The sequence below is a fragment of the Ranitomeya variabilis genome, chromosome 4, assembly GCF_051348905.1.
Source record: "Ranitomeya variabilis isolate aRanVar5 chromosome 4, aRanVar5.hap1, whole genome shotgun sequence".
Lineage (NCBI taxonomy): Eukaryota > Metazoa > Chordata > Amphibia > Anura > Dendrobatidae > Ranitomeya > Ranitomeya variabilis.
The window spans coordinates 724,345,724-724,417,812 of NC_135235.1; the positions used below are offsets into that span (position 1 = coordinate 724,345,724).

At 45.0% G+C, this 72,089-nt stretch overlaps 1 protein-coding gene across 3 annotated transcripts; it reads left to right on the plus strand.

Moving 5' to 3' along the window:
* Positions 1-14,721: 14,721 nt before the first annotated feature.
* On the plus strand, positions 14,722-56,054 carry LOC143766667 (uncharacterized). 3 transcript variants are annotated; one of them, XM_077254517.1, is made up of 8 exons: positions 14,738-14,803; positions 25,200-25,302; positions 40,002-40,152; positions 40,284-40,463; positions 40,547-40,670; positions 40,750-40,847; positions 41,046-41,136; positions 54,393-56,054. In XM_077254517.1, exons 3-8 carry the CDS (start codon positions 40,075-40,077, stop codon positions 55,487-55,489), a joined length of 1,668 nt encoding a protein of 555 aa, XP_077110632.1. In that variant the 5' UTR covers positions 14,738-14,803; positions 25,200-25,302; positions 40,002-40,074; the 3' UTR covers positions 55,490-56,054. The 3 variants fall into 3 exon arrangements, with proteins under 3 accessions (XP_077110631.1, XP_077110632.1, XP_077110630.1); XM_077254516.1 differs by lacking the exon at positions 25,200-25,302 and having other exon boundaries at positions 14,722-14,803; XM_077254515.1 differs by lacking the exons at positions 14,738-14,803; positions 25,200-25,302 and having other exon boundaries at positions 39,536-40,152.
* The last annotated feature ends 16,035 nt before the right edge of the window (positions 56,055-72,089 follow it).

Consider the following 72,089-nt stretch of genomic DNA (forward strand, 5'->3'; position numbering starts at 1 on the left):
ATTAAACAAGATTTGTTTTATCCACACAATTCAATATTGCGTTCCTTTCTATCCTCACCGTGCTCTTACTTAAACAAAAAAAGTAAGAAAGTGTTAGAAAAAATAACATTTTGGGGAGCCCAGTTAAAAATCTGATTTTTGTGCTATTTTGGGTGGATTCCTTTTGATTGCACACAGGGGGAGGAGAGCTCTGCTAAACACCTGTTGTTCAAGGTGCAGGAATTCCACTATTTCACGTCACAAGGATCAGACAGAGCCTACAGAGGAGTGAAGATTTGTGTCTCCAACCATAAAGAGCTGCATGTGTCCCATCCAGGCGGAGGTCTGAGGAGTCAGTAAAGGTACGGAGGACCATCCATTGACGGTTGGATCAATCCACTTGAGGAAACTTGAGACATTCCATAGGTGAGAAAATGGATTTTATTCATGATTATTCTAAGAAAAGTAATATAGAGTTTAAGTTTGTTCATAGCCATACAGATTCACAATTATGGTCTAGTTTTTATAGCTGAGAATCTTAAAATTGATAAGAGGTTTTTCTCAATAAAACAAGTTACAGAGAAAGCTTCAAAATGTCATGTCATGTAATTTAGTTTTTGAGAAAACTGAAACACAAATACATAAAGCATGTACTATCACACAAAACATTGGTCATACTGACACACAAGGTGACACACAAGAGTCTGACGGGGATTACTGATTGTTCAAATTGATATTGTCAGAACATAATTAACAATTGGAAGATCAAATTGATACTTGAACATAATTATTGTCCAAATTGCACCAAGATATAAAAAAGGCTTCTGTTGTTACACGATCAAACAAACAGGAAGACAATGCCGCCGCATCATTTGTACCAGACACACAAAATCCAGATGTTTCAGTAGATTTACAGGCAGATGAACTACAACAGAAAAAAATCCATGACAGAGCAGCACAAATTTAATCTGAAAATACACGATCAGTTAATGAAAATTGTAAAAGACGCTCCAAACTTCAATGACAAGATGGATGCCTTTTATAATGTGGACATTTTTTAATCAAACACAGATCAATTCAATCTTAATGATGAACAAAAAAACAGATATTCAAAGTATGGTTACCCTCACATATGGGAAAAAGGTTACAGACCACACCCAGATTAAATGATAATGAATTGACACATAGCACAAAAGAAGACAGACTAAGGGTACCGTCACACTCAGCAACTTTCCAACGATATTGACCAGCGATACGACCTAGCCGTGATCGTTGGAAAGTCCTTGTCTGGTCGCTGGAGAGCTGTCACACAGACAGCTCTCCAGCGACCAACGATGCCGAAGGCCCCGGGTAACCTGCGCTTAGTAACCCGATGTTTACCCTGGTTACCATCGTAAATGTAAAAAAACCAAACAGTACATACTCACATTCCGGTGTCCGTCAGGTCCCTCGCCGTCTGCTTCCCGCACTGACTGAGTGCCGGCCGTAAAGTAAAAGCAGAGCACAGCGATGACAGCGGGAGATCCAGCTACGACGTACGATTCTCAGCAGGGTCCCTGATCGCTGCTGCGTGTCAGACACAGCGATATCGTATGGATATCGCTGGAACGTCACGGATCATGCCGTCGTAGCGATCAAAGTGCCCCTGTGAGACGGTAACCTTAGACAATCAATATTGTTTATTGTTATTGTTACATTGGATGACTGTGGAAGACCATTTATCAATGGAAATTTAGCAGGACAGAATGTTGTATTTCTTATTGATGCAGGAGCTCAATTGAGGGTATGTGCACACGTCCGGATTTCTTGCAGAAATTTCCTGAAGAAAACCGGAAATTTTCTGCAAGAAATCCGCATTTTTTTTTGGCGTTTTTTTCACTTTTTTTTAGCATTTTGCAAGCGTAATTAGCTTGCAGAATGCTAAAGTTTTCCAAGCGATCTGTAGCATCGCTTGGAAAACTGACTGACAGGTTGGTCACACTTGTCAAACATACTGTTTGACAAGTGTGACCAACTTGTTACTATAGATGCTGCTTATGCAGCATCTATAGTAAAAGATAGAATGTTTAAAAATAATAAAATAAATAAAAAAATGGTTATACTCACCCTCTGCAGCCTCCGTTCCTATAGATGCCGGTGTGGTTCAGGGCCTTCGGTGACGTCACGGCTTGTGATTGGTCGCGAGCGGTCACATGAGCGGTCACGCGACCAGTCACAAGACAGTGACGTCACCGCAGGTCCTGAACTGCACCATCTCTATAGGAACAGAAGCGGCAGCATGCAGCGGTGAGAGGCGGGAACACTCCGGGGACATCGAAGGTGAGTATATGACTATTTTTTATTTTAATTCTTTTTTTTTCGACCAATTATATGGTGCCCAGTGCGTGGAAGAGAGTCTCCTCTCCTCCACCCTGGGTACCAACCGCACATAATCTGCTTACTTCCCGCATGGTGTGCACAGCCCCGTGCGGGAAGTAAGCAGATCAATGCACTCCTAGGTGTGCGGAATCCCCGCAATTCCGCATTTTTAATGAACATGTTGCTTTTTTTTCCGCGATGCGATTTTTTTCGCGGAAAAAATCGCACCATTTGCACAAAAAATGCGGAATACACTGTAAATAATAGGAGGCATTGGTTAGCGGTTTTTTCGTGTTTTTATCACGTTTTTATTGCGAAAAACGCAAAAAATCCTGAACGTGTGCACATGGCCTGAGTGTTACAAATCTTGATTTGAAGCTACAACCAGATTCACCAGTTTGTACTATTGTTGGTTTTAGTGGAAAGGTGGAACTAAAGCAACCTTGGTTACCAATGTGATGTTGGAAATACCTAGTTCTTTCAAAACAGGAATTGACATTTGGTATTGTCTTGATTCTGAAAATATACTTGGCACAGATTTTGTGCAGAAATTCGGATGGGTAGTCGATCTAGGAAATCAAGTGATCTGGAAAGATTCTAATGGTTGTAAACCTGAAGCCATTGACCCTAGTGATTATAGCAGGAAGCAGGATTATAGTAGGAAGTATTTGCTTAAATGATGTTGTGTCAACAGATCATTTGTGGCCTGAAACTGGTGGTGATGAGGTACTGACAGAAATTGTACAGCTTTTTCCTTTTCTTTGGGCTCTGTTCAGGATTGAGGTTGGTACAATGAAGGATGTTGTTGTAAATGTGGAAGGGCGAGATCTTCCACCACAACGTCAGTATAAATTGCCTCCAGAATCAATTGATTCTATGTCAAAGATCGTACAGGAATTGTTAGATCAAGGTGTAATCCGAAAGGCTAATTCTGTAAGTAACAATCCTTTGTGGTGTGTCTTAAAATCTGATGGTTCTTATCAAATGATATTGGATTTGGGGATGTTTACCAAACATACTCCCAATGTAGCACCCATTGTTGCAGCTACTCATGACATGATGGCAAGGTTGAATGCAGAGGCAAAATACTTCTCTGTACTGAACATCAGTAATGTTTTTTTCAGTATACCTCTTGAAAACAGTTGTCAGTACAAGTTTGCATTTACTTTCTTGGATGAGCAATATCTGTTTTGCAGGTTACTTCAAGGAGCACATTTGTTGCCTAATGTTTTCCATCAGGCGTTGGAAAAGGTATTATCTAGATTTTCTAGGCCAGATTGTGTTTTGCAATATGTTGATGATATTCTGTTGTCTACTGATGATAAAGAGTCACATGTTTCTCTTCTGACAGAATTGTTTGAGCTGCTGCATGATGCAGGGTTGAAATTGAACACAAAAAAGGTCAATCCAAGGTCAGGTTTTTAGGAGTGTTGTTGAGTCCAGGAAAAAGACAGCTACTGCAGGAAAGAATAGAGGCAATTGCTTCTCTACCAATTCCAACATCACAGAAGGCATTGAGACATTTCTTGGGTCTTAGGGTTAGAACTATTCAAGGGACTTCATTGACAATTTTGCAGACAAGGCCAGACCTTTGTATGATCTTTTAAAAGGTGAAAATAGTGATTACTTTGGTCCTTGGGGTGATGAACAACAAACTTCATTTGAACAATTGAAAATGAATTTACAAAAGTCACATGCTTTGTCCACAGTAGATCCTTCGGCTCCATTTGCTTTGCAAGTACACACATCAGAGACATCTGTGTCTGCTGTGCTGCTACAGTTGTAGGGAGAAGAGTGGAGAATTTTGTTCTATTTTTCTAAGCTTCTCTCACCTGTTGAAAGAGGTTTTGAGACCTGTGCAAGACACTTGGTAGAGGTGTAGTTTGCAGTCAAAGCACCTGAACTCATTGTTGGGTTCAACAAAATCACTTTGCAAACTCCTCATTCTACACTAAAACTTCTCTTTGAGAATAATATCCCAGGTGTGTCACAGAGATTTGCTCATTAGTTATTGTCATTGTCTCCCAAACAAATTGAGGTAGATTATAAAGCCAAACATGTTCTTCCTCAGTTGACGCAATATGAAGGGCAAACTCATGATTGTTTACAGTCTTTTCAGGATCCTAGTCCATCGCTTTTCAGACAGAAGGCAGAGGCAACAGATGAACCAATTTTTGTAGATGGTTCCAGATTTTTTTCAGATGGGCACTACTATTCAGGATATGCCATTTTTTATCCCAAAAGAGGACAGGTTGTAAAACACAAATTACCGAGTCATTTTTCAGCTCAAAGGGCAGAGCTAGAAGTGATAAAAATGGTACTACAGCTGAACGAAGCTGATGATCAGTGTCCCATTGTAATCTACAGTGATAGCCTCTTTTCCTGATCTAATAACATACAAGCTATGTAGATTCTTCTAATAAGACTCTTGTACATAGTCACTCACTGAAAACAATTTTTGAAATGGCATTAAAAAACCCTAATGGTTTTGCTATTGTCAAAGTCCCTGCCCATAAAAAATCTGATGAAATATCTGTTGGAAATGCAACCACAGATGTGTTACCCAAAGAGGCAGCCCTGAGAGGAGAAGTGTTTCACCCTGAAACTTGTGAGATTTTAGCAGTTCAAAGAACAGACACGCATATCCCTTCTTTAGTGGAAGAACAAGTAAAAGACACATCTCTTGTTGCTTCACGGGTTGATCCAAAACCTCCCTTTGTTTGTGAAAACGGGGTTTTGTGCCATGACTTAAATGGGGAGTTGTGTCCTGTTGTACCAAAACATCTATAGGTTGAGTTCACAAAATATAATTATGGGTCAACAGAAATTGTTAGGCATTCTCAGAGAGATATTCAATTATAAAAAGAGAGATTGTTCAATTATCTCATTTGTTCCCCAATTTATCCAAGACCAAAAGGACAGAAACTGCCCCTTCTCCGAACCGCACCTGCAGATGGTCCATGGTCTACGTTACAAATTAACTACATTGGTCCGTTATATCAGGTAAAAATGGTCTCAGGTATGCATTGGTTGTAGTAGATGTTTTCTCTAAATGGGTTGAAATATTACCTGTCAGGAAAGATGATGCTTTGTCTACAGTTAGAGCATTAGTTTATCATGTCTTTTGTACTTGGGGATCCCAAGAATGATCTCCTCTGATCGAGGAAGTCATTTTACAGGAAAAGTCATGCAAGCAGTTTGTACTATTCTAGGGGTACAACAACAATTCCATGTACCTTACCATCCACAGTCTGCTGGTATTGTGGAAAGGATGAATAGAACAATAAAATCCAGAATTGCCCAGATGTTATTGGACAAAGGCAATACTTGGGTCGATGCCGTACCTTTTGTACTGTTGAGTGTGAGAGGAACAACTTCCTCCACAACTCAATTTACTCCTTTTGAACTAATGACAGGAAGAAAAATGCCATTGATTTTTCCACATGAACCATTTGTGTTCACACCTCAAAAAGATGCTGTTGCAAGATCCAAATGGTTGCAATTGTTGCCGGAAAACTCTTCTTCCACATGTTGCATCAAGAATGCAGAGAATGGAGCCACCATATGAATCCAAATTCAAGATAATGATTAAAACTTTCAGGGAGAGTGGACCATGGGAAAGTAACTGGGAAGGTCCCTTTGAGATAATCGAAACCATGGGACAAGGTATGATTCTTGTACAAAAAGCATCTAATGTGGTTAAAAATACCCGCAGACAACAGAGTGCGTGTACATGTTGATCAATGCAAATTTTATATTGCAAAATAATGATACTGAATTTCTTTTAGGAAGAAATGGATTCCAATAAGAGCTGGAATATGAAACACCATGTCCTTGATGGAAGGGATTCAACATCAATCCTTCAGGAGAAGAAGACATTTCCCAGGAAAAGCTACTATCTGATGGGAATTAAATTTCTGCTACTTTGTACTATTTCAACTGTGATCTATGCAGAAGATATTTTACATCATGGAACGAATACTAGTGAAATGAATGAACCTTTCAAAAGAACTCTACATTCACAGAAACCAAGAGGATCTAGTCTACAAAACCTAATAGATAAAGAAATACTGGACGATTCAGTAGATATTACCGGAAACATTTGCATGGGCTTTGGTGTAAAATGCTGTATTGAGCTACACTTCATACATGACACTGATATAATATTACATGCTTCCACAGGACCTAAGACTGGGTTTACACAGTTACAAAGAGATTATGTACACAATAATAAGACGGGCACATGGGAATGTAATCCTACAGATGTAATACTGGAATATAGAGGTAAGAGGTGAAGAAAAAGCTGTGTGCTCAGGTGATATTACAAATGATGTGATCACAAAACGGAAAGATGGAAGATCCAAAACAGATATTTGGTTAACGACACAACTTTTTGGGAAAATGTTGGATCCTTCATTACTTTCTGTTACAGAAGGAGATGAAGATTGGGTAAAAACATGGAACTTACAGAGAACCAGTACAAGTACAGGTAGCTGTAGTTTTTACAGTAACAAATACTATAGCTCCAGAAGTAAGGGTTACACCACAAGCAGTACATATTCCAAAAAAAAGTCTCCTTTTTTATTAAAATGCAACACAAGGTTAGAATTACCTTGAGAATCTCCACTAACATGGACCATAAATAGATTATTTTTGGGAAGTTTTTCAAATGGTCCAACAAATGTTATACACAGAGGTGAATCCGGTAATGTGAGTTGGTTGAATAAGAATTTTATTTTCTCTGTAGATAATCCATCTCCTTAGGATTCTGGACTTTACCAATGTTGTGTTTTAAGTAAAAATAGCTACAAACAATGTAAAGATGTGAATGTGAAATGGATGGTCAGCAGTAGACAAGGTTTCAACCATCTACTCCTTTCCAAATCAATCAGTTCCAATCTAAACCTTTATTACGAGATGGAGCGTTTATGACTATGATATGGACTTTTATCATGTCTAACTGGAAACTATCTTCTAGATATCCCCAGTGTCAATCACATCTCATTAACATGGAAATGGGAATAGAACAATGGTTGTCGGGAAGAGAAGAAACCCTGGTCCCTATAACTGATCTGGGAATTCCTGTTAGTCAAACACAATTGCTATATTATCAATTACAGGACACAGATTTTGCATTTGATGGCACAAACACTGAACAATTAGACATTTCCTCATGCATAAATGTTGTTTCTAAGGTAATGTGTCTACCTGGACAGGATAAAGTCATTAATTATTAATGTTTCCATAATCATACCTCATCACATGCCAGAGTGGAGAATGTACACACGATCCAGGACTTGGTGACACCAGTAAGCGCTGACAAGATTTGTTTCCAAGTTATGTCAGAAAAAGAAGTTGTTTCTGCATTCTTTTCATCTTGTGTACAAGCTGAAAGTCTGAAAATCGGTTTATATTGTATTGGGGAAAATGTGAAAACTCTCAAAAAAGGAAGGAAGTATAAATATTACATCAACCGGCACAAGAAATCTGAAAATCCTCCCGATACAGTTCAGTTTGTCACAAATAAATAATTTTCCTTGGTATATGTGGACAAATGAGATAAAGAAAGACAAGGGTTTGTTAAAGGGAACCTGTCACCCCAAAAATCGAAGGTGAGCTAAGGCCACCGGCATCAGGGGCTTATCTACAGCATTCTGTAATGCATTCTGTAATGCTGTAGATAAGCCCCCAATTCAACCTGAAAGATAAGAAAAAGAGGTTATATTATACTCTCCCAGGGGCGGTCCTGCTGTGATCTGGTCCGATGGGCGTTGCGGTCCGGTCCGGGGCCTGCCATCTTCTTACGAATGAAAAATATAGATTACTTAACATATGCAGTTAAGTCTAACTCTGGTTAGTGGGCGACTGAATTATTCTGAGGACTTTGGTACATACAGCTGTTCTCTGTCAGGACTATAGGGCTTTTGTCAGAACTGTCAATATGTGGCTATTTGGAGATAGTAAATGGTTCCCAAAGGTCATAGGCTATAGGCTTAAGTAGTTCAAAATGAGGTAATGTGCAAATAACTAAAAATCATATTCCATAAGTTACTAGTGTTGTTCTAATATGGTAGAGGCTATGAATATAGCGGCAAATCGCCATATGTGGTTATAAGACAGGAAAAAGAGCAACCAATGTAAGTCTATGGGTCAAAATAATACAGAAGACGACCTAACTCCTGTTCAGACAGAGCTCTCATTCCTTGAGAATCTCCAACCTGGACCACATCATACCTAAAGACCATATGTAAGAACCAATGAATGCTTGTTTTCTCTTCTATAATCTAATACATATTTTTCTGTGCTATGAACTTACTTTTCATTTTTCTAATCAATTTTTTGAATGAACTTTAAACAAGATTTGTTTTCTCCACACAATTCAATATTGTTTTCATTTCTATCCTCTAAAAAGTAAGAAAGTGTTAACCCCTTCATGACCCAGCCTATTTTGGCCTTAATGACCTTGCCGTTTTTTGCAATTCTGACCAGTGTCCCTTTATGAGGTAATAACTCAGGAACGCTTCAACGGATCCTAGTGATTCGGAGATTGTTTTTTCGTGACATAGTGGGCTTTATGTTAGTGGTAAATTTAGGTCGATAATTTCTGAGTTTATTTGTGAAAAAAAAGGAAATTTGGCGAAAGTTTTGAAAATTTCGAAATTTTCACATTTTGAATTTTTATTCTGTTAAACCAGAGAGTTATGTGACACAAAATAGTTAATAAATAACATTTCCCACATGTCTACTTTACATCAGCACAATTTTGGAAACAAATTTTTTTTTTTGCTAGGAAGTTATAAGGGTTAAAATTTGACCAGTGATTTCTCATTTTTACAACAAAATTTACAAAACCATTTTTTTTAGGGACCACCTCTCATTTGAAGTCAGTTTGAGGGTTCTATATGGCTGAAAATACCCAAAAGTGACACCATTCTAAAAACTGCACCCCTCAAGGTGCTCAAAACCACATTCAAGAAGTTTATTAACCCTTCAGGTGTTTCACAGCAGCAGAAGCAACATGGAAGTAAAAAATGAACATTTAACTTTTTAGTCACAAAAATGATCTTTTCGCAACAATTTTTTTATTTTCCCAAGGGTAAAAGGAGAAACTGGACCACGAACGATGTTGTCCAATTTGTCCTGAGTACGCTGATACCTCATATGTGGGGGTAAACCACTGTTTGGGCACACGGCAGGGCTCGGAAGGAAAGGAGCGCCATTTGACTTTTTGAATGAAAAATTGGCTCCAATCTTTAGCGGACACCATATCGCGTTTGGAGAGCCCCCGTGTGCCTAAACATTGGAGCTCCCCCACAAGTGACCCCATTTTGGAAACTAGACCCCCCAAGGAACTTATCTAGAAGCATAGTGAGCACTTTAAACCCTCAGGTGCTTCACAAATTGATCTGTAAAAATGAAAAAGTACTTTTTTTTCACACAAAATTTCTTTTAGCCTCAATTTTTTCATTTTCACATGGGCAACAGGATATAATGGATCCTAAAATTTGTTGGGCAATTTCTCCTGAGTACGCCGATACCTCATATGTGGGGGTAAACCACTGTTTGGGTGCACGGCAAGGCTCGGAAGGGGAGGCGTGCCATTTGACTTTTTGAATGGAAAATCGTTAGCGGACACCATGTCGCGTTTGGAGAGCCCCTGTGAGCCTAAACATTGGAGCTCCCCTACAAGTGACCCCATTTTGGAAACTAGACCCCCCAATGAACTTATCTAGATGCATAGTGAGCACTTACAACCCCTAGGTGCTTCATAGAAGTTTATAACGCAGAGCCGTGAAAATAAAAAATAATTTTTCTTTTCTCACAAATGATTTTTTAGCCCACAATTTTTTATTTTCCCAAGGGTAACAGGAGAAATTGGACCCCAAAAGTTGTTGTCCAGTTTCTCCTGAGTACGCTGATACCCCATATGTGGGGGTAAACCACTGTTTTGGCACATGCCGGGGCTCGGAAGGGAAGTAGTGTCGTTTTGGAATGCAGACTTTGATGGAATGGTCTGCGGGCATCATGTTACATTTGCAGAGCTCCTGATATGCCTAAACAGTAGAAACCCCCCACAAGTGACCTTATTTTGGAAACTAGACCCCCCAAGGAACTTATCTAGATGTGTGGTGAGCACGTTCAACCCCCAAGTGCTTCACAGAAGTTTACAACGCAGAGCCGTGAAAATAAAAAATCATTTTTCTTTCCTCAAAAAAGTTGTTTTAGCAAGCAATTTTTTATTTTCACAAAGGTAACAGGAGAAATTTGACCCCAATGTTTGTTGCCCAATTTGTTGTGAGTACGCTGATACTCCATATGTGGGGGTAAACCACTGTTTGGGCACACTTCAGGGCTCGGAAGGGAAGTAGTGACATTTGAAATGCAGACTTTGATGGAATGGTCTGCGGGCGTCACATTGCATTTGCAGAGCCCCTGATGTGCCTAAACAGTAGAAACCCCCCACAAGTGACCCCATTTTGGAAACTAGACCTCCCAAGGAACTTATCTAGATGTGTGGTGAGCACGTTCAACCCCCAAGTGCTTCACAGAAGTTTACAACGCAGAGCCGTGAAAATAAAAAAATAATTGTTCTTTCCTCAAAAATTATTTTTTAGGAAGTAATTTTTTTTTTTTGCAAGGGTAACAGGAGAAATTGGACCCCAACAGTTGCCCAGTTTGTCCTGAGTACGCTGGTACCCCATATGTGGGGGTAAACCACTGTTTGGGCGCACGTAGGGGCTTGGAAGGGAGGGAGCACCATTTGACTTTTTGAACGCAAGATTGGCTGGAATCAATGGTGGCGCCATGTTGCGTTTGGAGACCCCTGATGTGCCTAAACAGTGGAAACCCCTCAATTCTAACTTCAACACTAACCCCAACACACCCCTAATCCTAATCACAACCCTAACCCCAACACACCCCTAACCACAACCCTAGCCCCAACACACCCGTAACCCTAATTCCAACCCTAATCCTAACCCTAATCCCAACTCTAACCCTAATCCCAACCCTAACCACAACTGTAACCCCAACACACCCCTAACCCTATCCGTAACCCTAACCACAAGCCTAATCTTAACCCTATTTCCAACCCTAGCCCTAATTCCAACCCTAACTCTAATTCCAACCCTAACCCTAAGGCTATGTGCCCACGTTGCGGATTCGTGTGAGATTTTTCCGCATGATTTTTGAAAAATCTGCAGGTAAAAGGAACTGCGTTTTACCTGCGGATTTACAGCGGATTTCCAGTGTTTTTTTGTGTGGATTTCACCTGCGGATTCCTATTGAGGAACAGGTGTAAAACGCTGCGGAATCCGCACAAAGAATTGACATGCTGCGGAAAATACAAAGCAACGTTTCTGCACGGAATTTCCCGCACCATGGGCACAGCGGATTTGGTTTTCCATAGGTGTACATGGTACTGTAAACCTGATGGAAAACTGCTACGAATTCGCAGCGGCCAATCCGCTGCGGACCCGCGGCCAATCCGCTGCGGATTTGCGGCCAAATCCGCTCTGTGTGCACATGCCATAACCCTAACCCTAGTTCTAACCCTAGTGGAAAAAGAAAAAAAAATATTTTCTTTATTTTATTATTGTCCCTACCTATGGGGGTGATAAAGGGGGGGGTTTATTTATTATTTTTTTAATTTTGATCGCTGTGATAGAACCTACCACAGCGATCAAAATGTACTTGTAGCGAATCTGCCGGCTGGCAGATTCGGCGGGCGCACTGCGCATGCGCCCGCCATTTTCCAAGATGGCGGCGTCCATGGAGAAGACGGCCGGACAGCGGGAGGGACATCGAAGCTAGGTAAGTATGGGGGGTGGGATCGGAACACGGGGGGGGGGGATCGGAGGACCAGGGGAGCGGACAGGAGGACCGGGGGAGTGGACAGGAGGGAGGAGGGGAGCGGACAGGAGATCGGGACAGAAAGGACGACTGGGGGGGCGATTGGTGGCGGTGGGCAGATCGGGGTCTCCAGCCATGGCAGATGCTATTGCAGCATCGGCCATGGCTGGATTGTAATATTTCACCATTTTCATAGGTGAAATATTACAAATCGCTCTGATTGGCTGTTTCACTTTCAACAGCCAATCAGAGCGATCGTAGCCACGGGGGGGGGGTGAAGCCACCCCCCCTGGGCTGAAGTACCACTCCCCCTGTTCCTGCAGAACGGGTGAAAATGGAGTTAACCCTTTCACCTGATCTGCAGGGACGCGATCTTTCTATGACGCCACATAGGCGTCACAGGTCGGATTGGCACCGACTTTCATGACGCCTACGTGGCGTCAAAGGTCGGGAAGGGGTTAAAGAAAATAACAGGTGCCTTTAAGATCTATCAATGGCGCGGCTGTTATAGCGAAACTCAGAATGAATAGCAGATAGTAACCCACAATTCCAAGAAACGCCCTCACTTGCTTCTTGGAAAGTGGTTGCAGCCACTCTTGAATCGCCTCGATCATGTTTATTTGTAGCTTAATTTCGCCCCTCTCGATGACATAGGTACTTGGCATATTTTTTCGGAATTATGGTGAACCCCGCATTTCTTAAAGCATCCATAACTGTCTGTACCTTTGGCAGATGACTAGCCCAGTCAGGCCTAAAGACCACAATGTCATCGAGGTACGCTGCGGCATACTTCTTATGCGGAGTCAGGATCCGATCCATCGCCCTCTGGAAGGTTACCGTGGCCCACTGAAGTCCGAAGGACATTCTGGTGTATTGAAAACCCCCATCAGGCATCGAGAAGGCCATCTTCTCCTTGACACTATGGGACATGGGGATTTACCAATAGCCCTTCGTCAGGTCTAGGGTTGTAATGTACCTTGTGGGACCAAGTCTCTCAATGAGCTCGTCCACATAAGACATCGGGTATGCATCAAATCTTTAGACTTCATTCAGCTTGCTGTAGTCGTTGCAGAACCGCCACTCACCATCAGGCTTTGGCACCAGGAAGACTGGACTCCATCATCCACTTTTCGACTTCTCTATCTCCCCGAGATCTGGCATCCTCTTCACCTCATTTGAAATCACCTCCTGATGTGCTTCCGGAATTCTATAGGGCTTGAGGTTCACCCTGACATGCGGTTCTGTTAACATTTCATGCTCTACCACCTGAGTATGCCCTGACAGCTCCGAGAACAGGCCATGGTTCTGCTGCAACAGCTCCCGACACCGTTGCCTCTGGGCGGGCGTTAGAGTCTCCGCAACAGTGACATTGTCCACTGTGGCTTAGGGACTGGCTCCCAGGCAAGGGGCGTCCAGCGATTCTCGGTCTCGTCAAGGTTTTAGCAAGTTCACATGATAAGACTTGGTGCGGCTGCCTTCAGCCCAGCTGTGTACTTGTAATTAACTTCACCCAGTTTTTCTACCACCTCATATGGGCCTTTCCACTTAGCTAGGAACTTGCTGTCTGCCATACAGATAAGCACTATTATTATTTTATTATTATTATACATTTTTATAGCGCCATTTATTCCATGGCGCTTTACATGTGAAAGCACTAGCATGGGGTTCCCGGGCTGGAACTGCCTCAGTCTCGCTGTTGGTCATAGACCCTTGCCTGTGCCTGGAGAAGATCCTACTTCATGATAGTCATCACTTTCGCCATTTTCTCCTGCAGCTGCGGAACACAGAATAATATTAGGAAGAAGGAAAAAGACGCAAGACGATAATACAGAGATAGGAATAATAGAGAGGAAATATTGGAGAACAATACATGTAATATTGAGATGGATCCAATCATTGTTTTATAAAAAAAATCTACTTATTAAACAAAGCTCCGCTCCGTACACCTCGTACACACACGGCTCCGCTCCGTACACCTCGTACACACACGGCTCCGCTCCGTACACCTCGTACACACACGGCTCCGCGCCGTACACCTCGTACACACACGGCTCCGCTCCGTACACCTCGTACACACACGGCTCCGCTCCGTACACCTCGTACACACACGGCTCCGCTCCGTACACGTCGTACACACACGGCTCCGCTCCGTACACCTCGTACACACACGGCTCCGCTCCGTACACCTCGTACACACGGCTCCGCTCCGTACACCTCGTACACACACGGCTCCGCTCCGTACACCTCGTACACACACGGCTCCGCTCCGTACACCTCGTACACACACGGCTCCGCTCCGTACACCTCGTACACACACGGCTCCGCTCCGTACACCTCGTACACACACGGCTCCGCTCCGTACACCTCGTACACACACGGCTCCGCTCCGTACACCTCGTACACACACGGCTCTGCTACATCCACACTGTAAACCCCTCCTGACCCCACACAGAAACTTCCCCTCATCCAGCACCATGACAACCAGCACAGCAGAGTCCTGAATACACTGAGGCCCCTGATCATGTGACCCCTGACTCCTCCCCCCTGTGACCTCATCACAGGTCCTGTGCGCACAGAGCAGCCGTATATGTGGTGTGCGGCTCTGCAGGTGAAGGTATGTGGAGAATCCCCATTACTGGCGCATTAATATTAGAAATATATTGCTTTGTCTTCCTGGTAACTGCTATTTCTGAATAACATTTAGAACTGAGGAAAGGGCAACTTGAGAACGCTTTGTTATCTTCTTATATCCTTCTCCTGCTTCGTGGCCTCCGCCATTGTCAGAGAGCTCGGCAGCTGCTTAGAACCCATGGCTGCACAAGGTTAGAGGAGGCCGGGTTTTTACAAAGCTGGGAAATTTGCTTATATATATATATATACCTAAAATACAAAGGACATGTGTCATCTACACTCACCGGCCACTTTATTAGGTACACCATGCTAGTAACGGGTTGGACCCCCTTTTGCTTTCAGAACTGCCTCAATTCTTCGTGGCATAGATTCAACAAGGTGCTGGAAGCATTCCTCAGAGATTTTGGTCCATATTGACATGATGGCATCACACAGTTGCCGCAGATTTGTCGGCTGCACATCCCAAAGATGCTCCATACAAGGCAGGATGGATCCATGCTTTCATGTTGTTTACGCCAAATTCTGACCCTACCATCCGAATGTCGCAGCAGAAATCGAGACTCATCAGACCAAGCAACGTTTTTCCAATCTTCTACTGTCCAATTTCGATGAGCTTGTGCAAATTGTAGCCTCAGTTTCCTGTTCTTAGCTGAAAGGAGTGGTACCCGGTGTGGTCTTCTGCTGCTGTAGCCCATCTGCCTCAAAGTTCGACGCACTGTGCGTTCAGAGATGCTCTTAGGCCTACCTTGGTTGTAACGGGTGGCGATTTGAGTCACTGTTGCCTTTCTATCAGCTCGAACCAGTATGCCCATTCTCCTCTGACCTCTGGCATCAACAAGGCATTTCCGCCCACAGAACTGCCGCTCACTGGATTTTTTTTCTTTTTCGGACCATTCTCTGTAAACCCTAGAGATGGTTGTGCGTGAAAATCCCAGTAGATCAGCAGTTTCTGAAATACTCAGACCAGCCCTTCTGGCACCAACAACCATGCCACGTTCAAAGGCACTCAAATCACCTTTCTTCCCCATACTGATGCTCGGTTTGAACTGCAGGAGATTGTCTTGACCATGTCTACATGCCTAAATGCACTGAGTTGCCGCCATGTGATTGGCTGATTAGAAATTAAGTGTTAACAAGAAGTTGGACAGGTGTACCTAATAAAGTGGCCAGTGAGTGTATAACTTTAGGCCTTTTAGACATCATTTAAAGGGAACCTGTCACCCCGTTTTTTCGGTATGAGATAAAAATACTGTTAAATAGGGCCTGAGCTGTGCATTGCAATAGTGTAGTTTGTGGACCCCGATTCCCCACCTATGCTGCCGAAATACGTTACCAAAGTAGTCGTTTTCGCCTGTCAATCAGGCTGGTCTGGTCAAAAGGGCGTGTTGTCCCCCCAGATTTTGCGTAGTTTTCCGTTGGTGGCGTAGTGGTGTGCGCATGCCCAAGGTCCAGAATCCTCTGCCAGGGGATTTAAAAGAGCACGCTGTTCGTTATTCATTGGTGATCGGTGGGCGCGGCAATCTTCCTTTGGCCGCGCGTGCGCAGAAGCGGCGCTCTGCTGGCCGCGACGCTCTGCTGGCCGCGGCTTCAGGAAAATGGCCGCGGGATGCCGCGCGTGCGCAGATGGATATCGCAGCGGCCATTTTCCTGAAGCCGCGGCCAGCAGAGCGTCGCGGCCAGCAGAGCGCCGCTTCTGCGCACGCGCGGCCAAAGGAAGATGGCCGCGCCCACCGATCACCAATGAATAACGAACAGCGCGCTCTTTTAAATCCCCTGGCAGAGGATTCTGGACCTTGGGCATGCGCACACCACTACGCCACCAACGGAAAACTACGCAAAATCTGGGGGAAGACAACACGCCCTTTTGACCAGACCAGCCTGATTGACAGGCGAAAACGACTACTTTGGTAACGTATTTCGGCAGCATAGGTGGGGAATCGGGGTCCACAAACTACACTATTGTAATGCACAGCTCAGGCCCTATTTAACAGTATTTTTATCTCATACCGAAAAAACAGGGTGACAGGTTCCCTTTAATCTTTAGTTTGCTTAACTGTTCACAATAATAGCAAAAAACATCTTGTACAGTTGGGATAATTATCAGTTTAGCACTTAGCAGCACATCTGCACTTTTATTATTTCCCTTTTTGCACAGTAATATTGCATACACTAGTCCCATATTTTCATTTTTCTTTTAAAAATATTTTTATTAGGTTTTTGTATTAAAAACGGATTAGGGAAATGATGGAAGGGAAGGGTTAACAGTAGACAGAGGAAGGGATCAATAAAATTAGGGAACCCTAATAGTCTCTAACAAACAAATACTGATTTGCAATTTGAAGAATGTTGTATGTTTATGTCATACTTAAATGTATACAATTCCGAGGAAAGAGGCACAAAATGGCAATTTTAAACCTTAACCTCTTCCCGACCTGTGACGCCTATGTGCGTGAAATATTACAATCCAGCCATGGCCCATGCTGCAATATCATCGGCCATGGCTGGAAACCCTGATGTGCCCCCCCACCGCCACCGATCGCCTCCCCAGTCCTCCGTTCTGTCCTGTAGTCCCCTCCGTCCACCTGTCCGCTCCCCCGTCCTCCTGCCCGCTCCCCCCGTGCTCCAATCCACCCCCCTGTGCTCCGATCCCCCCCTCATACTTACTGAGCCTCCCGGAGTCCGTCCGTCTGTTCCATGGGCGTCACCATCTTCCAAAATGGCGGCCGCATGCGCAGTGCGCCCACCGAATCTGCCGGCCGGCAGATTCGTTACAGGTACATTTTCATCACTGTGATAAAACTTAGCACAGTGATCAAAATAAAAAAAATAGTAAATGAACCCCCCCCCCCTTTATCACCCCCATAGGTAGGGACAATAATAAAATAAAGAAAATATTTTTTTTTGTGCACTAGGGTTAGGGTTAGGGCTAGGGTTAGCATTAGGGTTAGAATTAGGCTATGTGCACACGGTGCGGATTTGGCTGCGGATCCGCAGTGGATTGGCCGCTGCAAATTCGTAGCAGTTTTCCATCAGGTTTACAGTACCATGTAAACCTATGGATAACCAAATCTGCTGTGCCCATGGTGCGGAATATGCCGCTCGGAAACGCTGTGTTGTATTTTCCGCAGCATGTCAATTCTTTGTGCGGATTCTGCAGCATTTTACACCTGTTCTTCAATAGGAATCCGCAGCTGAAATCCCCACAAAAAAACACTGGAAATCCGCGGTAAATCCGCAGGTAAAATGCAGTGCCCTTTACCTGCGGATTTTTCAAAAATGGTGCAGAAAAATCTCACACGAATCCGCAAAGTGGGCACATAGCCTTAGGGTTAGGGTTGGAATTAGAGTTAGGGTTGGAATTAGGGCTAGGATTGGAAATAGGGTTAAGATTAGGCCTGTGGTTAGGGTTATGGTTAGGGGTGTGTTGGGGTTAGGGTTGTGGTTAGGGTTGGGATTAGGGTTGGGATTAGGATCAGGGTTAGAGTTGGGATTAGGGTTATGGGTGTGTCGAGGTTAGGGTTGTGGTTAGGGGTGTGTTGGGGTTAGGGTTGTGATTAGGGTCATGGGTAGAGTTGGGATTAGGGTTAGGGGTGTGTAGGGGTGAGTGTTGGAGTTAGAATTGAGAGGCTTCCTCTTTTTAGGCACATCAGGGGTCTCCTAACGCAACATGGTGCCACCATTGATTCCAGTCAATCTCGCGTTCAAAAAGTCAAATGGTGCTCCCTCCCTTCCAAGCCCCAACGTGCACCCAATCAGTGGTTTACCCCCACATATGGGGTAACAGCATACTCAGGACAAACTGGGCAACAATTATCAACGCAACGTGACGCCCGCAGACCATTCCATCAAAGTCTGCATTTCAAAAGTCACTACTTCCCTTCCGAGCCCCAACGTGTGCCCAAACAGTGGTTTACCCCCACATATGGGGTAACAGCATACTCAGGACAAACTGGGCAACAATTATCAACGCAACGTGACGCCCGCAGACCATTCCATCAAAGTCTGCATTTCAAAAGTCACTACTTCCCTTCCGAGCCCCAACGTGTGCCCAAACAGTGGTTTACCCCCACATATGGGGTATCAGTGTACTCAGGACAAACTGGGCAACAAATTTTGGGGTCCAATTTTTCCTGTTACCCTTGTGAAAATAAAAAATTGCTTGCTAAACATCATTTTTGAGGAAAGAAAAATGATTTTTTATTTCCACGGCTCTGCTTTGTAAACTTCTGTGAAGCACTTGGGGGTTCAAAGTGCTCACCACATATCTAGATAAGTTCCTTGGGGGGTCTAGTTTCCAAAAGAGGGTCAATTGTGGGGGGTTTCTACTGTTTAGGCACATCAGGGGCTCTGCAAACGCAACGTGACGCCTGCGGACCATTCCATCAAAAGTCACTACTTCGCTTCCGAGCCTCGACGTGTACCCAAGCAGTGGTTTACCCCCACATATGGGGTATCAGTGTACTCAGGACAAACTGGACAACAACTTTTGGGGTCCAATTTCTTCTGTTACTCTTGTGAAAATAAAAAATTGCGGGCTAAAAAATAATTTTTGAGAAAAGAAAAAAGATTTTTTATTTTCACAGCTCTGGGTTATAAACTTCTGTGAAGCACTTGGGGGTTTAAAGTGGTCACCGCGGGGAACTATTTCTCTGCTGTACGGATGCCTCAATGCAGCACATGGTGTTGACAAACTGCAATACATGAAACAGTGGGAGGAAGATCTAGGTTTCCAACTAACTTTGGAAAATTGGAGACGATGCTGTGACACAATTTCCAGGGGCAGTCATCAAGCCTCCCTGGCAGAGACATCCATTAAGGTCTTACACAGAACATACCAAGTCCCAAGTAAACTTCACGCTATATATCCCAACATTTCAGATAAATGCTTTAGAGGATGTGGCGCAGTGGGAGATATGAAGCATATTTGGTGGGAATGTCCGATAGCCTCGGCTATGTGGCAGGAAGTAGGATTAATAATTGGACAAATGTATGGCGGGACAATACAACCTGACCCGGCCACATTCCTCTTGGGAGCCAAATACCCTGGATTCACTAATAAATTCCACAAGCTGATAGGCCAACTGCTTATGGCTGCTAAGCTACATATAGCTACCAGCTGGAGGTCGCCGTTTCTCTCTGTCCAGACAGTTAGAGATAAAATGAATTCAATCCTCTTATATGAACGTATACATGCGACTAGGGAAGATGTGTGGGAAACCTTCTACCAGATTTGGAAACCGTGGATAGATCTTAACACGAACTTAAATCTTGAACAAACCTTGACTCTATCTATTTGAGACTCTATCCTGTGGGAGATTCTGATGACACTGGGGTCGAGCCGGCGTGGGGTGGGGTGCGGGGAGGTGGGGGGCAGAACTCATAAAATGGAACATAGTATAACCTTGTCTGGTAAATATACTACAGCTTATCACGAAATAAAGTGCAGCATCTCATTACCCTCCCCATTTTCCCTCTTTTATGTCTCCCCATGTTCTTGTCTTGTCATATTTGTATCTTTGAATTTGAGTTAATATATGTATGTTTTTTCTTATTGAATTCCCTTGTAAGGGAAAGTGTTGTTCAATTACTATGTTATTGAAAATAAAATTATTGAAACTAAAGTGGTCACCGCACATCTAGATTAGTTCCATGGGAGGTCTAGTTTCCAAAAATGGGGTCACATGTGGGGGAGCTCCAATGTTTAGGCACACAGGGGCTCTCCAAACGCGACATGGTGTCCGCTAACGATTGGAGCTAATTTTTCATTGAAAAAGTCAAATGGCGCTCCTTCCCTTCCGAGCCCTGTCGTGTGCCTAAACAGTGGTTTACCCCCACATGTGAGGTATCAGTGTACTCAGGAGAAATTGCCCAATAAATTTTAGGATCCATTTTATCCTGTTGCCCATGTGTAAATGAACAAATTGAGGCTAAAAGAATTTTTTTGTGAAAGAAAAGTACTTTTTCATTATTACGGATCAATTTGTGAAGCACCTGGGGGTTCAAAGTGCTCACTATGCATCTAGATAAGTTCCTTGGGGGGGTCTAGTTTCCAAAATGGGGTCACATGTGGAGGATCTCCAATGTTTAGGCACACAGGGGCTCTCCAAACGTGACGTGGTGTCCGCTAACGATTGGAGCTAATTTTTCATTCAAAAGTAAAATGGCGCTCCTTCCCTTCCGAGCCCTGTCGTGTGCACAAACAGTGGTTTGTGACCACATATGAGGTATTGGTGTACTCAGGAGAAATTGCCCAACAAATTTTAGGATCCATTTTATCCTGTTGCCCATGTGAAAATGAAAAAATTGAGGATAAAATAAATTTTTTGTGAAAGAAAAGTACTTTTTCATTTTTACAGATCAATTTGTGAAGCACCTGGGGGTTCAAAGTGCTCACTATGCATCTAGATGAGCTCCTTGGGGGGGGTCTAGTTTCCAAAATGGGGTCAGTTGTGGGGGAGCTCCAATGTTTAGGCACACAGGGGCTCTCCAAACGCGACATGGTGTCCGCTAAAGATTGGAGCCAATTTTTCATTGAAAAAGTCAAATGGCGCTCCTTCCCTTCCGAGCCCTGTCGTGCGCCCAAACAGTGGTTTACCCCCCCACATATGGGGTATCGGCGTACTCAGAACAAATTGTACAATAACTTTTGCGGTCCAGTTTCCCTTTTTACCCTTGGGAAAATAAAAAAATTGTTGCTAAAAGATCGTTTTTGTGACTAAAAAGTTAAATGTTCATTTTTTCCTTCCATGTTGCTTCTGCTGCTGTGAAGCACCTGAAGGGTTAATAAACTTCTTGAATGTGGTTTTGAGTACCTTGAGGGGTGCAGTTTTTAGAATGGTGTCCCTTTTGGATATTTTCAGCCATATAGACCCCTCAAACTGACTTCAAATGTGAGGTTGTCCCTAAAAAAAATGGTTTTGTAAATTTTGTTGTAAAAATGAGAAATTGCTGGTCAAATTTTAACCCTTATAACTTCCTAGCAAAAAAAAATTTTGTTTCCAAAAGAGTGCTGACGTAAAGTAGACATGTGGGTAATGTTATTTATTAACTATTTTGTGTCACATAACTCTCTTGTTTAACAGAATAAAAATTCAAAATTTTAAAATTGCAAAATTTTCAAGATTTTAGCCAAATTTGCATTTTTTTCAGAAATAAACGCAAAAATTATCGACCTAAATATACCACTAACATGAAGCCCAATATGTCACGAAAAAACAATCTCAGAACCGCTAGGATCCGTTTATGAGTTATTACCTCATAAAGGGACACTGGTCAGAATTAATAGTTAATTAATAAATAATAATAATTATTAATAATAATTAATAATGAATAAAACAAAAATAGGCTGGGTCACGAAGGGGTTAAATTTGCTATTCCAGATCTTCCATTTCTTAGAATATTTATAAAGACTGCTATTGTTAGCCGCAAATCTCCATTCCAGAGCGCTATGTTGGTGAATTTTATCCAAAATATCTGAGAATTTGGATGTTTCAGGTTTTTTCCACCAGAATGCCAATGCATTTTTGACAACTAGGAGGATCTGTATGATGACATATCTAACCGAGGGGTCAAATTGCTCCACGTCAAGGGAAAGAAGCGCCCTTTGAGGGGTGATCACAAACTTTTCAGGAGTTAATATGGCGCGATACCTGGAACCAGAGATTTTTTATTATCGGACAACCCCAAAATAAGTAAAAGAGTTTACCCCTGTTGTCCGCAGTCTCTCCAACATAAGGGAGAGTGTTCCTGGTTTATATGTGACAAACTGATGGGCGTTAGATACCATCTTGTCATTATTTTAAAGTAGGACTCATGGAAAGCCATTGATATGTTTGACTGGTATGTGTTTTTTGTAGCGCTGTCCCATTGTTCCGTTCCCAAGTCTGTACCAAGGTCGGACTTCCACCTCTTCATATATACGTTTTTAGCGCTAACGTTGTCCTTGATAAAGTACAGTGCCTTCCAAAAGTATTCGGCCCCCTGGAACATTTCGACCTTTTCTCACATACCATGCTTCGAACATAATGATACCAAATGCAAATTTTTGGTAAAAAATCAACAACAAGTGGAACACAATTGTGAAGTTGAACGAAATTTATTGGTTATTTTACATTTTTGTGGAAATTCAAAAACTGAAAGTGGGACGTGCAATATTATTCAGCCCCTTTAACTTAATACTTTGTTGCGCCACCTTTTGCTGTGATTACAGCTGCAAGTCACTTGGGGTATGTCTCTATCAGTTTTGTACATCTAGAGACTGAAATTATTTCCCATTCTTCCTTGGCAAACAGCTCAAGCTCAGTGAGGTTTGATGGAGATCGTTTGTGAACAGCAGTTTTCAGCTCTTTCCACAGATTGTCGATTGGATTGAGGTCTGGATTTTGACTTGGCCATTCTAAGGGTACCGTCACACCGTGCAATTACGATCGCTACGACGGCACGATCCGTGACGTCGCAGCGTCGTATGACTATCGCTCCAGCGTCGTAGACTGCGGTCACACTTTGCAATCACGGCGCTGGAGCGATGCCGAGGTTCGCTGGTAACCAGGGTAAACATCGGGTAACTAAGCGCAGGGCCGCGCTTAGTAACCCGATGTTTACCGTGGTTACCAGCGTAAAAGTAAAAAAAAACAAACAGTACATACTCACCATCTGATGTCCGTCAGGTCCCTTGCAGTCTGCTTCCTGCTCTGACAGTGCCGGCCGTACACTGAGAGCAGAGCGCAGCGGTGACGTCACCGCTGTGATCTGCTCTCACTTTCCGGCCGGCGCTCACAGTCAGAGAGGGAAGCAGACGGCAAGGGACCTGACGGACATCAGATGGTGAGTATGTACGGTTTGTTTTTTTTTACTTTTACGCTGGTAACCACGGTAAACATCGGGTTACTAAGCGCGGCCCTGCGCTTAGTTACCCGATGTTTACCCTGGTTACCAGCGAACGCATCGCTGGATCGCTGTCACACACAACGATCCAGCGATGACAGCGGGAGATCCAGCGACGAAAGAAAGTTTCAAACGATCTGCTACGACGTACGATTCTCAGCAGGGTCCCTGATCGCTGCTGCGTGTCAGACACTGCGATATCGTAACGATATCGCTAGAACGTCACGAATCGTACCGTCGTAGTGTTCAAAATTGTACTGTGTGACAGTACCCTAACACCTGGATATGTTTATTTGTGAACCATTCCATTGTAGATTTTGCTTTATGTTTGGGATCATTGTCTTGTTGGAAGACAAATCTCCGTTCCAGTCTCAGGTCTTTTGCAGACTTTAACAGGTTTTCTTCAAGAATGGTCGTGTATTTGGCTCCATCCATCTTCCCATCAATTTTAACCATCTTCCCTGTCCCTGGTGAAGAAAAGCAGACCCAAACCATGATGCTGCCACCACCATGTTTGACAGTGGGGATGGTGTGTTCAGGGTGATAAGCTGTGTTGCCTTTACGCCAAACATATCATTTGGCATTGTTGCCAAAAAGTTCAATTTTGGTTTCATCTGACCAGAGCACCTTCTTCCACATGTTTGGTGTGTCTCCCAGGTGGCTTGTTGCAAACTTTAAACAACACTTTTTATGGTTATCTTTGAGAAATGGCTTTCTTCTTCCCACTCTTCCATAAAGGCCAGATTTGTGCAGTGTACGACTGATTGTTGTCCTATGGACAGACTGTCCCACCTCAGATGTAGATCTCTGCAGTTCATACAGAGTGATCATGGGCCTCTTGGCTGCATCTCTTATTAGTCTTCTCCTTGTTTGAGATGAAAGTTAGAGGGACGGTCAGGTCTTGGTAGATTTGTAGTGTTATGATACTCCTTCAATTTCAATAAGATCGCTTGCACAGTGCTCCTTGGGAAGTTTTGGAAATCATTTTGTATCCATATCTGGATTTAAACTTCTCCACAACAGTATCACGGACCTGCCTGTTGTGTTCCTTGGTCTTCATGATGCTCTCTGTGCTTCAAACAGAACCCTGAGACTATCACAGAGCAGGTGCATTTATACAGAGACTTGATTACACACAGGTGGATTACATTTATCATCATTAGGCATTTAGGACAACATTGGATCATTCAGAGATCCACAATGAACTTCTGGAGTGAGTTTGCTGCACTGAAAGTAAAGGGGCTGAATAATATTGCACGCCCCACTTTTCAGTTTTTGAATATTCCACAAAAATGTAAAATAACCAATAAATTTCGTTCAACTTCACAATTGTGTTCCACTTGTTGTTGATTCTTCACCAAAAATTTACATTTGGTATCTTCATATTTGAAGCATGGTATGTGGGAAAAGGTTGAAAAGTTCCAGGGAGCTGAATACGTTCGCAAGGCACTGTAACTTTATAGGTTACTTCGGCTCCAAATGTTTCTATTATTTAGGTTGCACAGCAGTGAAGAAAGGATTTCAAGATTCAAGGCTTTACCGTCAGGAGTTTTTGTATACTGTCCTTTAGCATAGTAAAAAGGACCAGTTCAGAAGAGGGTAAGTTGTGTTTAGATTTTATCTCGCTGAATGTAAGGAATTTAATCCCATTGTGAATATTCCCAATTCTCCTAATGCCAGATTTGTTCCATGATTCGGTCAGAGGGAGGTTAATTATTAAAGCTAATAAGTGTAGAGGAAATTTCATAACTTGTTCAATTTTATTAAAGTCTTTGTTAGGTGAGTAATCGTCTGAAAGGCTATCTGACTCATCTGTAGACGGGTTAGCTTTATTCTCTTGGTCACTAAGACCCTTTCTTTTATACAATTTAGAGGTGTCCATTTCCTCTGTAGGTATCACAGATGGCGTCAGTGGTTTGGTGTCTCCTTTAGTGTCACTTTTGAAAGAAAGTGAACTGGGATTTGTTTTAGTTGTTTTTTTTTTGGGCCAACCCCTTCTTTTATTGTCTTATTATATGTCGGGATATATGATTGTTTTGGATAGGAAGGTTTTGGTTCATCTCCTTTTAGTGGAGACCTAGATTTAATAGGACTTAATAGGTTTGGGAAGTCCTCATATGATTTTGGGAGAGCTCCCAGGGAGGTCTGCCTGTTTTTTTGAGATTTGTTTTTGAACTTCCCTTCAGCTGGCTCCATTTAAGTTCACTGCCTCCAACAAGCCGTCAACCAGTAATTTTCATGAGAGCTGTATATGATAGTACAGTTCAGAGTATATATGTTATATATAACATATATATGGCGTCCTCACATTGTCAGACAATATATAAAGCTCTTCGGTCATGTAGTTACAATACCCCCTGACGAAGGACTGTGCGTCCGAAACGCGCGTCGGGGTGCACATAATCTAGCCGCTGGCAGCCTGGGAATAGTCCCCTGATGAATTGTAAGTAATTGGCATATCTACTGCGATTGCACAGAGCACTTTACTAGTATTTTGCACTATATGCCCCTGAGGTGGTAATCAGTTATTGCACATAGCACCTTTCTATATTTTTTATCATGTTGTTTTGAGATATTACTGCATCCGACATTTTATATATATATATATATATATATATATATATATATATATATATATATATATATATATATTTTTTTTTTTATTCATCCATTTATTATTTTTTATCTTTTTGCTTCTGGATAATATATGCTATAGATTGCCGAGAGCTGCTGGACGCAGTTGGATATACTTTCTGCACCTCGCGGTAAGCACAGCCCAGTGCGTTGCAGGCCTGCCGCGGTTATCGAGTAAGATGCCTGTTGTGCCTCACCTTAAGAGGTTGCTGTGGGTCCCTTGATGCTGGGGAAGTCCGTCTTGTGTGTCCTCTGCGTTGGTAACACTGGAACTATGGCGCAGAAGTGCTCCACAAAGATTAAATGATGAAAGAGAGGATCCCTCCACCTCTCCTGCACCGCTGTTGTTCTCGGATTTTACAACAATGTGTCTTCTGATTTCTTTGTCCAAAAACCCCGATTTTGGTATCAAAATGGTCCAGGCACGATAAGAAACTGTTCTGGATCAGGAAGGTTCAGTTAGATAATATTCTTGTAGGCTTTGTGAGTCGCTTTTAAGATGTCAAATGCCTCCTACATAGCCAGAGCTCAAGCCACCCCACCATATCTTCATTTTTCTTAAGTGTTTATCCACACTGTAACACTAAACAGCTCACCGCTAATATTCACACACATTAATAGGCAGCTCATAGAGGAAACACTTTTGCAGCACCCCAGAGTCCTGGTTGTTGCAGTACTGTGGCTCCGCCACTATGGGGAGCTATGGTACGTCTGATTGCACTAAGGAGTTTCTCTGACCAGGTACATTCTCACCACACTTCACACTCCGGCCACCAGGGGGGGTGGTCCTATCTAGTAGGCCACTCCTCACAACTCTGGTAAAACTGGGGGTTGGACAGGAAGACAGGGAGAAGTAGCTGGGAAGAGCTAGTGAGAGGACCTGTCAGGGATGGGGATCCTGGCAGACTCCTCAGAGCAGAACTAACCAGCAAACAACGGGAATACAGAAAAGGAGAATACCAGCAGGGGTTTTGTTGAAAGAGGCAGCACCTTGCTGAGGCGCAAACAATCGGTGGCCGGAACGCCGAGCAAGTAAGAGACTTTAAGTACATTGCAAACCACGGCAGGACAGTTAATTACAGGTTGGCTGTCTCACTTAACACCTAAGCAGACAACGGAGGCAGCTGTGGGAGAGGGGCGACTCTAGAGTCCCGGAAGAACTCCAGGCCTACCCCGTCATACGGGTGCGTCCTACCATATCACCTGGAGGACGGAGAACGAACAGTAGAGACAGAAAGAAACAGTTGTGAGGACTATCCCGGGAGCTCAGCAGGGAAGAACTACAACACACAGCGCTAGAAGGTAGATACTGATTCCCACCTGTGAGGAGAACTCCTGATGTGTCGTTGGACCGGCCGGTCTCTGAAAACCCAGTTAACAGCGCTCTGGACTGAGGTCTCCAACATCTTCAGTAAAGAGGTAAAGAGACTGCAAACTGGTGTCCTCGTTATTTACCGCGACCTGCACCGTTACCACACCACTTATTGCACCGGACGTCCCCCATTGACAGACAGGGCCACGGACCGGGTCTAGCCACCGTGACAACCCCAGGACTGAGACCTAGAGGCCCGGCTCCGGGTACCCCTCGGCCCTGCGGCGGTGTGGGGGCGCTCCAACTTGGCGTCACGAACAGGATTTACTTAAGCCTGAAGAATCAGGTCATGTGTGCCTTGGAACTGTGAGTTATTGTGCTTGGACTGTACTTTATTGAAAAGACTGTGCTGTGCCATTTGCCGCCAAAATTCGCCATTGCCGCGCGCGGAGGGAGGAGCCTTAGCTACGTGGGCGGGATCAGCCAAAAGAAGCGCGGAACGGAAAGCGCGGTGAGGCGCCAATCCCGGAAGAGGAACTCCAACCTCCAGCAGGTTAGTGGGAGGAAGGGACGGCCATGTCCGAGTCGGGAGGAGAGGAGGTGGCGGTCGCAGCCGCGGACGCAGGGGCAGCTCCGGTCCCCGCAGCGGGCGAAGCCGCGGCCCTAATACCACCACTGACTGCCGCAGAACCCGCTGCCCCCATCAGCCAGTCGGACACTGCCGCTAATGCAAAAGCCATAATGCCCTTCTCCATGCCCTACCTGCCCGGAGCGGCCTGGCTCCCACGATACTCTGGGGAGGCGCATACGTTCACTGACTTTAAAGAAGGGCTCTGCAGCCTGCTCGAGTTCTATCCCCTAACCGAGCCCCAGAAGGTCCATATGATAACCGGCCAACTCTTTGGGGCGGCTCTGAGGGAATTGAAATCCTGGCCCGCTGAGGATAAAGGAACTGCACAACAGATTTTTGCCAAGCTTAAAGCCACCTTTGACACTCGCACTGCTACAGAGATTAAACTGACTTTTTATGGATGCAAACAAAAGTCACAGGATAGCTTGCGGGACTATGCCCTTAATCTCCAGGAAGCGATGTGGGCCATTAAGCAGAGTGACCCCGGCAGCATGCAGGATGAAGATAAAATCCTGAAGGAGCGGTTCATTGAGGGGCTCCTGTGCAGTCACCAGCGGGGCCAATTGCACTTTCTGGCCATGCAAAATCCAGACTTGACTTTTGCGCAGTTTAAAGATAAAGCTATCCAGGCATTGCAGGAGCGACAGCCCAGCCGCGCAGTACCACCCAGGCGCCCCGCTCTCACATACCACCAGGAGGTGGCATCGGATACCCCAGTTGCCGCGGAGGCCGACGCCCAGAGCTTCGAGGACGACTCCCCTGCAGGACTTCGTCTCCAGATGCAAGAGCTAACCAAGAGCGTTGCTGCCCTGGCCCGGACGGTGCAGTCCCTACAGGAGGCCCCCAAAGAGAAGATCCAGTTGGCTTCCAGCCCGGAGGATGTCCCTTGGATGCGACAGAGGAGGACTCCGCCGACCAGGAGCCGGCCCGACGATCGCTTCCACCAGGATGGACGACCCATCTGCCGCCGCTGTCACCAGGTGGGCCACATTGCAAGGTACTGTCCTTTAAACGAGCAACCCCTGGGGCAAAGGGCCAACCCCCAGGAGTAGGACGGTCAGGCCCGCAGCATTGGAGAACCAAGTATATTGGAGGACGACCAGTTCTCCCTGTAGTGATTGATGGAATCCCCTTGAATGCTTTGCTGGACACCGGTTCTCAGGTGACGACTATACCTTACGTGCTCTACAAACGGTATTGGGAGGACGCTGATATTACTCGTGGCCCTGATGATGATTTCACCATAATCGCCAGTAATGGTCAGCCATTGCCACAAGTGGGGTATAAGGAGGTCACCATCAAAGTGGGGCGGGTGGAATTGAAAGCCCAAGGGATTGTGATTGTAGATATTGATCGTCGAGAATGTAATCCCATGATGACTCTTGGTACTAATGTTATAGAAAATTGTCTTGCAGAAGTGATTGTTTTGTTGCAACAGGTGGCAGAAAACGCTGGCCACAGTGAGCAACGTGCCCTGCAGAAGGAAATCAGAGCTCTGATGCAGAGACAGCAGGTAGAGCTGACTGGTGGTGAGATTGGTCGTGTCACTGTAAGTGATTCAAACCCCATCGCGATACCTCCCAAGAGTGAAATGTTAATATGGTGTCGAGCAGCCATAGGCCTCAGGGGTAAGGACTACCAGGCCTTGGTAGAACCTGTATATTCAGACAATAGGCCTACTGTTCTGACAGCCCGGGGGGTGGTAGACGTCCGACAGGGGAGAGTGCCTGTACGTGTCCTCAATTGTGGGGAGGAAGAGGTCCACCTAACCAAGTATACTACGCTCGCCAAACTGTTCACTGTCAATAATAGTGTAATACAGACACCTGAACCCTTGGGCCCGTCAAACGTGGCGGAGAACAAAGGTTCTGCAGAGCACTCGAAAGATTGGTGTCGGGAATTGCATGTGGGCACTGACTCTACCCCATCTCATCAAATACAGGGGGCTTACAGGGTGGTACACGAGTACGAACAGGTATTCAGCAAACACCCCTCAGATTTTGGGCAGGTGAAAGGGATCCAACATCACATCCCCACGGGAGATCATCGACCCATAAAAGAGAGATATCGCCCTGTACCCCCAGCTCATTACCAGTGTGCCAAGGACATGTTGCGGGAAATGAAGGAGGCTGGGGTGGTGAGAGACAGCTGTAGCCCCTGGGCGGCTCCGTTAGTCCTTGTTAAAAAGAAAGATGGTACAATGAGGATGTGTGTTGATTACAGACAGTTGAATCGCATTACACATAAGGACGCATACCCACTGCCCAGGATAGAGGAGTCTCTGGCTGCTTTAAAATCTGCTAACTATTTCTCTACCTTAGATCTCACCAGTGGGTACTGGCAGGTTCCTGTGGCGGAGGCGGACAAGGAAAAGACGGCCTTCACGACGCCAATGGGCCTCTGTGAGTTCAACTACATGCCCTTCGGATTGTGCAATGCTCCCGGAACGTTCCAGAGGATGATGGAGAGCTGCCTGGGACACCTGAACTTTGAAACCGTGCTGCTATATCTGGATGACGTCATAGTCTTCTCTAAAACCTACGAAGACCATCTGAAGCACCTGGCCGAGGTGTTAGAAGCCTTGTCCAAATTCGGCCTAAAAGTGAAACCGTCCAAGTGTCATCTGCTGAAACCTAAAGTGCAGTACCTGGGCCATGTGGTGAGCGCTGAAGGAGTGGCCCCAGACCCCGACAAGGTCACAGTGATCCAGGACTGGCCAAAGCCTAGTGACCTCCACGAAGTCCGGCAGTTCCTCGGGTTGGTAGGTTACTACCGGAGATTCATTAAGGATTTCACCAAGAAGGCCGCACCCTTGCAAAATCTGCTGGTGGGCCAACCAAAGAAGACCAAGGGGAGGAAAACCCCCTTTGATTGGAACGAAGAGCTGGAGGAATCCTTCACCTGCTTGAAGTCGGCGCTGACGGGGGAAGAGGTACTGGCTTACCCCGAATACGACCAACCGTTTGTGCTGTACACAGATGCCAGTAATGTGGGACTAGGAGCCGTGCTGTCTCAGGTCCAGAACGGCAAGGAAAGAGTGATCGCTTACGCCAGCAGGAAACTCCGTCCCACGGAAAGGAACCCTGACAACTACAGTTCCTTCAAACTGGAATTCCTTGCCCTTGTCTGGGCAGTGACGGAGAGGTTTAAGCACTACCTGGCTTCCGCGAAATTCACCGTCTTCACGGACAACAATCCGCTAACGCATCTGGATACCGCCAAACTCGGGGCCTTGGAACAGCGGTGGATGGCCCGGCTGTCCAACTATGATTTCACCATCAAATATCGGGCAGGGCACCAGAATGCCAATGCCGATGCTTTGTCCCGAATGCCCAATTTACCAGAAGTGGGAGAAGACCCGGAGGCACTTGAAGAGGTGGAGCTGCCTGCCTTCCATCGCCCCAAAGCCACTCAGAGCTCTCACCATGTGAAGAACAGGCACAAGAACCAACCGGATGCCACGCTGAATCCCCTGCCCCACCACGGATGGGCAGAAACCCAGGATAGTGACCCCGCGGTCCGTCAGGTGAAGGAGCTCTTGACGCAGGCTGGGTTGCACCCTGGCCCAGATGATCCACAAGAAACCCAACAGCTGTGGAAGGGAAGAAGCAAGCTGTTTATCCATGATGGCAAGCTGTGCAGGAGGAGCATCGACCCACGTACTCATGAATTGGTGTGGCAGATAGTGGTGCCAAGGCGAGATGCGCCCATGGTTCTGGGAGCCTACCATGATGGAGCCGGACACTTCGGATGGAAGAAGCTGGAGAAGCTACTCCGAGGGAGGTTCTATTGGATTGGCATGAAGAGAACCATTGAGAAGTGGTGTCGGGAGTGTGGTCCATGTAGTCTGCGCAGAAAGGACCGTGACAGCCAACGGGCCCCCCTGCGGCCTATCATCACCAAACGGCCGCTTGAACTGGTCGCGCTGGATCATGTGAAGCTGACACCTAGCCGGTCGGGCTATATCTACGCCCTTACCATCGTGGACCACTACTCCAGGTTTCTGGTGGTTGTGCCTGTTAAAGATCTAACGGCCAGGACTGCCGCCAGGGCCTTCCAGCAGCACTTTTGTAGGCCCCATGGCTACCCAGAGAAGGTACTGACCGACCAGGGACCTGCCTTTGAAGCAGAAGTATTCCAAGAATTCTGCCAGTTGTACGGGTGTAAGAAGATCAGAACTACACCGTACCACCCTCAAACCAACGGGATGTGCGAGAAGATGAACCAGGTAGTAATCGATTTATTGAAGACCTTGCCTGTGGAGGAACGGAATCTGTGGCCGACAAAGTTGCCTGACTTGGTGGATATGTACAACCACATCCCAGTAAGTTCCACCAACTGTACTCCAGCGTACCTGATGCGAGGAAGGTCTAGTCGGTTACCCGTTGATCTGGACATGGGGGTCCTAGTACCCGAAGATACCTCGCCGGATGCGGATTGGGATGCAGAAAGGCAGCGAAGGTACCGCGAAGTGCAAGAGTGTGTGGAGAGAAGTCTCGCCCAGGCTAGGCAGAGGCAAGAAAGGGACTACAACCAACATGCTCCTGCGATTCCCCTGTCACCTGGTGAGCAAGTGCTTAAACGAAAGAGGAGGTTACACAAGCTCGATGACCAATGGGAAGCGGAACCGTATACCATCTTGCCATCCGACTTCGACAACACTAAGGTCTGTCTCATCAGCAAGGACAAAGGGGAGACCTCGACAGCGGTATCCAGGGATCACCTTAAGGTCTGCCCCGATAAATTGAAAGAGAGGGGCACGGCCCCAGAAATCTCCCCGCCGGTGGAAAAGGAGAAAATGTTCCATACTGTCCTTGGTGACTTTCCCCAGTCCTGGACTCTGATAAACCAAGCCGTTGCGGTACCTGTTGTAATGTTTGAACAGCCGGACCCGCCAGAAACAATGGTGGAACCAGATCATCCGGCCCCGCAACCTCAACAAGCCTTGCCTGAAGAAGCCATGCCAACCGTTGAACCGGCAAATCCTCCCTCTGCTATCAGTGAGCCTGCCGTACCCACTGTTGATAGCAGCAGCTCTGAGAGCCCCAACCTGCCAGTGCTACCCAGACTCACTAGAAGTGTAGTTAGAAGACAGCGCACTACACCAGCGGTAGCAAGCATAGCGGGCCCTGTTAGGCCAATAGCAACCCCTGCGCTGCGAAGGTCCACACGCAGCACACAGAACCAAACTCCCCTCCGCTACAAAATGTGGAGGTATTGATAAGGGCTGCTATTTCATTAAAAATGTTTGTATGCATATCTTTTTGTTACAGGTTGTTAAAATGGACAATAGAGTAATGGACAGTGAATTGCTCAAAAACTTTCATAAGGGGGACCCCTTTGTTTACCCGGGGTCCCCGCTGTTTCAACCACTGAACTGAGAGTCATAAACTGTGCATGACCTAACTTTTGCAACGTTCAAGAATCCTCACCTCCCGTAAAGGGAAGCATTGTTATGTTCAATTGTTATGCTATTTCAAAAGTTTGTGTGTTTCCTGTTAACATGTATTATTGTTCTTGTTTTCCCAGTCCCGGAGTACTGGATTTAACCGGGGGGGAGTGCAGCACCCCAGAGTCCTGGTTGTTGCAGTACTGTGGCTCCGCCACTATGGGGAGCTATGGTACGTCTGATTGCACTAAGGAGTTTCTCTGACCAGGTACATTCTCACCACACTTCACACTCCGGCCACCAGGGGGGGTGGTCCTATCTAGTAGGCCACTCCTCACAACTCTGGTAAAACTGGGGGTTGGACAGGAAGACAGGGAGAAGTAGCTGGGAAGAGCTAGTGAGAGGACCTGTCAGGGATGGGGATCCTGGCAGACTCCTCAGAGCAGAACTAACCAGCAAACAACGGGAATACAGAAAAGGAGAATACCAGCAGGGGTTTTGTTGAAAGAGGCAGCACCTTGCTGAGGCGCAAACAATCGGTGGCCGGAACGCCGAGCAAGTAAGAGACTTTAAGTACATTGCAAACCACGGCAGGACAGTTAATTACAGGTTGGCTGTCTCACTTAACACCTAAGCAGACAACGGAGGCAGCTGTGGGAGAGGGGCGACTCTAGAGTCCCGGAAGAACTCCAGGCCTACCCCGTCATACGGGTGCGTCCTACCATATCACCTGGAGGACGGAGAACGAACAGTAGAGACAGAAAGAAACAGTTGTGAGGACTATCCCGGGAGCTCAGCAGGGAAGAACTACAACACACAGCGCTAGAAGGTAGATACTGATTCCCACCTGTGAGGAGAACTCCTGATGTGTCGTTGGACCGGCCGGTCTCTGAAAACCCAGTTAACAGCGCTCTGGACTGAGGTCTCCAACATCTTCAGTAAAGAGGTAAAGAGACTGCAAACTGGTGTCCTCGTTATTTACCGCGACCTGCACCGTTACCACACCACTTATTGCACCGGACGTCCCCCATTGACAGACAGGGCCACGGACCGGGTCTAGCCACCGTGACAACCCCAGGACTGAGACCTAGAGGCCCGGCTCCGGGTACCCCTCGGCCCTGCGGCGGTGTGGGGGCGCTCCACTTTCTTCACCACTCCCCCCTCTATATGTATAATGTGTCCTTTTCATGTTTATCTCCATACATATTAGGCCCAGCACCCATTATACATTCCCTTGCCATTCTATTTACTGACGGCACATTATTAGTGATGACTAAAATGCTCGGGTGCTCGTTGCTCGGGTTGAGTAAATTGGAATACTCGGGTACTCGACCGAAGCAACGAGCCCAATGTAAGTGTATAGGAGGCCCAAGTATTTTTATCGCTATTCCCCCCAGGGGTCCTTTTAAGGTCTAAAAACATCTGAAAATGATGGAAACACTGATCCGATGACACAGGAACATCATGGGGATCGCCCCTGGAAGAATTCCTGACTCCTTGTTCACAGCTTTGAACAATTTTTTCTGAGATTCATGCGATTTTTACTGGTGCCACAAAAAACACACTAAAACGAAACCAAAACGGATTTTGCTGGGAAATATATCAAGGTACATCCTTTGCAGGTTAATGACTTGCCTGTAAGGCCAAATAATGAACCCCAGACCGAAAATTTCCTCCCCCACTTGGGCTTTTTTTCAGACGCAGCGTTTTTCAACTTTAACTTTTGCTTTCAACCACTACAAATACATTCACTAGAAAATGTCATTGTAACATGTAATAACCCTAGCTGGCCATGTGGTGTGTGACACATAAGCAGACCCATCTTGTTTCATTTATGAAGGAGGGACTCTTTGGCTGTGTGCACACATTTAGGAATTTTCGCATTTTTTCGCTATAAAAATGCGATAAAACCGTGAAAAAAACGCATACATTAAGCATCCTATTATTAGAATTCATTCCGCATTTTTTGTGCACATGCTGCGTTTTTTCCCGCTGTGGAATCAAATTCCGGAAAAAAATGCAGCATGTTCATTCCTTGTGCGGAATCGTGGGGATTCCACACACATAGGAATACATTGATCCGCTTACTTTCCACATGTGGCTATGCCCACCATGTGGGAAGTAAGCGGATCATGTGCAGTTGGTACCCAGGGTGGAGGACAGGAGACTCTCCTCCAGGCCCTGGGTACCATATAATTGTTAAAAAAAAATAATTAAAATAAAAAATGGTGATATTCTCACCTTCCAGCATCCCCCGGCATGCTTCCCGTTCCTCGCGACGCTCCGGTCCCAGTAATGCATTGCGAAAATGACCTGTGATGACGTATGGTCTCGCAAGACCGCTATGTCATCTGGGGTCATGCCGCAAAGCATTACTGAAACCGGAGCATCGCAAGGATCGGGAAAGGCTTTTGGGGATGCCAGAAGGTGAGAATAGCACGATTTTTTTTTATTATTATTATTTTTAACATTAGCTCTTTTTACTATTGATGCTGCATAGGCAGCATCAATAGTAAAAAGTTGGTCACACTTGTCAAACACTATGTTTGACAAGTGTGACCAGCCTGTCAATCAGTTTTCCAAGCAATGCTACAGATCGCTTGGAAAACGCTAGCATTCTGCAAGGTAATTACGCTTGCAAAACGCTAGTGTTTAGCGGGAAAACGCATGCCAATTCCGCATGCAATATACCCGCGGCAGGAGTTGCAGAATTGCTGCGGAAATTTCCGTGGCATTTCTGCAACGTGTGCACTTAGCCTTAAAGTCACAGAGCCTGTTTTTACTGGTATATCAGGCGGCATTAATCTTCTTAAAGGGCCATTATTAAACAGTGGGTCTCCTAAACTGTTGTAGCCTACGCTGTGAGTGGATGGGCTGCCAAGAATTACAACGCACCACAATACCCGTCGTAAGATGTCCAGGAGGGCCTCCTGAAAAAATGTTGCATTGAATGCAAGGCCTGCCCTGCTATCAATTTATATCCACCCCAATATGCCTTTGAACCCACATACTGGATGGGCCCATTCAAATTCACTTCACAATATTCATTTTGCTCTCCCATACTCCTTTTTTTTAACACATTGGCAGCAAGGCCAGCCCTGCTGCATAGTCATATGCACTCCATTACGCCTTGAAACCAGGGGTGGATTAAGGGTAGCCAGGGCTCTGGGCTGTTTAGACACTGTGGGCCCCCGGTCATGTGACCGGGTCATGTGATGTTTTCTAAAAAATCACCATCTCTACATGTCTGACAGCCATTCCATTCCAGAGTCAGTTCAATTCCAACCAAAGTACACCTCATTCTACTTAATATGGTTCGGATTAGGTGATCAGCTGAACCAAGTCTTATTTAACGAGGGAAAGTATAAAAAACACTGTTGTGGTCTTCACAATCCTCTTGCAATAGGACAAGCTGGATGACCAAACAAGTGCTAGAAATAGTCCAAAATTAATTTGAATTAAAAAATAATTTTTAACCATGTCAAAAGAGCTGAAAAGAAAAGTCTTGAGTGAGGAAAAGTGGGTCAATTCTGGCTTTACTAGTAGACTGAATGTAGTCCATTACAACAAGGTCAAGCAGCAGACATTGTCGACAACAGAGCTACAGACCGGCAGAGGGTGAAAGCGACTCTCCACTGATCGGGATGACCGTCATCTTATTCGAATGTCACTCAGCAACCCCAGGATGACATCAAGTGACCTACAAAAGGAATGGCAAATGGCAGTTGGGGTGAAGCGTACGGCAAGAACAGTTCATAGCAGACTCCTAGAGGCAGGCCTCAAGTCATGTAAAGCTAGAAAATAGCCTTTCATCAATCAGAAGCAAAGGAGAACCGGGCTGAAGTTTGCCAAAGACCCTAAGGATTGGACCATAGAGGACTGGAGTAAGGTAATCTTCTCTGATGCGTCTCATTTTTAGCTTTGCCCAACACCTGGTCGTATAATGGTTAGACGGAGACCTGGAGAGGCGTACAAGCCACAGGGTCTTGCACCCACTGTGACATTTGGTGGAGGATCGGTAATGATCTGGGGATGCTTCAGCAAGGCTGGAATTGGGCAGGTTAATCTTTGCGAAGGAAGTATGAATCAAGCTGCATACAAGGTTATCCTTGAAAACCACCTGTTTCCTTCTGCTCAGGCAATGCTCCCTTACCCTGGGGGCTGCTTTTTCCAGCAGGACAATGCCCCATGCCATAGAGCTAGGTCAATCAATGTGTGGATGAAGGAGCACCACATCAAGACTCTGTCATGGCCAGCCTAATCTCCAGACCTGAGCCCCATTGAAAACCTCTGAAATGTAATCAAGAGGATGATGGATACTCACAAACCATCAAACAAAGGGTCACCCAAAAGCAGTGGGAAAGACTGGTGGAAAGCATTCCAAGACGCATGAAAACTGTTCATGGTTATTCCACCAAATATTCATTTCTGAACTCTTCCTGAGTTAAAATATTAGTATTGTTGTTTCTACTTGAATAAGAATTTTATTTTCTTTGCATTATTTGAGGTCTGAAAGCACTGTTTCTTTTTTTATTATTTTGCCAATTTCTCATTTGCTGAAAATAAGTACAGTATTTTTAGCTTGAAATTTCAGAGACATGTTGTCAGTACTTTATAAAATAAAACAGTGTACATTTTACTCAAAAAACATACCTATAAAGAGAAAAATCAGAGAAACTAAAAATTTTGCAGTGGTCTCTTAATTTTTGCCAGAGCTGCATATATAAAATTTAAAACCTAGGTGCGTCTTGTGGGCCAGTGTGTCTTATAATCCAAAAAATATGGTAATTTCTGACCATGGTGTTTTTGAAAACAAAAAAGCTTTTATAAAAGCCTCAAACTTCTGTGTGTGAATCAGACATGAGATCTGACGTGATAGAAGATTACAGTGCGAGGAAGACTGGAAACCTTCATATAGACGGCTGGTGGGGATGGAGTCAGTGATGGACTCTGGACAAATATGTTTCTAGACCCGTAGTAGAAGATGATGTCATCCTCATCATGAAGTCGTTATTTCTCCTGTCACGTGTAATAAATTTATCTCCTGCAGTATTGTTAATGCCGATTCCAGCGTCTGTGAGACGAGAATTAGCGTTATGGAAGATGAGTCTATGAGAAACGTATTCAGCTGCCGACTCCGAGGAACAAACTATTGGTTGTCTGTGGCCTAAACTTTATAGGTTTTATTAGTAGATGTCAGAGAAAAAACAATGTTGTAAAATAATAAAAATATACCATATTTTTCGGACTATAAGATACACCGGACCATAAGACGCACCCCAAATTTACAGAAGGAAAATAGGGAAATAAAAATGAGTCAAATTGTGGTCCATCATACAGTCCGAATTCAGCTTATCGTGGGAAATCAGTAGCGCTGGTGGAGGGTGGTCACAGAGGGTGTTCGGTGGTTTGGCAGTGATATGACTCCTATCGCAGACTGATGCGGTAGGTTCTGTGGTTCTCGTGGTGCGGTGGCTCCTCCAACATTTTCTGAAAGCCCGAAGCACCCGCACATCCCTTGCTGTGAAGCAGTGGCCTCTGGGATATCCCATCCCAGGCTGATGCGGCAGGTTCATCGATGCTAAGGGTTGCAGGGGCTTCGCTGTCATTTTGTGAAAGCCCTCAAGCCCCGCACACCCCCACTGCTGCGATGCGGTGACCTCCGGTAAAATGGCCTCTGGGAACATGCCGCTGCAAATTGAGATCTTGGCTCCAAGATTTCATCTCCCAAGATCTCAATATGTGCATGTGCCAACCAGTGGACATTTTACCAGGGGCTACCGCATGGCAGCAGTGTGGATGTGCAGTGCTCAGGGCTTTCCAAAAATGTTGGCGGAGCCCCACACCACTGCACGCCGCTGAATACTGCCGCACCAGCCTAGGAAGGGAGTGGGATCTCCCTGCAGTGCCGGACCGCCGTAGAATCACCCGACTCCTACTGCCATCACACTAATTGTAAGCATATTCCGACTAGAAGACGCACCCCCATTTTCCACCAAAAATTTTTTGGGGAAAAAGTGCATTCTGTAGTCTGAACAATACGGTAATTGCTGCTTGGGTCCCTGCCAGACTCTGTATCTTCTGTTCTTTCCCAACGAACTTGTGATTCCTACAGCAAATTAATTGCCGAAGCAGTGAGTGACATAGCCAGTGATTGGTTGCATGGAGGAGATTTCTTACTCAGTAACTCAGCTTATGTTCCAGTCCATACAAGACTAGAGAATACAACATCTACAGGTTCTGTCTTCTGAAATGTTTCCCTTGTTATCTCCAGTAATTTTATTATTAGAATTCTTTGTAATGATTCATCCTCTCATCGTCTTCCTATTCAGGTCCCTACAATATCCGATCCTTTCAGTAGACATCTTCTATATTAAGATAATTTTTCTTAACTACCCATCAAGAATGGATATGAAGAGGGACAAGATGGCCGAGAGGATATTACACCTCACCCTAGAGATCCTCTTCCGTCTTACTGGAGAGGTGAGAGATTTTGATAGCGTCACATTACATAATTCTTATTTATGGCAATAAAACTGTTGGACAGAACTCAAGAGGTGAGGGATCTGGAAATGTCTGTAGTGAGATTTATTAATGTGTCTCTCCTTAATCAGGATTACACAGTAGTGATAAAAAATTCTAATGAGCGCTGTCAGACCCCTGTGTCTGAGGGATGGGAAAGACCCCTGAGCCCAATCACAAAGCCTCCACCTCACCCACTGATACATGAGGACATCAATGAACAAAAGATCCTAGAACTCACCTACAAGATGATTGAGCTGCTGACTGGAGAGGTGACACTGCTGGGAATGCTGGGACATTATACAGTAACACTATGAAGGGATCAGAGTGATGACGGTATCATTGTATGTGTCAGATTCCTATAAGGTGTCAGGATGTCGCTGTCTATTTCTCCATGGAGGAGTGGGAGTATTTAGAATTACACAATAATCTGTATGAGGACGTCATGATGGAGGTTCCCCAGCCCCTCACATCGCCAGGTAATAGGATTAAATACACACGGCCTATAATTATCTGTATGTAAGGAATGAATTCAGTCCCTGTGTGTGTTTCCTCCAGATCTATCCAGTAAGAGGACAACACCCGAGAGATGTCCCTGTCCTCTTCTTCCACAGGACTGTAAACAAGAAGATCCCAGTGTTCCTCAGGATCATCAGGTAGATGGAGAGAAGGTGTCATGAGATCTCTCCTATTATGAGTAGACGGTGGGGAAGGTCTTGTGCTCAGTCTTGTTTTATCCACCAGTATTACATGTTTCATACTGGTGTCATGAGAACGGTGGAGATGGCAGGATTAGAGCTGATCATAGATGTGACTTCTCCATCTGTCTGTGACTTTTACAATATTTATTTCAGGGTGAAGATCTGACCCATATTAATACTACAGAGACATATATGAGGGGTGATGAGCGGTGTAAAGAGGAGATTCCTACATATGACTACCCAGGTGAGTAGTGACCACTAACTACAGAGAAGTCACAGATTCTTCTCAGTCACCGGCTGTGGCTGCTTTATCAATGGTGTAGTTCGGACGTGGCACAGTCATGTGATCCCCATTTTGCCGGTAGAGCATAACATTCTCCTCCATCCAAAAATGTTTAAATGGCTTTGTGAAACTGTTAAAACCCTTTTGTATAGCGCTTACAACCTGCAGGTGTAAGGCGGCCAGGGTGGTAGTCGTGGCAACGAGCTGTAGTGTTTCCACACCCTGGCGCCCCACAGATGAAATACAGAGTTCTTTCTGTTGTGTGTGTGTGATGTGTGCAGCAGAGTACTCATTCAGTTCCCTCGGTTTCTTTCACTCCAGCTTCAGGATTCCAGGTTCCATAAAACACTGCAGCATCACAGTCCTTTTCAAACAATTCAACTTTACTGATAACATGGGCACCCATCACTTTTGCAGTACATTTCACACAAAGCATCATATCTTGCACTTTCCCTTCCTTCTGGGCAGACTCCATTTCCTCTATAACCTCTCCTTCTCTCCCGGCAATCCATGCCATTTCTGTGGACAATCCGTGTACCTTCCGTACTTCCTGCATCACCAGCTCCTTGCCAGCCCCTTGTCCGATTCCATCTTGCAAAGGTGCCAGGAGTTCATCTTACTGACTTCCACCCCAGTTTTAGACCCCAGAACCGCCCTGAGGATGATCCTATTGAGCTGATGCCTGACTGTACTATTCTCCAGCACCTTATTGCCATCCGCAGCTTTACCCCCATGACCTACAGCTGTCTCATACACTGCATGCACCCTACCCTTGGCAAGGCTGCCCGGGTGTCTGTCTCTAATCAGGAAGTATCCTGATTATACTTCCCTGCTCCTTGCTGTACCTCCCCTTTAGTTAACCCCTATGCTGCCTACCTCCTGCTCTATTCTATGTTATCATCTATCACTACTGTGCCCCCCTCTATTCTAGCCCCACTACAGTTCTAGCCTATCCTATATTCTATTCTAACCCCAATCCTATAAACAGTACCCATTGAGTACATTCACATTATGGTATATAAACATTACATCACATTGCAATATATGAACAGTCATACACAGTGAGGTGCCACATGTGAACGTGCGAACAGAGTCCAGGAGAGAGAAGGCACACGAGGGTCCCAGCCACCTTCTTACACAGGATCCACCAGGGATTATATCACGCTGACCGTTACCTGCCCAGGTCTGTAGACTTCAAAGCCAAATAACAACGTACGTAGAATGTGCTGACAAGATATTATGATGGCCTGTAAGTGAAAGCGGAGGGTAATGATGCTGTTGGCTTCCTAGAACCCTGATATCTTATGAATCTATCTTCTCTCCCTTCTGTGCTGCTGAATGTGCTCATATGGTCCCTACAAGACCAGGTCCAGTCTTTCTGGACAAACTTCACTTTTATGATCAACAGCATTAAATGTGCAGTGAGGCCAAGTGTGAATTTCTGTACAATATCAACAGAGTTTCCCTTTCTCCTGACTTTTCAATTTGTATTAAAAACTAACTAATTTCAAGGAGGATTGTGATAAACTACATAAAAAACATTACACCTGTGCCATGATATATCTCTAAGCTGTGCGTGGCTGATGGCTGTAATATACATTTATTCACGCCTGCAGGAGATGTGTTGGCTCCAGTCCTGGTTTCATAGATTCACCCCACGTCATAAATTCCATTATGTTTTCAATCCTAAGGAATTCAGATTACTGCACAATCTCTCCTGAAATGGGGGCACGAATACTTTCTCTACTCTTCTGGTCAGGACTCATAGTATCTCCAATGGTCCACCATAAATGAGTGCAACTCCAGTTTAGTGTTGGAGTTCTCCCCTCGTACATACTTTTTTATGGGGAGATGTAACACATTTTTAGTTCTATGTTTTTTTTGTGTTTTTTTTTAACATGTTCATTCTGGTTGATAGTTTGATTGTGGTAGGATCAGCCTGCCTCAGTTAGGTGAGTTTGTAAGTTTGGAACTCCCTGGTATTTATTTATTTATTTTTTTTAAAGTCTCCATTACCTCTTCCAGATGTGGGAGATCTAAATTGAAGATGCCCCAGCTCTGCAGTATTATAAAAAGTTCTCTTTAAATGTCTAATATTTTTTCTTGAAACTCATCTGATAGAAAATATTGGCCCTTACGATAGTTTAGATTGCCAAGAGCCACCGAGCCCCATACTCTAATTACTCCAGAGAGTTGATACCACTACTCATATTTTACTGATGGAGACTGTTGGTTTGAACATTTTGATAGATGTGTTATTGTCCATAGTCAGTTTTTGACTACAGTAGTTACTGCCCAAAATACTCCCATTTTTGACATCTGACATGTCGCTTTTTGTGGTGATAACTTTGGAATTCTTCACAAAGGATAATAGGAAACAAATGGACCTCACAAATTATTTTCCAACATCTCTTGAATCCAACAATACCCTGTATACGGTTGTACACTACTGTCTGGGCACATGGCAGGGTTAAGAAGGGAAGGAGCGCCATTTAGCTATTTGAATGCATATCTTGTTGGAATAGATTCCAGACACGATGTATTGGTTCCCTGGCAGCTCAAAATATGGCTACCACAATCAGGCTTGGCACTATCTACTCAGCTTTGCAGATCCCAAGGATTGCCTTGCTCAACATTCTTTACATGGATCTGTTCTTACACAGAGATCCCTAGGCTTGGGCCATGGTGTTACCTGCTGTTCTGTGGAGTGAGGTGGGATGACGAATAGTCAAGTAGTTGGGTCAGATCCACGAGAGCAGAGAAAATACAAAATCATAAGAAGCAAGATTAGTCACTAAGGAGTCACAGCAGCTTAGCACAGAGGACTGAACCAGAGGAGAACAAGGCTGTATCTGGCATCTTCCTGCAATTAGGTTTGAGCTTTAGTAGGGTGGGGTGCTTTCCAATTGGCGAAAGCAGGAAGCAGATTACTCCAGATGGACAGCACACACACCCATAATGCCTGACTGGATGGCACTACAGTTCACAGCAACCCCAATCTAAGTGGCTGAGCAGAGCCTGCACCATCCAGAGCTTCTGGTTCCGATATCTCTTCCATCCCCAGTGCTGCCTGCAGAATGAATGAGGCCATGCCTGGTGACAGAAGTAGAGGTGGCAGGTGTGGATCCCAGGCGAGATGCTACACACCATTTTCACAAGCCTTAGTATGACACAATGCAGAAAACCAGAGCAGTTTAAAACCTCATAAAGTAACTCCATTATGGAAATGATAATGAGTCGCCCCCAGGGCAGTGGGGTACTCCGTATCGGGTCCGGTCTCGAGGGGGAATGTCACGGTGGCTGCGACCCGGTCCGTGGCCCTGGGCCTCAACGTTAAAGGGGAACGGTGTTTTAAGGGAAAAGTGTTTAAAGTCTGTCGTTATGCCACCTGTGGAGTTCGGTCAATAGTGGGACTGACTGACGCTGCATTAAGGCCATGTGCACACGCTGCGGATTCCATTACGGAATTTTCCGCAGCGGTTTTGATAAATCTGCAGTGCAAAACCACTGTAATTTTTCCTGCAGATTTATTGTGGTTTTTATTGCGGATTCCGCTGCGGGTTTTCACCTGCAGCTTTCTATTGGAGCAGGTGAAAAACCGCTGTGGATTCTGCACAAAGAATTGACATGCTGCGGAAAATAAACAGCTGCATTTCCGCGCGTTTTTTTTCCGCAGCATGTGCACTGCGGATTTAATTTCCCTTAGCTTTACATGGTACTGTAAATGCATGGGAAACCGCTGCGGATCCGCAGCTGCGAAAATGCTGTGGATCCGCAGCAAAATCTGCAGCATGTGCACATACCCTTAAGGAGTCCTCTGGGCAGGGCCGGCGTTTGGCACAGGCAGACCAGGCAGACCCCTGGGGCCCCCACCTACAAGGGGGCCCCTGCATCTGCAACCCCTGTATGAAGTGCTCAGAGAGTGTTCAGCGGAGAATAATGCTGTGCATTGCTTTGTAGTCTCAGAGCGTCTCTCTCAAACCCCCCTTGAGACCCCCTCAGTGCAGTGATTTACTCACTGTGGTCTTAGAGCTCTGTGCTGATTGCTGTAGGATCAGGTTTCACAGTCACATACAGCATGGATCAGCATAGGCTCTGACCAGTCACTAAATCACTGCTGGTAATCTGACAGGGCGACCTGCTGTCACTACTGTCTGGATGACACAAGGCAGGAATATTGTCTGCTGAATCAGGGCATTTATTATATAGAAATAAATGAAGGGTAAACCATACACATATATAGTACAAGTGTGCATAGGAATCAGCTTTTTTGGTGCATTTTTTTTGCAGCCAAAACCTGCTCTCTTGGCAGTAAAAACACTGCTTTCAAAACACCCATTCTTTAGGGTATGTGCAGAGGATCCGGAAATGGCAGCCCCTTGGATGCAGTGGAAATGTTCTGCGTCCAAAGTGCTGCCATGTTTTGAACACAGGTGATTCCGCGTGTGTTCATTGATCTGTGCAGAATCACCGCGTCCTATACATTGCACTGGAGAGATTTCTCTTGTAGAGACTCGCGCCTACGCCATATAAATTGGCATGCTGCAGCCTGGACAGACGCGCCCCATGTCCGTCTCCGCAGGTGAGGTGCAGGTGTCAGTGTACACACAGTAGAGATGGAATTTCTTGGCATCCCATCCACTATACTGTAACATCTGGCCGCTGTGGGTTAGACGCTGCACAAGTGCACAGCAGCCGACTCGCAGCATTTACTGACTGTGGACACACACCCTTAGAGCTTTTGCTGTTTGTTTTTTACAGTATGCATTTTGTCTACAGTACATGTTTAATAAAGTTAGGTTTATTCACAAAAAACGCAGTGAAAAACAACGTTGCAGCAGTTTTTTTTAACTTTTTCATTGCTTTCTACGGGTGAAAAAAATTGCTGAAAGCGACACGCTGCAGATTTAAAAAAGGCTGCAGTTGTGAAATTCAGTCAGGAGAAAATGAAAGGGTGTGCAGGAGATTTCTGAAAATCGCAGTTTTTGCTTGTGCTGTAAAATGCTGTAAACTTCTTATTTGCAGAAGAAAGAGATGCAAAAATTCTGCATATGAACATGGCGAAAAGCTGCTTTATAAAGTGCCAGCAAAACATAGGAGATTTCCGAAATCTCCTGCAGGCGCTTGTTTGTTTTCTGACTGGATTTCAGACCTGTAGCGCTTTTTAAATCTGTAGCGGGTCAGTTCTTTCAGTGTGTTCTCACCCGTATAAAGCAATGAAAGAATAAAAAAGCTGCAGATATTGCAACGGCATTTTTCACTGCAATTTTGTAAGTGGTTTTGGTGAATTAAACTATTAGGTCTCATTCACATGTTCAGTATTTGTAATGCAGAAACAGCAGTGGAACAAGGAGGCTATGTGCACACATTGTGGAATCTGCTGCGGATATTTCCACGCAGATTCCTAAAAATCTGCAGGTAAAACGCAGAATTACCGTGTTTTTTGTGCGGATTTCGCCTGCGTTTTTACACCTGCAGATTTCTATTATGGAGCAGGTGTAAAACGCTGCGGAATCTGCACAAGTAATGGACATGCTGCAGGAAATACCACGCAGCGTTTCCGCTTGGTATTTTCTGTAGCATGTGTATGGCGGATTTTGTTTTCCATACGTTTACATGGTGCTGTACAACGCATGGAAAACTGCTGCAGATCGACAGCAAAATCCGCAGCGTGTGCACATACCCTTAGAAACACGTCACCACTTCTGAATTTCTCACCCTCCTGGTTTTGGCTTAGGCTACTTTCACACTAGCGTCGGGAACAACCCGTCGCTGCGCGTCGGGCCGACGTTCCCGACGCTAGTGTGGTCTCCGCCGCACAACGGGGGCAGCGGATGCATATTTCCCACGCATCCGCTGCCCCATTGTGATGTGCGGGGAAGTGCGGGGAGGTGGGGGCGGAGTTCCGACTGCGCATGCGCGGTCGGAAAAAGCGGACCGTCGGGAGCAAAAAACGTTACATGTAACGTTTTTTTCTCCCGACGGACCGCTACCATACGCCCAAACGCCGCCAAACGCATTCACCGTTTGGAAATGCGTCGCAAATGCGTCGCTAATGTTACTCTATGACGAAACAACGTATCCAGCAAAAACTTTTGCTGGATGCGGCGTTTCGCAAAAACGACGCATTTGCGACGTATTGCAGTTAACGCTAGTGTGAAACTAGCCTTACACATACTGATGTGAAATACTGACCAAATACTGATCGTATGAATGTGGTCTTAAACATACTGGAGACAAAGCAAACATCCTCACTCCAAAAAAAAGCTGAAAAAAGACACAAAACAAGCGGAAAAACAGGTGCTTTGAACACAACATTTTTACTGCTAAGGCCGGCGTCACACATGCGAGTTTTACGGACGTAAGAGCGCAGAAACTACGTCCGTAAAACTCGCATTACATACGGCACAATGATTCTCAATGGGGCTGCTCCTATCAGCCGTATATTACTGTTCAGTATTATACGGCTTTCTACGGCCGTACAAAATCGCAGCATGCTGCGTTTGTCAGCGTATTGCGCAAAAAAAAATCGCCAATGAAAGTCTATGGGGGCGAGAAAAATACGGATTCCACACGGACCAGCAGTGTGACTTGCGAGAAATACGCAGCGGTGTTAGTGAAAAGTCGGTAATTGAATTGCCGGCTTTTCATTTCTCCTGCACAAACCCGACATGATATGAGACATGGTTTACATACAGTAAACCATCTCATATCCCCCTTTTTTTGCATATTCCACACTACTAATGTTAGTAGTGTGTATGTGCAAAATTTCAGCGCTGTAGCTGCTAAAATAAAGGGTTAAATGGCAGAAAAAATTGGTGTGGGCTCCCGCGCAATTTTCTCCGCCAGAGTGGTAAAGCCAGTGACTGAGGGCAGATATTAATAGCCAGGAGAGGGTCCATGGTTATTGGCCCCCCCGTGGCTAAAAACATCTGCCCCCAGCCACCCCAGAAAAGGCACATCTGGAAGATGCACCTATTCTGGCACTTGGCCACACTCTTCCCACTCCCTGTAGCGGTGGGATATGGGGTAATGAATGGTTAATGCCACCTTGCTATTGTAAGGTGACATTAAAACAGATTAATAATGGAGAGGCGTCAATTATGACACCTATCCATTATTAATCCAATTGTTGGAAAGGGTTAAAAAACACACACACACATGATTAAAAAGTAGTTTAATGAAATAAACACAGCGGTTGTTGTAATAATTTATTGTTCTCTCAATCCATTTCCAGGCCCTCGCTTGGCAAAATAATAAACGCACAAGATACATACCTTCAGATGTCCGGTCACGTCCAACAAGGTAATCCATCTGAAGGGGTTAACTAATATTACAGGCACGAGCTGCGATAAACCACTCGCTCGTGTCTGTAATCCCCCAGGTGCTGAAAGGAAAGCTGGATCTGTACTTACATTATAAATTATTACAACAACCGCTGTGTTTATTTCATTAAACTACTTTTTAAAGGGCCACTGTCACCCCCCCCAGGCGTTATAAACTAAAAGAGCCACCTTGTGCAGCAGTAATGCTGCAGTCTAACAAGGTGGCTCTTTTAGTTTTTGATTAAGTTATTACCGCAATAAAACGTTTTAAAAATTGGCCAAACGTACCAGATATTGTATCTGGAGGCGGTCCGAAGCGTCCTCTATCAATCCCCCAACTGCCGTCACTCTTCTCTTCAGGGCCGATGGTACCCGCCCCCTTCGCGTTGTTGTTTCAAATCCGGCACCTGCGCTGTGCGTGCCTGCCTGGGGCCTGCGCAGTCTTCTTTGGCCGTCATCACTCACGCAGGGTGCCTGACTGCGCCTGTGCGGGCAGTGCGGCCGCCCTGTTACTGAATCCCCGCCCCGCACTGTGTTATTCATTATGCACACTGCGGGGCTGGGGTTCCTGGGAAGGCGGGGGAGCGTCAGAGATGGGAGAGCGTCCGAGATGGGGGAGCGCCTGAACAGCGCAGTGCGCATGCCCAGGAACCCCAGCCCCTCACTGTGCATAATGAATAACACAGTGCGGGGCGGGGATTCAGCAACAGGGCGGCCGCACTGCCCGCACAGGCGCAGTCAGGCACCCTGCGTCTGAGCTGTGAATGACAAAGAAGACTGCGCAGGCCCCAGGCAGGCACGCACAGTGCAAGCGCCAGATTTGAAGCAACAACGCGAAGGGGGCGGGTACCATCGGCCCTGAAGAGAAGAGTGACGGCAGTTGGGGGATTGATAGAGGACGCTTCGGACCGCCTCCAGATACAATATCTGGTACGTTTGGCCAATTTTTAAAATGTTTTATTGCGGTAATAACTTAATAAAAAACTAAAAGAGCCACCTTGTTAGACTGCAGCATTACTGCTGCACAAGGTGGCTCTTTTAGTTTATAACGCCTGGGGGGGGGGTGACAGTGGCCCTTTAATCATGTGTGTGTGTTTTTTAACCCTTTCCAACAATTGGATTAATAATGGATAGGTGTCATAATTGACGCCTCTCCATTATTAATCTGGCTTAGGGTACTGTCACACCGTGCAATTTTCGTCGCTACGACGGCACGATCCGTGACATCGCAGCGTCGTATGAGTATCGCTCCAGCGTCGTAGACTGCGGTCACACTTTGCAATCACGGCGCTGGAGCGATGCCGAGGTTCGCTGGTAACCAGGGTAAACATCGGGTTACTAAGCGCAGGGCCGCGCTTAGTAACCCGATGTTTACCGTGGTTACCAGCGTAAAAGTAAAAAAAAACAAACCATACATACTCACCATCTGATGTCCGTCAGGTCCCTTGCCGTCTGCTTCCTGCTCTGACTGAGTGCAGCCGTACAGTGAGAGCTGCTGGTGACGTCACTGCTGTGCTGTGCTCTCACTGTACGGCCGGATCTCACAGTCAGGGAGGGAAGCAGACTGCAAGGGACCTGACGGACATCAGATGGTGAGTATGTACGGTTTGTTTTTTTTTACTTTTACGCTGGTAACCACGGTAAACATCGGGTTACTAAGCGCGGCCCTGCGCTTAGTAACCCGATGTTTACCCTGGTTACCCGCGAACGCATCGCTGGATCGCTGTCACACACAACGATCCAGCGATGACAGCGGGAGATCCAGCGACGAAAGAAAGTTTCAAACGATCTGCTACGACGTACGATTCTCAGCAGGGTCCCTGATCGCTGCTGCGTGTCAGACACTGCAAGATCGTAACGATATCGCTAGAACGTCACGAATCGTACCGTCATAGCAATCAAAATTGCACTGTGTGACAGTACCCTTAATGTGACCTTACAATAGCAAGGTGGCATTAACCCTTCATTACCCCATATCCCACCGCTACAGGGAGTGGGAAGAGAGTGGCCAAGTGCCAGAATAGGCGCATCTTCCAGATGTGCCATTTCTGGGGTGGCTGGGGGCAGATGTTTTTAGCCACGTGGGGGCCAATAACCATGGACCCTCTCCTGGCTATTAATATCTGCCCTCAGTCACTGGCTTTACCATTCTGGCGGAGAAAATTGCGCGGGAGCCCACGCCAATTTTTTCCGCCATTTAACCCTTTATTTCAGCAGCTACAGCGCTGAAATTTTGCACATACACACTACTAACATTAGTAGTGTGGAATATGCAAAAAAAAGGGGATATGAGATGGTTTATTGTATGTAAACCATGTCTCATATCCTGTCGGGTTTGTACAGGAGAAATTAAAAGCTGGCAATTGAATTACCGGCTTTTCACATATATCGCGCTGAATGAAATCTAAATACAGAATATATATATGTGTCTCAATGACATATATATATATATATATATATATATATATATATATATATATATATATATATATATATATATATATATATATATATATATATATACTGTATCTATGATTTACCGAACATTTGAGCACATAAATCCATTAGATGTCGGTTTTGCAAGCCTGCGCGAAAATCTCGCAGTACGGATGCCATACGGATTACATACGGAGGATGCCATGCGCAAAATACGCTGACACACCCTGACTACGGATCAATATTTTGGGAACATTTCTCCGTAGTACGGACGTATAATACGTGGCGTATTGTCTTACGCCAAGTGTGACGCCGGCCTAATAGAAAAGGTTTTGGCTGCTGAAAAAAATGCTGCATGTGAACATAGTCCTACTCTGAAGCGCTATGGCTGTCTGTGGTGTTACATAGGACTGCATGTGATATATACTAAATTATCTGTACTCAGAGAGTTATCACTGCTATCTCTGGTGTTGCATAGGACTGCAGGTGACATCTAATACATTATCTGTACTCAGAGAGTTATCACTGTATTATCCGTGGTATTAAAAAAAATTAAGAGGGGGTTGGGGGCAACTTTTTGTCTTGGGGCCCCCAATCTTTTCTGACCCTAGCAACACCCCTGCATACAGCTAATAGTGGCAGACCTGTTGGCCGATATAAGGCCCCTCCACCAACTGTGTCCGCATCTTGCTCATGTAATGTAACCTAAATGTTTGTGTGATTTTACAATGTTATCATTTGGGGCCCCACTTTAAATTTTTGCCTAGGGCCCCACGGTGGATTTTTTTTTTATAAAAGTCATATTGCTATTTGAACATTTCCATTGAAGAAGAACTCACCACCTCTCGTGGCAGCCTGTTCCACTCATTGATCACCCTCACTGTCAAAAGGTTTTTTTTTCTAACATCCAATCTGTGTCTCCTCCACTTCAGTTTCATCCCATTGCTTCTAGTCTTTCCTTGTGCAAATGAGAATAAATCAATAAAGCTATTTTTACATACCGTATATACTCGAGTATAAGCCGACCCGAGTATAAGCCGAGTCACCTAATTTTACCTCAAAAAAGTGGGAAACTTATTGACTCGAGTATTAGGTGGGTATGCATTGTCCCCTCATCCCTATCCTTGTATGCGTGGCTCCTCATCCCTATCCTTATATGCAAGGCTCCTCATCCCTATTCTTGTATGCGTGTCCCCTCATCCCTATCCTTGTATGCATGGTCCCATCACTATTTTTGTATGCGTGGCCCCATCCCTATCCTTGTATGCGCTGCCCCACCCCTATCGTTGTATGCGCAGCACCATCCCTATCCTTGTATGCATGTCCCCATTCCTATCCTAGTATGCATGGCCCCATCCCTATCCTAGTATGCATGGCCCCATCTCTATCCTTGTGTGCATGTCCCCATTCCTATCCTAGTATGCATGGCCCCATCCCTATCCTTGTATGCATGGCCTCATCCCTATCCTTGTATGCATGGCCCCATCTCTATCCTTGTGTGCATGTCCCCATTCCTATCCTAGTATGCATTGCCCCATCCCTATCCTTGTATGCATGGCCCCATCCCTATCCTTGTATGCATGTCCCCATTCCTATCCTAGTATGCATGGCCCCATCCCTATCCTTGTATGCGCGGCACCATCCCTATCCTTGTATGCACGGCCCCATCCCTATCCTAGTATGCATGGCTCCACCCCATCCTTGTATGCGCGGCACCATCCCTATCCTTGTATGCACGGCCCCATCCCTATCCTTGTATGCATGGCCCCATCCCTATCCTTGTATGCGCGGCTCCATCCCTATCCTTGTATGCGCGGCCCCATCCCTATCCTTGTGTACGCGGCCCCATTCCTATCCTTGTATGCACGGCCCCATCCCTATCCTTGTATGATTGGCCCCCATCAAAAAAAAACAAAAAAAAATTACACTTACCTTCCTTTGCTCCCTCGCAGCGTCTTGTCTCGATGCCAGCAGCTGCTTTATGCTTGTAAGCATTGCATGGCAGGGACGTCATGCGCTGCTCACAAGCAGAGCACAGCTTCCAGAATACTCACCGCTCCCAATGCCGGAACTATGTGTGTGGGGCAGTGAGTATTAATTAGCACACAGCGTCAACCGCCAGGCGGTCATGTGTGCCGCTACTTCAGAGAAATTAATATTCAGAATGAATATTCATCTCTGTTAAGTTGCGGCACACGTGACCTCCCGGCAGCTGCAGGACCGGCAGCTGCAGCTGACACTGCGCAAGCTATTACAGAGAAATGAATATTCATTTCTTTTTCACAGCGGGCACCGGAGTTAGCTGCAGCAGCCGGGTCCTATCTCTGTGACCCGCTGCTCCGCCGCTGCCTCTCCCCCTCCATGTTCTGGACACCTCACTCGAGTATAAGCTGAGGGGGGTGATTTCAGCACAAAAAAAATGTGCTGAAAACCTCTACTTATACTCGAGTATATACACTCACTGGCCACTTTATTAGGTACACCATGCTAGTAACGGGTTGGACCCCCTTTTGCCTTCAGAACTGCCTCAATTCTTCGTGGCATAGATTCAACAAGGTGCTGGAAGCATTCCTCAGAGATTTTGGTCCATATTGACATGATGGCATCACACAGTTGCCGCAGATTTGTCGGCTGCACATCCCTGATGCGAATCTCCCGTTCCACCACATCCCAAAGATTTCATGTTGTTTATGCCAAATTCTGACCCTACCATCCGAATGTCGCAGCAGAAATCGAGACTCATCAGACCAAGCAACGTTTTTCCAATCTTCAACTGTCCAATTTCGATGAGCTTGTGCAAATTGTAGCCTCAGTTTCCTGTTCTTAGCTGAAAGGAGTGGTACCCGGTGTGGTCTTCTGCTGCTGTAGCCCATCTGCCTCAAAGTTCGACGCACTGTGCGTTCAGAGATGCTCTTAGGCCTACCTTGGTTGTAACGGGTGGCGATTTGAGTCACTGTTGCCTTTCTATCAGCTCGAACCAGTCTGCCCATTCTCCTCTGACCTCTGGCATCAAGAAGGCATTTCCGCCCACAGAACTGCCGCTCACTGGATTTTTTTTCTTTTTCGGACCATTCTCTGTAAACCCTAGAGATGGTTGTGCGTGAAAATCCCAGTAGATCAGCAGTTTCTGAAATACTCAGACCAGCCCTTCTGGCACCAACAACCATGCCACGTTCAAAGGCACTCAAATCACCTTTCTTCCCCATACTGATGCTCGGTTTGAACTGCAGGAGATTGTCTTGACCATGTCTACATGCCTAAATGCACTGAGTTGCCGCCATGTGATTGGCTGATTAGAAATTAAGTGTTAACAAGAAGTTGGACAGGTGTACCTAATAAAGTGGCCAGTGAGTGTACATCAACTTACCATTTTTACAGACAGTTTTAGGAGAAATGTTCAAAAATATAAAGTTCAAGGACATTTTATTGAAAAATAATTGGTTTTATTCTTGACAGATGACTGTACCTGGAGATCAGAGGGACAGCTGACATCTTCAATTTTAAAATCCGATGATCTTGAGATCTCACAGGATACAATTGAAGTGAATGCCATTACTTCAGATATACCATCATCCCTTCGCAGCAAAGATCTGTCATCTGATTCACTACCGACTACTAAGGAAAATCCAAGACCCAAAAGAGGCATTAAAAAACAAACTGCTCCTAAAACAAGGAAGTCTTTTTCATGTTCAGAATGTGGGAAATGTTTTAACTGGAAACATCATCTTGATCGACACCAAAGAATCCACACAGGAGAAAAGCCTTTTTCCTGTTCAGAATGTGGGAAATGTTTTATCCAGAAATGTAATCTTGATATCCACCTGAGAAACCACACAGGGGATAAGCCTTTTTCATGTCCAGAATGTGGGAAATGTTTTAATAAGAAAGGGACTCTTGATGACCACCATAGAACTCACACAGGGGAGAAGCCTTTTTCATGTTTAGAATGTGGAAAATGTTTTGCACACAAATCACAACTTATCGAACATCAGAGACTCCACACAGGGGAGAAGCCTTTTTTCTGTTCAGAATGTGGAAAATGTTTTGTGACGAAATCAAGTCTTGTTAAACACCATAGACACCACACAGGGGAGAAGCCTTTTTCATGTTCAGAATGTGGAAAATATTTTACCCAGAAATCAGAATTGGTTAAGCACCAGAGAATTCACACAGGGGAGAAGCCTTTTTCATGTTCAGAATGTGGAAAATATTTTACCCGGAAATCAGAATTGGTTAAGCACCAGAGAATTCACACAGGGGAGAAGCCTTTTTCATGTTCAGAATGTGGAAAATATTTTGTAGAGAAATCATATTTGGTTAAGCACCAGAGTATTCACACAGGGGAGACGCCTTTCTCATGTTCAGAATGTGGAAAATATTTTGTGACGAAATCACATCTTGTTAGACACCATAGAATTCACACAGGGGAGAAGCCTTTTTCATGTTCAGAATGTGGAAAATATTTTAACCATAAATCAGATTTTGTTAAGCACCAGAGAATTCACACAGGGGAGAAGCCTTTTCCTGTTCAGAATGTGGAAAACGTTTTGTGAAGAAATCACAACTTGTAAAACATCATGGAATCCACACAGGGGAAAAGCCCCTCCAGCAGGGGAGATGACTATAAATATTTTTATTTGAACCCCTTAATGTCCAATGATGGATAGAATCCTCCCACATGACCGCTGGACGCTAATGGGTTGGCATGACAACCCGGGGTCAGCAGGAGACTCCTGTGGTTGTCATAGCCGTATAGCTATGAGCATCGCCCAGCGGTCGGCGCTCATGGCAAGTGAGCATATCTGCTGCATAGAGCAGGGCTGCAGCCCTGCTCTATGTAGCAGAAGCAATCAGACAAGTGCAGCTTCTAGTCTCCCATGGGGACTATTGGAGCAGATAGATAGTAAAAAAATGTTTTTGAAAATACTAAAAAATACAAAAATATAAAAGTTCAAATCACCCCCTCTTGCCCTATTCAAAAAAATAAATAAATAAAAAAACAAATATACACATATTTGGGATCACCGCATTCAGAATCGCCCGCTCTATCAATATATAAAAAGAATTTATCCAATCAGTAAACGGTGTAGCGAGAAAAAAAATTGAAACACCAGAATTATGTTTTTTTGGTCGCTGCAACATTCCAATAAAATGCAAAAAATGCATTAACTGGCAATCAAAAGATCCTATCTACACCAAAATGGTATCAATAAAAACATCAGACAGGTGCACAAAAAATAAGCCCTCATCCAGTCCCAGGTCCCGAGAAATGGAGACGCTATGGGTCTCGGAAAATGGCAACATCTTTTTTTTTTATTTTTTTTTTTACAAACTTTGGAATTTTTTTTCACCACTTAAATAAAAAAGTTTAGTGTCTGTGAGCTTGTAATGACCTGGAGAATCCTAATGTCAGGTCAGTTTTAGAATTTAGTGAACATGGTAAAAAAAAATAAAAAAAACTTGTGGAATTGCACTTTTCTTGCAATTTCACCGCATTTTGATTTTTTTTTTTTCCCATTTTCCCTTACATGGTATGGTAAAATCAATGGTGCCTTTCAAAAGTACAACTTGTCCTGCAAAAAACAAGCCCTCACATGGCCGTATTGACGGAAAAATAAAAAAAGCTATGGCTGTGTGAAGAAGGGGAGCAAAAAATGGAAAGACAAAAATGGAAATAACCCTGGTTCTTAAGGGGTTAAATAAATAAATAAGTAAAAAATCATGAGGAATAAGAAGGGGTTGTCCTAGTAGTGGACAACCCTTTTAAACATCAAAAATCCCACACAGATAGCAGTCATTATTAGCAATGAGCGAGCGGTAAAATACTTCAGTGCTCGATATTTGAGTCAACAGGTCGCATGCTCAGCAGACTTTTCCAGGAAGACTGAGGGGGCAGAAAATTGCTGAAATGGATGAAAACTGCGCTAAATTGGAATGAGAACAGCATGGGGAAGATGGCTGGATGCACCTCTGACTCTCAGGTTGCTTTTGGGATGAATGTTGTTGGAGTATTACGCCACTTTTTTTCCAAATAAAAACATTCGTTCTTGTACAGTATTTAAGGCAATTTAAAAAAAGAGAAAAAATAAGCTTCCTTCACCCCTTAGTTTGTGTTTACACGTAGCCTCTTTACTGCATTTTTCCATTTTTTCATTGATTTCAATGGTGAAAAAAAGCATTCACTGTAAATGTAATTTTAAAGGGAACCTGTCACCCCGTTTTTTGAAGATGAGCTAAAAATAGCGTTAAATAGGGGCAGAGCTGGGCGTTACATTAGTGTCTTTTGTGTGCCTTTATTACCTACCTAAGCTGCCGAAATACCTTTGTAAAGTCGCCGTTTTCTGCTGTCACTCACGCTGGTCTGGTCATATGGGCGTGGTGACAGCGCTGTTTCTCCCCCAGAATCCTGCTCATCATTACGTTGGTGGCGTAGTGGTGTGCGCATGTCCAGCAGGCGAATCCACTGCCCAGGAGATGAATAACAGCGCGGTCTTCGCTATTCAGCCGTTTACCGGTGGGCGCGGCCATCTTTCTTGTGGCCGCGCGTGCGCAGATGGAGCGCTCTGCTGCCCGGGGCTTCAGGAAAATGGCCGCCGTGATCTCCATCTGCGCTTGCGCGGAATCCCGCGGCCATTTTCCTGAAGCCCCGGGCAGCAGAGCGCTCCATCTGCGCACGCGCGGCCACGGGAAAGATGGCCGCGCCCACCGGTAAACGGCTGAATAGCGAAGACCGCGCTGTTATTCATCTCCTGGGTAGTGGATTCGCCTGCTGGACATGCGCACACCACTACGCCACCAACGTAATGATGAGCAGGATTCTGGGGGAGAAACAGCGCTGTCACCACGCCCATATGACCAGACCAGCGTGAGTGACAGCAGAAAACGGCGAGTGGGGGAGTGACAAAGGCACGCCGCCGAAACGCGCGTAGGGGAAGTGGCACCATTATTTGGGTATTGGTAAGGCATTTTTGTCATCATTATGTAGTATCCTTGATATTTATTGGCAGTATGTGGCGGTCTTGTCATCATTAATCTCTTTATACTGTGACCTTTTTCTAATATATAGATGCAGCTATGGTGAAAAAAATTTTGTTAAATGTATTATTTCAGACTGTCTTTTTTGGACATGTGGGTGTTTTTACCTAGTATAACATTGTTACCTTATGCCGTTTACTCGTTTTTGTATTTTTGCCCCCTACCCAATGTGGTGCCACTCAGATCTAGTCTGATTTTTCCAGACACCAGTGGCTATTTTTATCTTGGTGTATTGTCTCTTTTCTGTTTAATAAACTTTATATTTTGTTCTATATACGTCTTATTGTGTATATGTTCTCATGCTTATAGACGTAGAACTACCGTATTTTCCGGCGTATAAGACGACTTTTTAACCCCCGAAAATCTTCTTAAAAGTCGGGGGTCGTCTTATACGCCGGGAATCGACTTGTACGCCGGTGTATATGGTGGGTGGGGAGGGGGAGTGATCCTGATGACGAGGGGGCGTCTCACAGGAAAGTGAGTAATCCCCATTACCTTATCCTAGCGGTGCAGCGTGGGGGTGTCAGTGCTGGGAGCGGCGGCGGCTGCTGTGTTCTGGTGCGGCGGCTCCTCTTCTGTGTGGGGCCTCTGTGCTGTGAGGTGGCGGCGGCAGCGGCGTATCTTTATCCAGTTGGGGCTCCTCCGGCATCTCCTTAGCCCTGGAGGCCCCGCCGCAACTCCATCGGTGCAATGTGGTGGCCTCCGGGAAAATGGCCGCTGCTCAGATTCAGATCTCGTGTCCCGAGATTTCGGGACGAGATCTGAATCTGAGCAGCGGCCATTTTCCCGGAGGCCACCGCATCGCACCTATTGAGCTGCCTCCGGGAAAATGGCCGCTGCATTGCACTCATGGAGTTGCGGCGGGGCCTCCAGGGCTAAGGAGATGCCGGAGGAGCCCCAACTGGATAAAGATATGCCGCCGCCACCGCCACCGCACAGCACAGAGGCCCCACACAGAAGAGGAGCCGCCGCACCAGAGCACAGCAGCCGCCGCACCAGAGCACAGCAGCCGCCGCCGCCACTCCCAGCACTGAGACCCCCACGCTGCACCGCTACGATAAGGTAATGGGGGATACTCACTTTCCTGTGAGACGCCCCCTCGTCATCAGGATCACTCCCCCCCCCCCCAAAAGGCACATATTCACCGGCCCTATAAGACGACATAGGGTGTATAAGAAGACCCCCGACTTTTAAGAAGATTTTATATTTTAACTGGTAAAGTTGGGGGGTCGTCTTATACGCCCAGTCGTCTTATACGCCGGAAAATACGGTACTAATTTTGTCCTATTTTTGAACGCCTCTATCTCTGTCAATTTTTATAGATTATTGATTTTTTTGTGCGTTTAGTGAGGTTTCTCTTTTGTTATTATCATAATGAATATGTATTGTTCTTTATTGTGTATAATTGCATAACTTTTTCTTGTGGAAATAGGGGTTAATGAATACAGCCCTTTTATCTAACAGTACCTACCAGTATTTATATGCATGAACAACTAACTGGGCATCTTTCACAATTAAACTAGTGTGAATAGGCACAAGGTCTACAGTATTTTAATCCTGTTCACTTCTCCCCTTTATCCACACTGCCCACAGATCATTCTATATGTTATACTATCTTATGGGTCCTCTTTGTACTGACTGGTGTGAACAGGTACAAGGCCCAAAGCTAGCTCTACAAGGCCCAAAGCTAGCTCACACTGTTAACCAGTCATTTTTCAATTTTACCTAGGTGTATCAGCGCGAATATTCATAATACTTATCTATGTGTTATTTGCCTGTTTTGTGGTTCAATAAAGAATTGCCACATTGTTTTATCCTCATCCTGTGTTGTCTGAGTAGTATTATGCACACGGTAAAAAGAGAGAGGGCATTCAGTGGGATGAGCTCTGGTCCATACGATTTCGGCTAGCGGACTAGAGCAGAGGTCCCCAACCGCCGGTCCGCGGACCAGGACCGGGCCGTTGGGGTTTTGCAGCCGGTCCGCGGCGCCGCTGACAGCGGTTAAACACGCCGGTTGTGCGGCTTGTCACACTCCAGCGCCGCAGCGTTCGTCATTCCCCCTTTGGTGGGCGGCCGTGGAGTTAGGGCGGAAGTCTCCTCCCCCTCATCCGCCACTCCCTCCTCCCATCTCCCGCTGTACGAGCAGGGCGGGCGGGCAGGGCGAGCAGGGTGGGCGGGCAGGGCGGGCGGCTTCCACAGCTGCAGCTCCTCCCATTCCGTGACGTCACCATGTATTTCCGGAGTCACCATGGGTGAGTCATATCCGGCCTGTGCGTGTGTGCGGGAACAGCGGGCTGGGCCCCTCTGAATGAAGGTATTACCAGCGGCTGTGCAGGGTCCATGTGTGGGGAGCTGGGGTATATGTAGCAGTGCTGAATATTTTTTTGTTGATAGGATTTCATGAAGTGGCCATGAAACTTAATAAATAACAAACTCAGCTCTGCTACATCAGTAAAAAACCAATTGATTAATCATTAATCAATTGGTTTTTTACTGATGTAGCAGAGCTGAGTTTGTTATTTACTGTTTGTTACTCATGTGCTCTCAAGAGAAGTTATCGGTCCACACTGCACTGATAAAAGTACCACAAAGCTTTAGCATGAGGCCAGATGTAGCAGAGAGGAATGTGTCACTTGTAGATTTCATACACAGAGTGATTCATTTGTCAGGTTTATGAAACACTGAACACGGATGTAGCAGAGCTGATGGTGTCACAGCAGAGTACATTCATTAATCATTAATGAATGTACTCTGCTGTGACACCATCAGCTCTGCTACATCCGTGTTCAGTGTTTCATAAACCCGACAAATGAATCACTCTGTGTATGAAATCTACAAGTGACACGTTCCTCTCTGCTCCATAACCCCACCCCCATATGACCAAAGCCCCGCCCCTGCCCCACCCCCACTGGGCCATGGAAAACTGGTCTTGCTTAAAGCCGGTCCCTGGTGCAAAAAAGGTTGGGGACCTCTGGACTAGAGCACACGCTGACCCCAATGTCTCCATAGAGGGACTGCAATACACTATGGAAGACTGTGAGGGACAAAGTAAATATCTCTCCACTCCTGAAATGTGCCCCCACCCTTGGCATTCATTCCCCAGGATCATTGTTTACCTTTAATTATCTCAAGCTCTTTGAAGCTCTTGACACAATGGTGTGAAATCTTCTGCAGCTGCAAGCCAGCTGGCCCCTTTGTGTGACTAAGCACCTGGTATAACAAGTCACAGCAAGCTCTGAGGTATTGAATCTGCAAAATGATTTATAATAGCAGAATGCAATATCTCTGAGACTATCCAAGCACATAATCCAAACCAGCATTCCTTTCCCCACGCGCCCATATTATTTAGCCACATGTAGCACTCTGGATTATGGAGTTATAAAGTATAGCTAACAGGAATTACATATGGTAGGCAAATTTAGTCTCTGCACAGATAACATCCAGCGGAATCTAGTGGTGGTACAACCAAGTCATTCAGAGCTTTGGCCGCAAAGTTATGGGCCAGCCACGGTTCTGGACAGAAAATCATGTTTTCAGAGATGGGAGGAGAGAGGCTGCACCACCCAGGGGTGGGAGCAGATGTGTGAGGTAGCAGCCTAGGAGATATAAGGCAGCCCCTCATTTTGGACTTAGTTTTTCTGATGGCCGGAGGATACATTAGCTGACGTAGCCCGGAAAGCCTGTTACTATGATTTGGACCTGTGATCCATCAGCGCTTTCCTGTGGTCACATGCTACATAAGACGGTAATTGCAACCTATCTATACCCTATCTTTGGACTATACTCCTCACTGTATATATTTGCTCTTGTATATATAACTGTAGTTTCTTGTGCTCCTCAGCGATTAAATATAAAATTAATCTTGGGCTGCTCTTTTATCTCTGTTCTCGAATCCCTGCGTCCTCATGCTCAGTTGGTTATATTATACGCTACCCCATAGTTGGTTCCTGACTCGATATAAGCCTGCTGTCGGAAGGGGCTGATTTCAAATGAAGAACTGGTGGCAGAATACCATACTGTTGTACTGTTTTAGTGACGAACTCTGGCAACGACGTCCTGGAGGTTTAGATATATCTCCCCAGCCTGGACTGGTGATATATTTCCCCCCTCACTGGGAGCGCCTCACTAACTCGTATCTATAATGGAAGCCTTCTCAGCGACTATTTGCCTTCGGTGCAGTTCCATGACTGACCTGAAGCAGGTGGTGGTGCCAGAGAGCCGATCCCTGCTGGGTCTCTCTCTCCCCTCCCCCGAGGTGAGTGAAGTCGACCCGCCCCTTCCCCTGTGAGATCCCTTACAAAGACACTTAGAGGATGACGTCGGGATAATTTTTTTTGATAATTTTATACAGATTGTGATGAAGCCCTCTCCCATGACTACCTCCTTGGGCCACATTACAGTTTGCTGCATTGTGAATATCTGTCTACAGATGACCACTAACAGCCTACATTTGTCCAAGAATTCATGGAAACCAGCTGTCATGACTGTGGAAGAGATTTATGTGACCAGAAGGAAAACTCATTTCCATTAGATGATACTGACCTGAGACAATGAGAAATAGAACAAGATGGGAAAAAGCAAGAACTGAACTTGAATGAAAGAAAGAATTTTCAAAACAGTGGGACTCCTAGACTGCTAAAGCCTATGAACTATGTACAAGGGCTGCCAAAAAATAGAGGGAGGGACTGCAATATACCCTGGAAAAGATGTAGAGGAGGGCCTTAGAATAATTTTTTGACAGTTTTAAAAAGAATGCTCTCCCGCAGCAAGCACAGTTTATCCTGGCCTGCAGGCACGGCCTACAGCCATCTTCCCTTACCTCACGCCTTGCACATTTTAAAGTCGTTAGATAATAAATACCTGCAAACTTTACAGTATTATTTGATAAAATAAAATATGTAGTCTTGAAAAGGACTTTTGGTTTTAGCTTGCCTCAGCAGTAGACCTATGAAAGGAGTGGAAGCCCATAAACCCTTCCTATATGTCTCTCATACTATACTATCCCTCCTAGAGCAACCCTCCCTATAACCCCTTTACCCCCAAGGGTGGTTTGCACGTTAATGACCGGGCCAATTTTTACAATTCTGACCCCTGTCCCTTTATGAGGTTATAACTCTAGAACGCTTCAATAGATCCCGGTGATTCTGACACTGTTTTCTCGTGACATATTGTACTTCATGATAGTGGTAAAATTTCTTTGACATTACCTGTGTTTATTTGTGAAAAAAACGGAAATTTGGTGAAAATTTAGAAAATTTCGCAGTTTTCCAACTTTCAATTTTTATGCAATTAAATCACAGAGATATGTCACACAAAATACTTAATAAGTAACATTTCCCACATGTCTACTTTACATCAGCACAATTTTGGAACCAAATTTTTTTTTGTTAGGGAGTTATAAGGGTTAAAAGTTGACCAGCAATTTCTAATTTTTACAACACCATTTTTTTTAGGGACCACATCTCATTTGAAGTCATTTTGAGGGGTCTATATGATAGAAAATAACCAAGTGTGACACCATTCTAAAAACTGCACCCCTCAAGGTGCTCAAAACCACTGTCAAGAAGTTTATTAACCCTTCAGGTATTTCACAAGAATTTTTGGAATGTTTAAATAAAAATGAACATTTAACTTTTTTTCACAAAAAATTTACTTCAGCTCCAATTTGTTTTATTTTACCAAGGGTAACAGGGGAAAATGGACCCCAAAAGTTGATGTACAATTTGTCCTCAGTATGCCGATACCCCATATGTGGGGGTAAACCACTGTTGGGGCGCATGGCAGAGCTCGGAAGGGAAGGAGCGCCATTTGACTTTTCAATGCAAAATTGACAGGAATTGAGATGGCACGCCATGTTGCTTTTGGAGAGCCCCTGATGTGCCTAAACATTGAAACCCCCCACAAGTGACACCATTTTGGAAAGTAGACTCCCTAAGGAACTTATCTAGATGTGTGGTGAGCACTTTGACCCATTAAGTGAATCACAGAAGTTTATAATGCAGAGCCGTAAAAATAAAAAATCATATTTTTTCACAAAAATGATCTTTTTGCCCCCAATTTTTTATTTTCCCAAGGGTAAGAGAAGAAATTGGATGCCAAAAGTTGTTGTACGATTTGTCCTGAGTACGGTGATACCCCATATGTTGGGGTAAGCCCCTGTTTGGGCGCACAGGAGAGCTCGGAAGGGAAGGAGCACTGTTTTACTTTTTCAACGCAGAATTGGCTGGAATTGAGATCGGATGCCATGTCGCGTTTGGAGAGCCCCTGATGTGCCTAAACAGTGGAAACCCCCCAATTATAACTTAAACCCTAATCCAAACACATCCCTAATCCCAACGGTAACCCTAATCATACCCCTAACCCTGACACACCCCTAATCCCAACCGTAAATGTAATCCAAACCCTAACCTTAACTTTAGCCCAAACCCTAACTTTAGCCCCAACCCTAACCCATGCCCTAGCCCTAACCCTTGCCCTAACCCTAATGGAAAAATGGAGATAAATACATTTTTTTAATTTTTTTATTTTTCGCTAACTAAGGAGGTGATGAAGGGGGGTTTGATTTACTTTTATAGCGGGTTTTTTTGCGGATTTTTATGATTGGCAGCTGTCACACACTGAAAGATGCTTTTTATTGCAAAAAATATTTTTTGCGTTACCACATTTTGAGAGCTATAATTTTTCCATATTTTGGTCCACAGAGTCATGTGAGGTCTTGTTTTTTGCGGGACGAGTTGTCGTTTTTATTGGTGACATTTTCAGGCACGTGACATTTTTTGATCGCTTTTTATTCTGATTTTTGTGAGGCAGAATGACCTAAAACCAGCTATTCATGAATTTCTTTTGGGGGAGGCGTTTATACCGTTCCGCGTTTCGTAAAATGGTTAAAGCAGTTTTATTCTTCGGGTCAGTACGATTACAGCGATACCTCATTTATATCATTTTTTATGTTTTGGCGCTTTTATACGATAAAAACTATTTTATAGAAAAAATAATTATTTTTCCATCGCTTTATTCTGAGGACTATAACTATTTTATTTTTTCTTTGATGATGCTGTATGGTGGCTCGTTTTTTGCGGGACAAGATGACGTTTTCAGCGGTACCATACCATGGTTATTTATATCCGTCTTTTTGATCGCGTGTTATTCCACTTTTTGTTTGGCAGTATGATAATAAAGCGTTGTTTTTTGCCTCTTTTTTCTTTTTACGGTGTTTAGTGAAGGAGTTAACTAGTGGGACAGTTTTATAGGTCGGGTCGTTAAGGATGTGGCAATACTATATATGTGTACTTTTATTGTTGTTTTTTTATTTAGATAAAGAAATGTATTTAGAGGAACAATATAAATATATATTTTTTTAACACACGTGAATATTTTTTTTTTAGACTATAACATTGTCCCGGGAAAGGGGGGGGGGGCGGCATCATGTTATAGTGTAAGATCGCCGATCTGACACTTTGCTGTGCACGGTGTCAGATCGGCGATCTGAAGTGCACAGCTCCTCCAAGCTTTCCGGCGCCTGCTCTGAGCAGGCGCTGTAAAGCCACCTCCCTGCAGGACCCGGATGCCGTGGCCATTTTGGATCCGGGCCTTCTGCAGGGAGGAGGAGGTAAGAGACCCTCGGAGCAATGCGATCACATCGCGTTGCTCCGGGGGTCTCAGGGAAGCATGCAGGGAGCCCCCTCCCTGCGCGATGCTTCCCTATACTGCCGGAACACTGCAATCATGTTTGATCGCAGTGTGCCAGGGGTTAATGTGCCAGGGGCGGTCCGTGACCACTCCTGACACATAGTGCCGGATGTCAGCTGCGATAGTCAGCTGACACCCGGCCGCGATCGGCCCTGATCCCCCCGTGAGCGCAGCCGATCGCATATGACGTACTATCCCATTGGTGGTCATACGGACCCACCCCACCTCGACGGGAAAGTATGTCAGATGTCAGAAAGGGGATAATCAGTGCAGGTAACAGCGGTATTAACATGGAAAAGAGTAGATGTAGCCCGAAAAAAGGACTTTTGGTTTTAACTTACAGCAGCAAGGACTGTAAGGCAATAAACCTGCCTATATGCCTCTAATGCTAAACTATCTCTTATCCAGCAGCTAGCCCTACAATAATATAGCCTCCTCATAAAGCCTAAACATTAAGTGCAAGAGCTGCCAAAAATTAGAAGGACTAGTAAAATAACTTGTAGGAACAAGGAGCTCAGATTTTATCTCACAAATTATAGAAGATTTACCTGTAAAATTAACTACTCACATGATGTAGAATATTCACAAGCATAAATTGTTGGCTGCCGCAGATCCACTGGCCGGCATGCGACCGTAGCTAAATCGCAGAATAGGAGGATTTGTGGGTTATGATCCGCGCTGCCAGCTAATCTAAAACCAGACCAATTGTGTAGTTGAAAAGTGGTTTTGTAAGGTTCTCAATCTCTTTCCTATATCTGCTGTGATTTTCTGTTATTGTAACCTGGTTTTTCCGTCGGGAATTTTGATTTGTCCTGCTGCAGCTACCTTGCCCTGAATCAGTATGGAGTTTCTAGCTTCTATGTTTCCACCCTGTTCTCTGCCTCTTGCCTTTTTAAGCATCCTCAGCTGTTCAATCAGTGCTTCTGAATCATGTCTGCCGTCAGCCTGTGACCTGCTCATGGAAGTCTTGGACTTAGTAATCCAGCCATCTCCTACTGTGGATCTCTGGGACACTTGTGGACACTGGAACTCTGCTGCATGCTAAACAATTACCAGGGAAGTAACGGAGAGACTCTGAACCTGCTTTGTGCTTAATGCTGAACTTAAGGTTTACTCTGGTCTGCTGTGTTGCCCACCGTGTCTCCTGCCTCTGTACATCTGTACCTGCAATTATGTAAAACCTGTTTCTCTGTGGCATACTTGTAAGAAGTAATACAAGCAAGTCCTAACTAAACCTGTGTCTCCTGTGTCTTCCTCGCACCCAAGCACAAGACTCTAAATAGACTGTGTACTAAACATTACAGGTTTATTCTACGCGTTTCAGAGTATTTGTGGTATTTCCTGAAGGAGTCATGTGTACTCCAAAATGCGTAGAATAAACCACTTTTCAACTATACAATTAGTCTGGTTTTGGATTAGCTGGCAGTGCGGAACATAACCCATAAATAATCCTATTCAGCAAAAATTAGAAGGAGGGACTGCAACACACCCTGGAACACATGCAGAGGAGGGTCTGAGAAAACATTTTGCCACATTAATAATACACTGAATGCAAAAGGTGAAAAAAGGAGATATATATAGTATATATAGGACCTTTATAAACCACTAGATGGTGGCCCGATTTTAACGCATCGGGTATTCTAGAATATGCATGTCCACGTAGTATATAGCACAGCCATGTAGTATATTGCCCAGCCACGTAGTATGTAGTATATTGCCCAGTCATATAGTATATTGCCCAGCCACGTAGTATACAGCACAGAGCCACGTAGTATATTGCCCAGACACGTATTATATTGCCCAGCCACATATTATATTGCCCAGCCACGTAGTATATTGCCCAGTCACGTAGTATATAGCACAGCCCATGTAGTATATAGCACAGCCCACATAGTATATTGTCCAGCCCATGTAGTATATTGCCCAGCCCACGTAGTATATAGCAATGTGGGCATCATATCCCTGTTAAAAAAAAAAGAATTAAAATAAAAAATCGTTATATACTCACTATCCGTCGGCCTCTCGGATCCACAACAGGCCTTTCCCGCTTGCGATGCTCTGGTAACCAGTCCATGCTGCGTGTTATGACCTGGTGGTAAGGTCCACACGGAGAAGACCTCGTGATTAGGTGCACACTGCAACGACCTGATGGTTAGGAACAAACTGGATGACCTGGTGGTTAGGTGCACACTGGATGACCTGGTGGTTAGGTGCACACTGGATGACCTGGTGATCAAAACAAAATCTGAGACAAGCTCTGAGGAGGTGGTAACTCTACTGACCGCAATTCCTAATCCTGACACAAACACTAGAAGTAGCCGTGGAGCGTTCCTAACTCTCTCTAGACACCTCTTCACAGCCGGAGAGCTAACTACCCCTGAAGATGGAAAATAGAAAACCTACCTTGCCTCAGAGAAATTCCCCAAAGGAAAGGCAGCCCCCCACATATATTGACTGTGAGTTAAGAGGGAAGTAACAAATGTAGGAATGAAAACAGATTTTAGCAAAGGAGGCCACAACTATACTAGATAGACAAAGAATAGCAAAGGGAACTGTGCGGTCAGTACAAAAACTAAAAACTCCACGCAGAATATGCAAAAAGACCTCCACACCGACTCACGGTTCGGGGGGAGCAACTCTGCACCCCAGAGCTTCCAGCTAACAAACAAATATCATAATGGCAAGCTGGACTAAAATAGCAAACACAGAGGAATAACCTCACATGCAAATGGACACAAAAATCATAAGCAAAAACTTAGCTTCTGCTGGAAAGGACAGGCCATCTGAGAAATCCAAGAGAGATCTGAACCAGTCCTGAGACATTGACAGCTGGCCTCAACTAACTAGCAAGGCCCAGTTAAATAGAAGACCAGCAGAAACAATGAGTGCTTCCAGCTGAGAAAGCACCATCAAGGAACAGCCGTTCCACTCAAAGCCACCAGAGGGGGCCCAAGAGCAGAAATCACCAAAGTACCATTCTTAGCCACAGGAGGGATTCCAAAAACGGAATTCACAACAGCTGCGGTCTCGCGAGATGATGACGTAGCGGTCTCGCGAGACCGCTACGTCATCATCTCGCGAGACCGCAGCATGGACCGGTTACCGGAGCGTCGCGAGCGGGAAAGGCCTGTTGTGGATTTGAGGGTCCGACGGAGGTGAGTATATAACGATTTTTTATTTTTTTTAATTATTTTTAACCCCTTAGTGACAGAGCCAATTTGGTACTTAATGACCGAGCCAATTTTTACAATTCTGACCACTGTCACTTTATGAGGTTATAACTCTGGAACGCTTTATCGGATCCCGCTGATTCTGAGACTGTTTTTTCGTGACATATTGTACTTAAAGTTAGTGGTAACATTTCTTCGATATTACTTGCGATTATTTATGAAAAAAAAAACAGAAATATGGCGAAAATTTTTAAAATTTTGCAATTTTCAAACTTTGTATTTTTATGCCCTTAAATCAGAGAGATATGTCACGAAAAATAGTTAATAAATAACATTTCCGACATGTCTACTTTACATCAGCACAATTTTGGAAACAAAAGGTTTTTTTTGTTAGGGAGTTATAAGGGTTAAAAGTTGACCAGCAATTTCTCATTTTTACAACACCATGTTTTTTTTAGGGACCACATCACCTTTGAAGTCATTTTGAGGGGTCTATATGATAGAAAATAACCAAGTGTGACACCATTCTAAAAACTGCACCCCTCAAGCTGCTCAAAACCACATTCAAGAAGTTTATTAACCCTTTAAGTACTTCACAGGAACTGAAACAATGTGGAAGAAAAAAATGAACATTTAACTTTTTTTTGCAAACATTTTAATTCAGAACCATTTTTTTTAATTTTCACAAGTGTAAAAACTGAAATTTAACCACAAATTTTGTTGTGCAATTTCTCCTGAGTACGCCGATACCCCATATGTGGAGGTAAACCACTGTTTGGGCGCACCGCAGAGCATGGAAGTGAAGGAGCACCGTTTGACTGTTTCAATGCAGAATTGGCTGGAATTGAGATCGGACGCCATGTCGCGTTTGGAGAGCCCCTAATGTGTCTAAACAATAGAAACCCCCCACAAGTGACACCATTTTGGAGACTAGACCCCTTAAGGAACTTATCTAGATGTGTGGTGAGCACTTTGAAACCCAAAGTGCTTCACAGAAGTTTATAACGTAGAGCCGTGAAAATAAAAAATCGCATTTGTTTTCACAAAAATGATTTTTTCGCCCACAAATTCTTATTTTCACAAGGGTAACAGGAGAAATTAGACCACAAAAGTTGTTGTGCAATTTCTCCTGAGTACGTTGATACCCCATATGTGGAGGTAAACCACTGTTTGGGCGCACCGCAGAGCTTGGAAGTGAAGGAGCACCGTTTGACTTTTTCAATGCAGAATTGGCTGGAATTGAGATCGGATGCCATGTCGCGTTTGGAGAGCCCCTGATGTGCCTAAACAGTGGAAACCCCCCACAAGTGATACCATTTTGGAAACTAGACCCCTTAAGGAACTTATCTAGATGTGTGGTGAGCACTTTGAACCCCCAAGTGCTTCACAGAAGTTTATAACGTAGAGCCGTGAAAATAAAAAATCGCATTTTTTCTACAAAAATGATCTTTTTGCCCCCAAATTTTTATTTTCACAAGGGTAACAGAAGAAATTAGACCACAAAAGTTGTTGTGCAATTTCTCCCGAGTACGTCGATACCCCATATGTGGGGGTAAACCACTGTTTGGGCGCACCGCAGAGCTTGGAAGAGAAGGAGTGTCGTTTTACTTTTTCAATGTAGAATTGGCTGGAATTGAGATCGGACGCCATGTCACGTTTGGAGAGCCACTGATGTGCCTAAACAGTGGAAACCCCCACAAATGACACCATTTTGGAAACTAGACCCCTTAAGGAACTTTATATATATATGTATGGGTAGGCGCACGTGCCAAGGAGAGGTATTCTTAGGCTATGTTCACACGCTGCGGGTTTTGCTGCGGACCCGCAGCTGTTTTGCAGCTGCGGGTCCGCATCCTTTTTCCATGTAGGTTACAGTACAATGCAACCTAATGGAAAACAAAACCCGCTGTGCCGACGATCCTTTTTTTCTGTGGAAAATCCGCGCGGATTTTCTGCAGAAAAAAAGAAGGAGCATGTCACTTCTTGGTGCAGAATCGCAGCGATTCTGCACCCATAGAAATGCATTGATCCGCTAACTTCCCGCATGGGGCTGTGCCCACGTTGCGGGAAGTTAAGCGGATAATGTGCCGATGGTACCCGGGGTGGAGGAGAGGAGACTCTCCTCCAGGCCCTGGGAACCATATTTGGGTGTAAAAAAAAATAATTAAAATAAAAAATCATGCTATACTCACCTCTCTGCGCTGCCCGCGGCGTCCGGTCTCAGTTGCTGTGCCGAACAGGACCTGTGGTGACGTCGCGGTCACATGACCGTGATGACGCCGCGGTCACATGACCGTGACGTCACGAAGGTCCTTGTCGGCACAGCTGCTTGCAGCGCCGGGGAGATCGCGATGTCAGAGGGTGAGTATAGCCAATTTTTATTATTTTTTACATTACTATTGATGCTGCATATTGCTGCATATGCAGCATCAATAGTACAGGAGTAATCCCGCAGCGGAAACCGCGGAACAAACCGCGATAAATCTGCAGGGATAACCGCAGCGGTTTTGCCCTGCAGATTTTCAATTCCGCTGCGGGATTAACCCGCAGAGGAACCCGCAGCGTGTGAACGTGGCCTTAGTATACGGCTGCAAACAGGGCAACTCCACAAAATTGTCAGAGGTTACAACAATAAATAAATAAAAAAGTTTGCGCCTGTATACACCCTCGGCGAGAAAAAAAGATAAATAAATAAATAAAAGCTTGTGCACAATCCCTTTGAATAGGATTTACGTGCAAATACAGCCTCTGAATTAAGGTCCACTATGTGCAATGTAAGTTTTCTGGGTTAAAATTATTGGTGCATATGCAAAATTGTGAATACTCCCAGTGGCCAATATAAATAGTTAATTTTACCTTATCTGTAAGGTGATGTTGAAATCCTAAGTGAAAACACTGCAGTCTTCTCCTTATCTTCCTTCACAGCTTACCATGGTTACTAGATAAAATCCGCATTCTTGTAGCAGCTTAACAGCAATAATAAATCTTCAGGAGCGTGGTCCCTGCCGGTGACACATGCTCCCTAAGCCTCCTTCCTGGTGTAGCACGGACTCGCCGAGCCCCGTAGTCAAAGAATGCAATGCCGCGTCCGGCTAGCAGGACCTTGGGTGACGCAGGGTGTCACGTGGTATTCAGGGATACGAGGCACTGTTAGGACCAAATCCAGATGTGTGGTGAGCACTTTGAACCCCCAGGTGCTTCACAGAAGTTTATAGCGTAGAGCCGTGAAAATAAAAAATCGCATTTTTTCTACAAAAAT

Excerpts from the sequence above, each read along its gene's own strand:
- LOC143766667 (XM_077254515.1), top strand. The coding sequence starts at position 39,922 with ATGTTTCCCTTGTTATCTCCAGTAATTTTATTATTAGAATTCTTTGTA. Across the intron at positions 40,464-40,546 it reads TTGAGCTGCTGACTGGAGAG|ATTCCTATAAGGTGTCAGGA; the intron begins GTGACACTGCTG and ends TGTATGTGTCAG. Across the intron at positions 40,671-40,749 it reads CCAGCCCCTCACATCGCCAG|ATCTATCCAGTAAGAGGACA; the intron begins GTAATAGGATTA and ends TGTTTCCTCCAG.